Source organism: Cavia porcellus, unplaced genomic scaffold (genome assembly GCF_034190915.1).
Source record: "Cavia porcellus strain 051 isolate PalLab524CR breed Dunkin Hartley unplaced genomic scaffold, mCavPor4.1 scaffold_21, whole genome shotgun sequence".
Lineage (NCBI taxonomy): Eukaryota > Metazoa > Chordata > Mammalia > Rodentia > Caviidae > Cavia > Cavia porcellus.
The window spans coordinates 40,824,556-40,896,644 of NW_026947504.1; the positions used below are offsets into that span (position 1 = coordinate 40,824,556).

At 36.9% G+C, this 72,089-nt stretch overlaps 1 long non-coding RNA gene across 2 annotated transcripts; it reads right to left on the minus strand.

The window, feature by feature from the left end:
• Positions 1–35,576: 35,576 nt before the first annotated feature.
• Positions 35,577–58,841, minus strand: LOC134472048 (uncharacterized). 2 transcript variants are annotated; one of them, XR_010041872.1, is made up of 3 exons: positions 58,712–58,823; positions 46,103–46,143; positions 35,577–35,934 (listed from the first exon to the last, which is right to left on the minus strand). It is a non-coding gene; the product is annotated as an uncharacterized LOC134472048 (long non-coding RNA). The 2 variants fall into 2 exon arrangements; XR_010041873.1 differs by lacking the exon at positions 35,577–35,934 and adding an exon at positions 51,723–51,816 and having other exon boundaries at positions 45,739–46,143; positions 58,712–58,841.
• Between the last annotated feature and the right edge of the window lie 13,248 nt (positions 58,842–72,089).

A 72,089-nucleotide genomic window follows, 5' to 3' on the forward strand; every position in this document is an offset into this window, starting at 1 on the left:
TTTCATATAATTTTAATTTGTTTCTCTGAAAAACTTCTCAGGATGATTCTTACAGTTTCCATGTAAGTTTCAAGTTAATTTTTGATTATTTTTACTTGAGCAATTCAACCAATATACCAGGGCTAGCTAGCAGTTACTCTAAAAAATTCTGATTATAGATGAACTAATCCTGTTGAAGAGTTTCCTTCTGAGAATCATTACATTGCTCAAGTGGTTGGAAATCTGAAATGTTCCCTGAGGGTGTTTCTTTACACAATAATTACACAGTATGCCTGTTACCACTGAAGCTGGGGCTCTGCCTTGCACTTAGTAATGACACTACAGTAGCAGATGATTGTCTCTTTATTATTATTATCATTTTTATCCAGATATAGAGTTCTTTCAAAGTAGTATATGTACACTTATCGTGTGCTCTATTTCTGGCATTAGAAGAGAATTCTAGTAAGAACTTTTTCATGGAATGGACTCTAATAAAAGTGACAACACTGGACACCACGCTGCTGAGCACTATAGGACACTCAGGGCACAGCTTCAGCTTCATGTCACTAAGGAGGTGCAAGATCAGCGGATAGTGGGGCCAGTAGAAGTCCACCAGGGTAACAGGATCATGCAATGAAACCCTAAGCAGAACAACAATGTTTATTATCTAGTGTTATAAGGAGTAGGTGCTTTTTGGTTTTGAAAATCTTATTTCTGTATGCTTAATATTCAACTATCCCCATTTTATAGAAAGTCAGTGAGGTTCATAGGGGACTCAGTTTTTGCATATACAAATCCAGAATCATTGCAGTTGTCACATATTGAGCCTTTGTGTTCACCTCTTATTTGTAAGCATCATTTGTGGCATCAAATAAGTTGTTCTAATGCTGTTTTCCTAAGTAAAAAGAATGGAAATGTAGGCTTTTGTAAAAATCACAAAAGTTATAGTTTCTTTATAATCATATATGCATGTATAATATATGTCATGCAATAAGAAATATGTGTGTGTAGTTATGTGTGAGTATATATTTTTATCATGGCCCAAATTTTCATGTATTATCTTGGCTATGACAGTGTATTTTTCCTGAATTTTTTTACCTGTGAGATAAAATAATATCTGTCTTACTGGATTATTGTGACAATTAGCTGAATTAATCTTTCTAAAGTTCTTGATACAGTACTTGGCACATTATCAGTATTCACTGAATCCTTTCTCTTTCTGTTTTACTTTGGACTATCAGGGTACAATGCAAAAATGCGATACTGCAGGTGCTCTGTAGCATAAGCTGTAAAGATGTACGAATTTAACACAATCTCATTATAAAACTATTATTAGTATAGTAAAAATATCACAAAGCTAATTATTTTAAAAACAATGGGATGCAACTTTCAGTTATTCAGGTTGAAGAAAAAAGCCTTATATGAGTAATCCACAACAAAACAGTTAATTTAAGCAAACTAGACTGCATTGTATTAATAAATTATTGCTTATTTTGACTCTGATAGCAATCAATTAATAATAGTTGTTTCCAGGGACAGATGGTACAGAACAGTGAGTGGAGGGGTTGGGCCTCTGCCACCTGAGGACTCTTCAGCCAGTGATGACTTCAGCTTCCTTAGCCTGAGGGCTTTGGAGAGTGGCACCTGGCTATGATAATCCCCTGTTCCCTTCCCTGCCTTAGGATTGTTAGTAGTTTACCAGCTGATAGCCAGTTCTCATACAATGTTTCAGTGAAATACGATGTGCCACTCTGCTCTCAGGACACCTGTGCTACTCTTTTCTCTGCCTGGTATCCTAAGAGACTACTTTTCCCATGCTCCCTTGCAACCGGAATCCAATTCTAGTAGGCCAATGAAGGCACTGGGGAAGAGGCTGGCAGGTGAGCAGAAGAGGTAATGAGGCTATTTCTTCCTATTTATCTCTGCTTTGGGAGGTATCTCCAGATTAGATAAGATCTACATCTTTTTCATGGCTCTAATTCCTACCAGCAGCAGTACTTTCTGTGTGTAAGCTTTTCATCATGGTGACAAAATACCCAAGAAAACCAACTTAAGGGAGAAAGGTTTACCTGACCTCATGTTTTCAGAAGCTGGTACCATTGCTGTGAGTCTGAGGTGAAGCCGAACATTGTGGCTGAAGGGCATAGTAGAGAAATGCTGCCCGCTGTGTAGCAGTCAGGTGTGGAATTGCTCAACACACCCAACAGGTCAGCCTCTGCTTGGGTTGACTGGGGAGGGGGTGCTGTTTACTTCAAGGAGCCAGAACGTTTTGAAGATGGGACATTTTTGCCAACTCGGGCAGAGATGGATCTTACAGGGAAGACAAAGGTGCTTTCCAGGGGACAATCAGGTAAAAGTTAATTATCCAGCCAAACTGTCACCATGCTTCCTTTGTTTGCCTTGCTGCCCAAAACAGACATCTGCACTCGGCAGAATGCTAGGCCTTTGTTGTTCCTCAACAAATCTGGGAATTTGAGTCAATTCAGGGCTGCATTTCATGGGATCCTCGACCCTCCTCAAAGATACTCTCTATCTCTCACGTTTTTCATTCATTTCTATAAGGGTTTGCTGGCCCCTTAGCAGCCAGGGGCAGAGAGAGCACGACAGCCAGACAGGAAGTGCTGAGGGCCATGTATAGTCCCCAAAGCCGCATATCCCTAATGCCCTCCTTTCAACGAGGTGCCGCTTCCTCAGTTTCCATTATCTCCAATAATGCCATCAAATAATGATCTCCTCCATGGATGAACCAGCCAATAAAGAACCCTCAAGATCCTCACAAACCCTCCCTGTGAACACATCAAAGTTTGGAGCAACATTTCAGATCTACACCATAATGTACCTCAACTCCTACCACGTACCGAACGCCTCCACAGATCTGTTTCAGGAAGGCAACCCTCTTCAGCACTCTAGAGATGTCACCTTGGCCTACTGCCACTCCAGTCCTAGTGGGTGTATTGGCATCCACGTGCTGCTGTTTCAAGTTTTATGAGTTTTTTATTTGCTTCCTCCATTCTCCATCACTTTTGTAATGAATTTTTTTCATTCAATTTCATTTCTTGAAAGACATGGAGAAGATTCTATTTTTTGAGTGGACCCTGTGAAATACACATGGGGAGATGACATGTAGATTGACATGTTGATTGCCAGGAAGTGGCTAAGTCAGAGTCAGCTGTCTCATTCCTCAACCAGCCCCCATTACATCTTCTGTCCCTCACCATAGTGGCCCATTCTAATCCTTGTGTCCCTTCCTCCTGAGTGGATGCTAAACCAATGTGTCCTTTCATTTTTAAAAATCATGAACAGGTGGCTATGTCACAAGAGCAGCAAAAGGCTGAATATTAACAACAGAATTTAGTGAAATAGTCAAATTAAACTTTGAACAAAATGAGTCTGCAGTGTATTAATGAGACAAAGAACCATCACTGCCCTGCCTTGAGGACCAGTGAGGAATACGATAGGTTAAAATTTTCTGCTGGCTAACTGACATTATTTTTGTACTTATGTTGAACCTAACCAATGTTTTCCAGGTTTGCTTGTTTGTTTTAATCTCTGTCTTCTGGCTTTTTAAAAACACCATCAATGCTTTTGTTAATTCTATGTATGTTTTTATTTTTATTAGAGATACTCTTCAGGTGCACTTTCCCGTGTGTCCATGTGCCCACAGACTTCCCCCATCTCCAACCCAAGATGAAGGGTCTCCGGGCAGGAGCAGAGGACACTGCAGCAGCAGCACAGTGTCCCTGCAGAGTATGGAAAAGCCATGTCATTGATGTTACCTTATCTAATCTACAGCAGATAGCATTCATATTTTAATCTCCAAAAGGCTAAGTAATTAATCAAAACCATGTACCCTGTAAATGGAAGCATTAGGAATCCAACTTTATCAACAGCCCACATTTGTCTGACTCCAATAAAATGTTCTTAATTTCTACCAGAAAAAAAAAATAGCAATGCAGAGAAAAGGGAGTTACTGTAGATAAAAGATAGCTTCCAGGTAAAGTGAATGTCTGCTTTCCTTTCGCTGTCTCCACCTGAGAGCTTACCCTGATCTTAAGTTTCCAAATGACCCCATAGTTATGGAACGACTTAGCACCTGAAATCAGACATCCAGCGCTCATCTTTTTACATGATTCTTTCTCTAATGAAGAAAAGTTTGCAAAATGAAACACTTCGGTGTCTAAGGTGGTTCTTCATGACCTGTATCCAGTTCTGCATCTCTCTGTGGTTTAGAGGACTGTATTTTTGGCTCTCTACTGTTGTCCTTTTCAGAAGTAGTCTGCCAGGCTGCGGGGAGCTGCTGCAGACCCAAGCTGTTCAGCTATTCTCGGAATCCATTACTGAAGAGAAAGGCTTTCCTCCCTCCTGTTCAGGGTTTGCGTGCTAGTTGTAAAGAGGAGCTGGTGGGGGGCCACAAATGACTTCAATTACTTGTTTCTGGGTGAACAGAGTTCAGGAAATGCTAATGGTACCTTCCCTAACATTCGTTGTGAGAAAGCATGAATAAAAGTCTAAATTGTAGTCCTCAGGGTGCTGTACTCAGGCTTACCAAAATGTAAATCCTAAGGACACCCTTCCCTGGTACCTGCAAGACTGTTTCCCAGGGCCTGGTTTCAAGTTTTCCCTGAGAGACTATTTATCGGGGATCGAACTCACGACCACCTGCTTGCAAGGCAGGTGCTTATGCCACTGAGCTAAATCCCCAGACCTAAAAGAACTTTCTTAAATGATTTGTCTTTCTCTCAGCTTTTCTTCCTAATCATTTCTGTAACATTCCAAAGTGCAAATGTAATGATTAACCTGTTCTCCAGTGTTGTAGTAATTGTTTCCTAATAAAATGGGATTCTTCAAAAAAAATAAGTAAAATAGTTTTTTAAGGACAGTTCTCCTTGAAATACATTTTTCCCCATTTCAACTTTAAATTGCTGAATGTTTCTTTTTAGAACCTGGATAAACTTCATTTTCCGCCTTTAAGCTTCAAATCTGCAGGATTCAGAGCATAGGATCCTCTCTGAGCGATATGGACAAAAATTCCCCTAGAAAACTGAGATGAAGCCAGAAATCAACTAGTCTGCGGAGAAGAAAAGCAAGTCAGTGAAATTTATTCTCCCCTGTTCACTTGCCCTTCTTTGATTTTATCCTCCATCTTGTTCCTTTTCCATATTTATTTCCTTCTTTTTCTCCATAATAATTTCAGAATATAAGTAGAAGACTGGGTAAATCAAGAATATCTCTCTCTCTCTCTCTCTCTCTCTCTCTCTCTCTCTCTCTCTCTTTCTCTCTCTGTCTCTCTCTCTCTCTTTCTCTCTCTCTCTCTCTTTCTGTCTCTGTCTCTGTCTCTCTCTCTCTTTCCCTCCTGTCTCTCTCTCTCTCTTTCTTTCCCTCCTCTCTCTTTCTCTTTCTCTCTCTCTCTCTTTCTCTCTCTCTCTTTCTGTCTCTGTCTCTGTCTCTGTCTCTCTCTCTCTTTCCCTCCTCTCTCTCTCTCTCTTTCTTTCCCTCCTCTCTCTCTCTCTCTCTCTGTCTCTCTCTCTCTTTCTCTCTCTCTCTCTTTCTGTCTCTGTCTCTCTCTCTCTTTCCCTCCTGTCTCTCTCTCTTTCCCTCCTCTCTCTCTCTCTCTCTTTCTTTCCCTCCTCTCTCTCTCTCTCTCTCTTTCCCTCCTCTCTCTCTCTCTCTCTCTCTCTCTCTCTCTCTCTCTCTCTCTCTCAGACAGGGTCTCACTATGCCATTCAGGCTGACCTTGAACTCACTTTGTAGTCCAGGTTGGCCTTGAATTAACAGTGATCCTCCTGCCTTGACCGTCCAAGGGCTGAGATTACAGGCACACACCACCATGCCTGCCAAGAGTAGTCTCTTGTTGAGACCAATAAAACAAAACAAAACAAAAAACATTATCAAAATCATCAATATAGGTTAAAATTTAAGAATTCAAGCATCCACTTACATATCCCACAGAAAACTCTGCAACACATGAATGTAAAACTGAATTTAATTTTCATGAGTCAATATCAAGCATCAGGCATTTCTGTGTTTCAAAATCTAGTGCTTCTGAACAACTGTATCTCCTTGAGAGAGAATTCACATATATTTTACTGGAAAAACATTTTTTTCTGTTTAATTTGATTGGAAAATATATACTTTGCCAAGAAAAATGGTCTTGAAGGCTATCTTTCAAGAAGATAGCATCCACTTGCAGGAAATAGTCACATGCTTTGAATATGGCAAAGGAGGTCTACCTACTAAAGACTGGCACTCACTTCTTACATACTTTGCAAATAGAAGAGTTTCAGTCTTGGTTCTGTGTCCCGTGTCTGGACTCCCTGATCTGGGATCTTTCACGGAAAAAACCTTTAGACTAATAGAAGCTTGCTGTAATATTTATACTGTGTCCATAATAAACCTACAAGAATTAGGACTGATTTGGATAAGGGCAAAAATTGTGTGTAAGTATGTCTGGACTTTGGGCACACATTCCTCTTCACAGTTTGCAAAGCCAAGGAGCCCTTCTCTAGGTGTTATCTTGTCTAGTTTTAATTTGTCTAGGAAGCAGCCTGTTCCTCCCATCCATCCAAGTGTATTTGAGTTAGGAGCCATATATTATTGTTCTTCTCAGGAAATTATGAAATAAATTTTGTCCATAACTTAAAAATTGTTAGTTGGTCTTTATAACCAGAACAATTTCATTTCATCTTGATTTATTTTTAACTTATACATGTGTGGGTGTGTGTGCATGCGAGTGTGTATGTAACATATGTTAGGCCCTGTATTGTGTTTGAGTTTGAGTTTATAGTTATCACCAGTACACTGGTCAGTTTTAAGCTGAGTCTGAAGCGTGAATACCAAACAAACTACATGGCACAATAATGGTTTTATCATAAACATGGACCACAGTATGTTGCCAATGAACTCAGATTTAAGTATCATTATCTTCTGAGATCTAAAGAGTAGATCCAAACACTGAAAGGGTCTTAGAGTAGAGAGTTGTTGTGACGCATTATAAAAGAATAAAATGTATGAAAGTATCTAAAATAATTCATATTGTTGCAAACCAGTGGACAGGACAGAGATAAAACAAAAAACAAAGCAACAACAACAAAACAAATTCACGCTATTGTTTATTTTAGCCTGCAGTCAATTTTTAATATTTGTAGCCACAGAGACAAACACTGAAAGAAATGACCTTTTTGAGATCATTCAAATCACAGTATAGAAATAACCCTCTGTTTTATCTCCATAATGGGAAGATCCCTACATTGATTCAGAATCTGTTTCCTTATCACATTCATGCATCTCTCAGAGCAGTAGTGATTAGATCCTGCAACACCACTCACAGGTGAACAGGTAGAAAAATCTTCCTATATATCAGTTGATTTTCTAAACATATGGAGTCCTACTTCTTCCCCTACTTCTAAAGATATCAATAATCTTTTGTTCCGATTACAAGTCCTTATGAGGAAATACTTAACTCTTACAGGTATTGTTGACCCCACTCCATTGTTACAAGTTAAGCAGTCTCATAGCTGAATGTTTCATAGCTTCATACCTAATGGAATGGAAGACAGTTTTCAGACTGACTCTGTGTAGTTTGGATCAAAGATATGAGTTGGCACCATCATGTCTTTGCTTTCTCAAGTCTTACCTGGAAAATGGGGAGATTGGACCAATTACTTCTTGCATTAAAGAAAAAATTCACAATACATTTGAGTCTGGGTCATGATAAGATTGATTCACCTGCAAGATAAAGTTTGACAAGTACTGCAAGGCGCAAATAAATGTGTGTGTGTGTGTGTGTGTGTGTGTGTGTGATACTTAAAACAGCACCTGCAACACAGTGTGTATAGTAAGCATCACCTGAGGGTAATTTTGTATCTTAATGCTGTCAAAATGACCAAAACAGTGTCCTAGTAGAGAAAGTCATAGGAAGCCAGTACATAGAGTCAAACTTAGATACTCTGAGGGAGAAGCTAGTCTCAGACCCCAAACTATTTCACCTTCAACATTCCCCATGTAAGAGATATTCTGTGTCTTAAGGCAACTTGGGATAGATGCTGTTCTGTACAGCTAAATAAAGTCAAATACATAACTCCCTAACTCAGACAATAAATTAAATAGGAAGTACTGCTCTTACACAGTACTTGTATGTTTTAGGGACATGATATCATGTCAAAATAATGAATTATTTTGTTGAAATCCTAAAGCACTGGTACAATTTTTGCCAAGTGTATGTTAATCTAACAAGGAATTTTACAATTTCAGTGTCTTCCTCATTATACTGATGAACTAATAAAGTTTGAACTACTAATTATAACACACTCCGCTTGTCAAACGGATGAGTGGATTAACTGAAAAAATTCTCCTACAGGCCAGCACTGAGACAAAGCCCTGATGGCTATGTTGGTAACAGATATACTTGATGGTGTCATGCCCTGCCACCATAATCTTCTGCTTGGAACCAGCTAAACAAGAACTAAAGCTTCTGAAACCATGAGCCAGAATAAACCTTCTATTCTCTAAGATATATGTTAGATGTTTGTCACACAAAATGTGGTTAATGTGCCAATTCATAGTGGAGTAAGTCCCTTAATATTCCAACAACAGAAATAAGGCAGAAAAATCATAGTGATCCTAATATTATAAAATGCTTTATGATGAATGGAAATAAAATATAATTTTATTAAAACTGTAATGAAAATTACGTTCTTAGATTAAAAACAGAAATAAGCGATAAATGAGATAAGCAACTCACTTGGCATAGAAGCTGGGAAAGTACAACAGCAGAAGAGGAGAGCGAGCCCTCTAAATGTAGAAATAACTGAGGCATATGTTTCGTTCAGTGCTACCTGCCCTGCCTCCAAATTATGGATTATGCTTTGAAGCATTGTCATCAATCTTTTGGTGTATGAGTTTTGTCACATTTCTCAGGTTTAACTTCATTCAAATCATCATGCTAGAAACTTTAGACCATCTCCTGAGGACATTCTTGTTCCCCCCTTGCTACTGTTTACAATCACCTTTAAATAGACTTACCTGATATAAAGCTCAGTACGACTTTCTTATGACAGTTCTAGAGAACTTTCTTTGTGGTGCAGAGATTTATGTACCCATTACACCTCCTGTGTGCAGATTTTAGTTGTCAGCATAACTTTAAGTAGCATCTTTCTACCATTGTTTGATCTAACCCCTCAACCCACTGATTTTCTTGTTTGTATTTGCTTGACTATTATAAGTAAATGCTAGATTTCTCTTTCCACTTAGAGATTCTTTGCTATAAATAAAATATGTCAAATATTAAAAAAAAAAAAACAAAAAGGTGAACTTGAAAAATATTGACCTATAACACTACATTCCAGATAACTAAATTTTATCCTGGCTTCAAGCTTGCTGGGCTTGGGACTGCCTCACCTGATTTGGACAGTTAGGAATTCACTTTCTGGTATCTTGTAGCATATTTTGAATTCACTTGATATAATACTAAATTTGGTGTTTTCATTTTACTTCTCAAGATTTTGTTCTATTTTCCTCAATTAGAACAGGGAAGCATTGTAGCATACAGGAAAACACTTAAGCTTAGACTCAGAAAGGCTCAGTTCCATTTTACTTAAGTTTTTGAACATCACAGCAGTAACATAGAAATGAATTTGGCCTTATTACTTTGCAAGATATACACCCTTACATTTTCATTTGTATTTACTTTAATAATTTAATTTTAAAACATGGGATTAGAGATGCTTACTTGCATAATATATGCTGTACCAGAAGAGTCAGTTGTTATTATTTAAACCAATGAAATAACATAAATCACACATAAAAACACATACTCACACCAAAAGTTCTTGTGATGTTTAAAAGATTAAACAAAATTATGAATGAGTACCAGCTGCTTCATAGCAATCTGCAATAAATGGTACATCTTGCTGTTAGCTTGTGACCAACTACCTAGTAGCAAGACCCTGTGGCTTAGAAAACCTGATTCTTTTCCCCACAAGGTGTGGAAAGCCTCATGATTCACATACAATTGGGATAAGCTCAATGAATATTTGAGGCTTTGATTTGCTGAAATAGCAGGTAGGATAATATTGATAGATCACAGCAAAAAGACTAGCAATATAGAGAATATTTTCCATAGTATCTGAAGAGAGGTTTTATATGATCTATAATTTCAGGCAAAAGGACTAGACAGGATGTGTCCTGCAACTTGGATACCAACATTTATTCTTTTCTAGCCAATGAAAGCAAAGTTTTGAAAGCTGTCTCAGGCAATATGAGAAAAACCCCAGAGTTGTGACTCAGCACAAGGTTGTAACATTCTGGTGTAGCTTCCTCTGATTTCTGCTTCAGGATCTGAAAAGGAAAGCAGATAGCTTCAGCTGGGTGCTTGTGTTGTGGTAATCTTCAGACCTGCGTGCAATTGCCGCAGTCCTTTCCCACGGGATGCTTGAAGTGCAGACAGGCACATCTTAGAAAGACTTGTAAATCACAAGAACTGAAGCAACCTGTCAGTCAGTGCGTTTCCAGTGTACTTGTGAAGTCTTGGAGATATCAGACAACAGCCGCAAAAAGCCAATCGAGGTATACAGAGGTGATTCTAACACAGAAACTGAAAGAAAGTTTAACTGTCTGCAGATTCTCAGTGCATCCTCCCACCGCCCTGCTTCCAGTGCTCTATCTGTTCCCAGGAGCCCAGAATTTAGTGTTGTTTCTCCAAGTGCCACCAGGAGGGGCCCTAGATTTTCTGGGGGATAAAAGTCCAGAGTCACCAGGCTGGTGACAAATTGCTCTTTGGTTTTATTAGTAAATAGTACTCCAGGTTAGCAAAACTCTCTCCTTCCCATGCTCCCTCGTCTGTCAATATTTATTGAGTCTCTGTAGAGTTCAGAGCACTATTTAACTCTTCAGTTCCCCTTTGTCTCACAGCCTCTCCCCCAAACAAGGTTATCCTCTTAATTTGGAATGTGAAATCTGACTGTGTATGATCACAGTTTTTAGAAAAGGAGAACCACTGCACAGTTGTTCATTAGAGACAAATACTCAGAGTTCAGGGCAATGTATGTGCTTGCCAGATTATTCTTACCATGAAATCTAGCAGGGAGCAAACTTGAAAATCCAGGAAGACTAATGGATTTCTGAGACTGTGCCTTCTCCCTGGGCAGCGGGTCTGCTCCATCTGCAGTGTCCAGCTTTACTATGGGCAGGAGCCTTCAGACACAGGGTGGCATGCGAGCTCTGAGAGATGCGAGGCAAGCAAGCTGAATGAACTGTGCTCATTTTAGAGCACAGACAGAACTAAGAGTAGGTGGAAACGAATCAGTGCAATAAACCAGCATCTGCTAGCGGGGAATGTGTAGTTTCCTGCCATGACTCATGGCCCTGCTTCTCCTGAGCTGTGACTCACTGTGCCCAGAGGCTGGTTTCTAAGGAGACCACTGAGGGCTGGGTGGTAGCAGTCACGTGTAGACACTGTGCTCATGCTGTTGGGGAGCCTGCTGCCTAATGACCCCCACACCTGCACATGGTAGCTGGACTCTTCCAGAGTGAGAAATCCTTCCTTTCTTTAACTTCCATTAGCAAAAGAAAAGCAAGTATTTCTTAGGGTTATTCACAGACTCTTGCACCTGCTAATAATGAAGTCCTTTGTCTGCCTACAATGTGCAATTGACTCGTGTTGAACAGAGCTGTGTGGCACAGTCCTATTTGGAATGAATTGAATGGATACAGGGGAACGAAGCAGGAGTAATAATTTTTTTTAAAAAAAGTTATATCACAAAAGAAAAAATGAGTCCATAGCACATATTTTCATGTTTTGCTTATTATGTGATTGCTGTGGTTCGAATATTCTCTCTCCCTAAAAGGCCCATGTGTTAAAGACTTTGCCTTTGTTTGTAGATTATGGGACTGTCTTAGTTACTTTTCACTGCTCACTGAGACAAAATACCTGTTGCCCAAAACTAGGGAAGGAAAGGTTTATTTCTTACAGTTCTTGGGAGTTTCAACCCATACTCAGTTGGCTCCAAGGCAGTATGGTGTGGCTAGGCAGCTCTTCATGGCTGCTGCAAACAGATAAAGCAAAAGCAAAAAAAAAAAAAGATCCACCTTCTTCTGGACCTTACACTGGCTCCACCCCTAGGTAGGTGAAACACTCATACCACCAATCCAAGTGCTAGACAATGAGCCAATCACAAATGCTAGACTTAGTCATTTCCATGATTGAATGAGGCTTGGGGGGAGGTTTAAATAAACCACAACAAGGAGACAGTAGAAACTTGAAGAGGTGCAGCCTGTTGGGAGGTTAGATCACTGAGCATTTGACCTCAAAAGGGATTCAGGACAATGGTGCCTTCCTCTTTCTCTCTCATTTGCTTTCCCTCCATAAAGTAAATAGTTTTTGTTCTTCACGTACTACAGCTGTAATGTGCTATCTTACCACAAACCCAAATGAAATGAGGTCAACTTGCCATGGACTGAAAACTCCAAAACTGTAAGTTAAAACAAACCTTTCCTCATTATAAATTGCTTACCTTGAATATTTTGTTATAGTAAAGAAAAGCGACTGGCATAGTGACAGATACTGCTTAACTAAAGGATCAGAAACCTAGTTCATCCCTCACTGAGCTTGTAGGTTTTGGAGAGCAAAGGTGGCAAACTTCCCAGAAAGCTGTTCTTTTGCACCTCTTGGGTAGTAAGGCAAGAAGTTGTTATAGCCAGAATAAGCCTTTCCATTCAAGTAGGCTACACGGGCTGTTAATCAGCCTCAAAGAACATCGTAGAAATCCTTGTTGAATGAGGAAATTTGAAAATAATTATAATACAGTTTGCCAGTAAAGAAATGCTGCCAAATATTTCGGAAGTTTCTTACCTTAAAGAGTGAATCACCTATATACATATTTGACCTTATAATAACTCTAAAATACTTCACCATAGACAGTGGGAAAAAACCCCAAACCCAACCAGTGTCAAATCATCATAAATCCTAACTCATAAGGTTTTAATTTTAAGGGATATTTTCCCCTTAATTATTATGCCACTGATACGTTTCATCAAAAGAATATGGGAACTTTGTGTATTTTTAAAAGATAAGAAAATTCATAGGAACTTACTTTCTATTTAAGTTTATGTTGAATATATTTAGGTCCTTTTAAAGGAAGCACATAACTCTAGCATCAAAATCAGCTTCTCACAGAGTTGGGATTTTTAAGAAACTCTAGAGTAACTTTAGTACCTAAAAATAAATCTTCCCGAGGGGGAAATTTTTTTAAAAATTTAAAATAAATTGACTGTCCCTTACCTTCTGTCTTGTATACTTTCATTTCCTTTTGGTCTCTCCTTCTCCCCTTCTCTTTCTTTTTTTCTCTTTCTCTTTCCTTTTTTTCTGCTTCCTATTTATCATTTCTCCCTTCCTTCCATTAGTAAGCATTTTTTTAATCCCAGACTTGACCACATAGTAGTCTTCTATTTTTAATCCAGGGTTTCATGGAAGATACACACAGAGATGACAGCCCAAGATACTACCAAAGTGTCAAGGAAGCAAGGTGAGTTCATTGATAAATAAAAGAGAGGAAAGAGAAGTGCAAAAAGATAATGTGTTATTCTTTTTTATAAGTGTTATAATGCCAAATTAGGAATGAGAGAACCATACATTTACAAGATGCAAAGAGGGTAGAGATTTGGAGGATATGACAAGTGGGCAGAAAGAGGCAGATGAGTTGCAAGTGTAACTCTTTGACATATTTATACTTCAAAATTACATTTCATCTGGCAATGTTTGGCACTATATGTAGTTTTTCTGAGGAATAAAAATAACCAGCGTGGTGCAAGGTAAAAGGTATTGAATTACTGGTGTTTCCTAGAGCTAGAGCTAAGCTTTGGGCATTGGGGTAAACGGAAGAAGGAAATGCTTCACATTCACTCATTTTTTTTCTCCGTTCAGAATTAGAGAATGACCATGCAACTGAGAACCAAAAACCAAATTTAGAACAAAGAACTGTCATTCTATTTTTGTTTGAAATATAAGGATATGCAGTGGATGATTCAAAGTGTTCTTCTGAAAATCGAGATGTGCTCATCCTCCTGCTATGCTCCTGAAATTATATTCGCAAATGTTCTCTGTCCCTAAGGAGCTCATAACATCACTGGGCCAACAGACAAATGAACAACAAATATAATGTAGAATGTAATGGGAATAAAGAGTTCCTACCCGTGTTTCCCTGGAAAATAAGACCTAAATGGTAAAGCCAGCCTATCTTTACTTTACCTGCTTCACTGAGTAGCTGCTGAGCAAGGTGATAGTGATGGAAAGTGGGAAAGGCTGATTGGGTTTAGTAATTCTGATCTCTAATTTTCCAGGCCAATTATTTTCCAAGTGGGTCTTATTTTCAGAGACAGAGTGTGTGTCCTTTTTGGAAAAACCATGGAAAATTTTATAAAAATCTGACAAGAGTTTGGAGTATGGTTTTGACCCCAGGTTTTTCAGCATAGGCAATTTTATCAAAGAGGAAAAGATGAAATGGAGGAAGAGTTATCAGGTTCTTTAATCCAACAGGATGAAACTATTGAAAGCACAGTTTCCAAAAAAAAAAAAAAAAAAAAAATAGTGAATACATACTATAATTTAAAATAGGTTGTGGAAAGAGATTCCAGCAAAGTAAAGAGAAAAGTTTGAAAGCACAGACTATGAATTTTGAAATGTCTTGGAAGGAACTGACAATAAATCAGTGGAGAGAGACCCTTTTTTGCTCACTAGGGTAGGTGCGGGGTGAGAATCCGCAGCAAGAGAAATCACTTTCTGTTTTAGACACTCTTTCACAGGAGTATGCATGGTAATGAGTGGGAAACTCCACTTGGGGTGGCAGCTGGGTTCCTGGGAGTTGAAGATTTGTGGGAAGAAAGCTTGTTGGAGATCACCCTGAGCATCCACAGCTGTGAGGGAGTGCAGACATCAGGCTTAGTTGTCTCTACAGGACATAAAGTCCTGTGATGTCCCAGAGTGAGTCTCAGAATTGTGGTGATTGTTCAGTGCTATGTCAGGTTAAGTCAGTGGGGCCAGGTTTTATCCTCACATCAACCAGCCATTGGATAAAGGAGACAGAGCCTTGATCAGCTGAGGGCAGCTACTAAGAGAGAATTTAGCTGTGAGCTCTCATTTGCTATTACTCTCAGCAACTGGGAAATGAAAAAAAGAATAAAAACAATTATACAGAATTTTTTTTTAAAAAATAGAGATTAACAATGATTTTAGTTCATTACCCAATCATGATGTTTGGAATCTCAAGAGATTGATGACCTTTTGTTAATCTGCCAAAATCTAGGAAACTTCTTGACTTGTTGTGCCTTTATTCCATGTATCTGCTGAAATAAATCCTGTCAGATTTTTCTTGAGGGTTTTCTTAATTCACAGTCAGAGTGTGTTAATCTTTGTGCAAACCTCTCATCTACCAGTGAGATGATTATGAGAGAATTTTAAACGGCCTTCCTGCATCTACACCTGTGCATTTGCAGTCTCTTCTCTGCACAGCTTTGCATCAATGCCAGAACCTATTGAGAACTTAGTATACTCCCTCTAACCAAAAGGAACCATTTTTGTGGTGAATGGAAGAATATGTCATGGCCTCTGGATGATCTAAGGGAAAAAGGGAAGAAATAGATTTTGGATGTTGAAGAAAACTTTAAAAAAATTAAATCCTATAAATGTAAGCACAAGTTAAGCATGTCAAAGACTTTAGCTAATTAAATCATTCATTAGTGGTTGATTAATTAACCAGTAAAAAGTTACAACCTTTTCCAAGGTGAATTCCAAATATCACACATATGTAAGCAATACATGGTGCTGAATTAATAACATTACAAAATTGGCTTAGTGGAGAAGCGACAGGAAATCAATTATGTCTCCACCACATAAAATTTATTTGTATCTCTGTGGACAAGAATAATCTCCATGCTATCAGTTATCTACAGCTCACAGAGATATAATAGTGTTCAAAGACAATGAAAATTGTAGAAACTCTACAGAATCAGCTAATCTAGAAAGATGCAATTACATAGTGCCTAATTTTCTGCTAAAGAGACCCAATGAGGCTTTGGGGACTTTTCAAAGATTTTCATATTTTTTTCTTTCATGAAAAAGAAGAAAAGTAGAGACAAAAGAAAATAAAAGATAGATTTCCTAGATAGTGCTGGTTAATGCCTGTTTTCTTGAGAAATTACTCATGGCAAGATTCTCAAAAAACATACTAGTGTGGAAGATAAGATGGACACTCACGCCTTCAGAGATTTCATTATTAGTCACTTAAAACCAATAAAAGAACATGACAAAAGGGTTTGGTAGAGGTATAGCTACACTAAGAAAGATTAATAACCCGGTGAGTACCTTAAATTTAAATGATTAAGTTGTGAGGGAAGTGTCAGTTTTGGAATCAGGACAGCGTGGAGATGCCAGTGCTACTCTCTAGCATTGTGACACTGAGCCGTCCATCTGGATGGATTTGGTCAGTGATGATTCTGTGGGTCTTAAAGTGAGTGATGGTCCAATTGCTTGGACAGTGTCCCTTTTCAAACCCTAGGATGTTTTGTGTTCTTTGGTAGTGCTCCAAAGGGAAATTTAAAGTAATAGTTGTGATTACGGGTGAAACAGGGGATATAAACTGAAAATGAGGAAAAGGACTAGATGATGAGTATCCTATCGCCAGAGGATTCTGTTGTCATAATTTTCAAGCTACACAAACTGAACACATAGGTAAATGGCTGAATTTGATTTTAGAGTTTGTCTTTAAAATATTATGATGTTCTCCTTCTGTATTTCCCCAGACCCTGGCAGTTATAAAGCCATAATTCTCTTTATTTTCCTTCTCTTTCCATTGGTTCATTGGTTTCACTGGGTGAGAGGGGTTTACAACCCAGCCTCCTCTGCCTTTCCCTATATAGCATCAAAAGGAGAAGCAGCGGCTTTATCACACTCCAAGAATTTTTAAGAAAGCTTACAACATGGAAGGTGCTTTTCTGTTAATCTTAGAGCATTTGTTTTTTTTTTTTTTTTTTCTTTTGCCTTTTTCAAATCAGGAAATCACATTGTGAATTATAAACAGAACTCATTCCTAAAAGGATTATTACTAAATTTAGGACCAACTATGTATTTATGAACTAGTTTAAAATAGTACCACACTAAAATATCTTCTGCGAACAATAGTATGAACACGGTAAACACAGCTCCTAAAATGCATTACCACTGTGGACTTTAATCATAATCTCCTTTATTCTGAGGAATAAATGAGGACTTTATAAAAGATGTTGATTCATGATTTGGAAGCACTTTTTGAAATACAAAGTCAGCGTAGAACTTCCAGCATAGATCACTGGACTGCAGACCTTGAGTATCATAACATCCTGCCTGAGTCTCTGGTTTGTATGTGGTGAGAATCTCCCATTGAAATGTTTTTCCATCACTGACATTTACAAAGCAAGTTACGGCCACAGAGGGCTGATTCCTACAGTGCTTTCGTGCATACAAATAAAAATCGCCTGTGCAATGTCGACTTAGACACACCAAACTTGTCTTCTCAAACTGGAAGGAGCATGCCACAAGCATTTTGCAGAGGCAGTCTCTAGATAGCAATATTTATAATTAACATTTGCTTTGTTTTTATGATTTGCAAAGTGCTTCTAACTCAAGATGTCATTTCAGAAGTTCTCAGGGTGGGCGTTGTGGAGGGAGAAGAGAGAAGACAGACCAGTAGACCATTATTTCCAGCTACCTAGTTGCAATGAATCCCTCCAGATAAGATTCTCTGGAAAGTATTATAAATTATGGTCCTTATAATATTGTAAGTGCCACCTTTTAGAGTCTATTTTTTCATGAATAACCAATGAGTTATGATCATGTCAGAATCAGTTTCAAAAATTGAGTGCTAATTAAAATTGAAATATTTTTAGGAGTAAGAACCAAAAAAGTTTTATACAATGGATAAGTTTATGCAAATTTATAACCAATGGAATCTGCCTTTCATTTTGGTTTCACATTCAGGACAGTGCTAAGACTGCAAGCCTTTTGAGCATATAGTAAAGTGTATGCATTGCTGTATATTTAAAAATTATATTAATTTAATATATTCAGTGAATATTTAAATGTTTTTGGTAAATGCCTCCCAATTTTTAAAAGCTATAAAGATGAATAAAGTCTGTGACCTCTAAAGCCTATACTCTTATTATAGAACGTGCACACAATTCTTATAATGTAAAAGGTCCAGAAAGATGAAGAATTATACTCGATTTCTTGAGTAAATAAAATCAGTGCTACCCCCACAAAGTCAGGTTTGATCTAGGCCTTGATGAATAGGTGGGCTTTGGAAGGATGAATGGAAAAAGATTTTCCAAGGGGTGGAAACTGCGTGGAAGATGGGGAATGCAGGGTGACGGAACAGGTAAGTTACCCACTAATGTAAGCTTTCCATTATGGTGGAAACATAAATGTACCACATTAGTGAACCTCATAGCATTCTTGCATGGCCCTGACATTTTTTTCTGTGCATACAATAAAAAAATAACCTCAAATAAATTTATACATATGCCATATTGTATCACAGAATCATAGATATATATACATGTGTCTGTAGCTCTGAGTCTGTAATTGTATATGTTATAAACTCACACACCTGTTTTGTAGTTATTGTTCTGTAATTATTATCTTTCTTTTATTGCAAAGAAACTTTTCTTATAGCAGAAGTAATCTAGTTACTTAAATTATTAAGCAAAAAGAATAAAATAAGCAACCAAAAATTAAACAACCAAAATAATTATTGTTCATATTTCGTGTATATTCTAGTTGTGTATATACACCTATATTTTAATGTATTAGAAACATTTTCCTTATTAATCATTCTCTACAAGTATTTATTTTGTTGTATGGCCTTCTATTATGTAGAAATGCTATGATATATTTAACTCATTTTCTATTGTAGACATTTGGGTGATCTATGGTTTTTCTCTTAAAAATGGGACTGTTGATGAACAGCTTTATAATCAAACCTTTATAACATATATCCATGAATATTTTCTTAGGCTAAATATTTAGAAGTATCTTTCCTATGGTGGTGGTAATGGTGGTAGTGGTGGTGGTGGTGGTGTGTGTATGTGTATGTGTGTGTGTGTGTGTGTGTGTGTGTGTATGTGTGGTCTAATTCTATTTCAGAAATTTGTACCTTTATGACTCCCACTGCAGTAAAGCTACATTATTTCTCAAAGAAAATGATACAATATCTCTGGAAGATGAAATAGTCTGAAACATAGTACATCTTTGACATTTGGGCAGAGACATTAAATCATGAAGACCTCTGCGAAGGGAGTCCTCCAGCTGATATATCTTTCACCCAGAAAACCCCTCCTTTATCCATGAATAAGTATCAATCACTATTCTCTGCATCACAGATTCCTCTCCATTGTAATCTTAGCCTTGAAAACAGTTATCTACTCTTAATACAAGCCATCTGAAAAGCTAGGATTTGCTGCTATTTTTCATTATGCTGAGACTGATCACAGAGGTATACTGTGGCAATCACAGATACTAACCAGGCGGTAAGTAAGGGCAATTTCATTACAAGTGCATGCTTGCATTTTATGCCCCTTAATCACTGTTACTGCTCCCTCAAGCAGCACATGCTCCCAGCTTGGATTTTGACAATACCTTCTTTGTCAGAGGAATGGTGCAACGAGGGTGAGAGAGACACTTAACGCCAGGAACAATTCCCTGGCACCCGATGCAAAGGCAGTTTCAAAAGCCTCTGTGTGCATTTACACATGCACCACTGGCACACACAGCCTTACGGGAAACAGCAATGTTAATGCAGGTCACGGTCCTGTCTGGCTCCGTGGTTTTATGTTTTCACAGCCTCTGGATGTTCAATGAGTTTCCTTTCTGCCCACCTCTTCAGAAAACCTACCTAGTTGTGCTGAGGCCAGGATACAGTGGAAAATTCCCAAGATTCAAGATTCATTCACTGTTCTAACTGAGAAGTCTGAATGACCCACTTGCTACACTGTGCTCCTTTCTCCAAGTGCTTATTAACCTGGAGTCACAATTATTGAGCAAAGATCATAAATTAAAATAGATTAATGAGGTAGCAAATGTCTGACCTACCAGAAATACAGTCCAATAGAAATTTCTGAACTGCAGTGATAAAGAAATCGATTTCATGGCTAGTGGTTGATTAAACTGAACTCCAAAGTGTTTTCCTGGCATAGTATTTACAGAGAATTCTTATTTGAGGTTAGTTTTAAATTGGTATATGCCAACTATTGTGAACACTCTTTGAAACCATGTTAGCCTGGTGCTTTAAGTGGGAGGCTTCTTTGTGGTAGGTATTGGATGGTGGGGAAAACTAAACCCCCGAGTATATGTGGTTAACCACACAAGGTACAATATGTGAAACGATGGTCCAGCAACTCTTACTGGCTGTGCAACAGCAGCATAACAAGCATTAACTGCTCACAGTAAACCTGGTCCCATCAGGATGGACATCAGGGGTAAAGAGCCAGTACCTATTTAGGCTGATGTACCTGCCGGAATATCAGCCTGGCTTGTGTTTGCATGTGTAGATGCTAAAAGCAACATTCATTAATGAGTAGTTGCCATATGCCAGGTACTTATGCTGCACACTGGGACTGCAAAATAGGCATAGAAAAATGTAACAGCAGTACAGCGGCATAGTACTGGCAGGAACAGAAGTAATGGTGATATCTATCATTTAACGAGGCTTTACTAGCACTAAACGATACTCCTAAAGTTTTTTTGACTCGTATCAGCAGCCACAAAGTACATTATGATCATATTATGAGGATTATCTGACTGAAACTTTGAAATATTAAATAACTTGTACAAATTGCTCAGAGGACAGTTACCAGGGTTGGGATCTAAAGTACTATTTCATTTAAGAGCCCAATATTCTCTGTTACCTCATCTTGGAAAACCATAGTTTTTGGGTCTGCCTTTAATGGGCTATTTGTCTCTTTAGTCGCAACATTACCTGGGTCTCATTATCATAAGATAAGGATAATACTATTTTTCTAAGCACAGATGACTTTAAGAGGGGAAATGGGATAATGTGAAGGAGAACACTACTCAGTGGGTTTGGGTAGGTCAAGAGCTATGCCTGCATGCATCTGTGTTAAATACAAGGCTCTCACTAAGTGCTCAGCACAGTTTAAATGCATGTGTTGTGGGAGATAACTGGATTGACTCCCCTTGAATGCAGTACAAGTGCTCAACTTTGATTATATGGAGCCTCATTTCCTTATACTGATATGTACAGAGCTGGCTATGGTATTTCCTTCTCTCTTCAGTTGGCTATAAGTATGCAAATAAGGCTAGCCCAGGTACTGGTATGTAATCTTTAAAGCCATAAGACAGTCTCCTGTTTCCTCACATAGTGCTCTATGTAAAAGATCTGAGCATAGCAGGATGGTAGAGCCAACAGCTCCAGGAATGTCAACTGGGTATGAGTCTCAAGGTAAAGAGGCTCTGACTCCCCAGGGCACAAAAATTTACATATCAGAAACTGAAGCAACAGCCTCCTAAAACAATTCAGTTGTTACCTTAATTGCATTATGCAAATTGACCCTTGTGCATATCCTTATCTCTGCATATTGCAGAGCTGCTTTTCTCCCTACCTGGCCAGCCAGCTCAAGTTACTCATGTAATTCCTGCCATCCTCACTGTCACTTGTCCTCAAGTCACCCCCTTCTTCACAAGATAATAAATTCTGGCAGAGGCCTAGAATCAGGGCCTTTGTCCTTACATCCTTGCAGAGACTAGACTTAGGACTCCTTGACTGCCCTTAATTTGGAATATGTCTTGGTGTCTTTACTCTCACTGTAGGTTGCATTGAAGGTGATAGATTGGAATTAACTTGCTGGGATTCCAATAACATCTTAATGGGATTACAAATATAACTTTTTGGATTGTGAGGAAAACTGGAAAAGGGATTATAACACTTGGATAATTGTACTCAATATTTGAGATTACAATATGTGTAGTATTCTCAGTGTCTGCTTCATTAGTAAAGCATGGTCCCATCTCAAGAATCTGTAACTTAATTGGTTAGACGATATTGATACATCAAACACAGAATAATATTTCTCGATAACACTGCTTAATGGGTGGCACAGTCATCAGTTCTGAGAGATCTTTGAAGTAGGAGTTGTGGGCATCTAAGAAAGCAGGTTTCAGGTGGGACTTCCCCTAAGGCAGGAGGGGCCAGATAGACCAGAGCTGTGGTTATGTGGAAAAAGGGAAGGGCACTTCTAAAGAAGAAATGCATGACCAAAGGGGTGGGAGTGAGAATGGAAGTTTTTTTGGAAATTGGTAAATGAATTTCTTTTTCTAGATTACAATAGCTATTTTTGATAGCACAAAGGAAGATTAAACAGGAAGGAAGATTAAACATCAGAGAGGCAGGCAGATGACATCACTTAAAGCAAGACACCCACATTAACAAACTTGGTGCTTCCAAGAACACACACACAAAAAAAGACACTGAAGAATCCCTCTTGTTTTCTCAGAACAGTCCTCTTTTGTGGGACTATATGTAAAACTACCAAACCATGGATAAATAATCCATGTGCTTGGGCATGAAATGGTTAACCAGCAAAACCCAAATCCTGTAGCCACTGGGATATTTTGGTCATACATCATAGGAAGTACTGTAGCATAATCAATAACTTCTGTGCAGGTCAGACACTGTTTTGTTCAAGTAAATTCAATCTGTAAATTGTTCTGTTCTAGGCAAAAAGCCAGGGAACATTCTCACCGTGACTTTAGCACAAAGAGTGCACAGAATAAGGCAAACAGGAAGACAAACAGAAAGATTTCCTCAAGTAGAGGCAAGAGGCACATCGGATGTTTTGGAATTAAATAAATCTATTTAATAGTCAGTGAGAAACGGGAGGACGTTCACTGCTTTCACTGGGAAAGGAAATTTCTCCTTTGCATGCCAGTCCTGCCTTAAGACCATTTAAAAAACACAGCAGCTAAGGCTATAGAAGGAAAAAGACATTCAGGACTATTGGAATCATCAGCCAAGTTTGCCAGTTTATTTATTTTTTTCCGATATCTAAAGGAGACAGATTGGAGTCCACATCAGAAATGTACGTGAAAGTATGCAAAACTCCAAACATTTGCTCAGGATTGTATATTCCATAGCGTTTGCTCATTATTTATCATTTGCATTCAGCAAATTCTCACTGAATCCTTCTGTGATCTTTATTGAATACTGAGTTAAAATTCAAGGATTGTCACATGGGTGTTGCAGGTTGCATCCGTATGACTCTGTCTGCTTCTCCACCACATCCTTAACTTTGCTTTGAAATAGGCTTGAAAACAAAGAAAATCCCGAAGTTACATCATATTAGTCACTAGGCCAACTGATATGGATTTGAAAATACCTTAGAGAAGTTACTCTGAGGCCCAGTGTGTGTTGTCTGGATTAAAAATACATGTGCATTTTTACACATGAGTGTTTCATCTGAGGCCTGAGATGTTACCCTGTAAAAAGAAACCATGAGCAGCAGGGATGGGGACAGTAACTGCCATGCTGCCTCTGCTATGTACTTCAGCACAGAAATCCTGAAGTTGTAATTCTATTTCTACATCACAAAGTGGGCTGCAGCAATCAACACACGATGCCTCTGCATGCAAGTACACGGGGAGGCTGTGCACTGCGTGCTGTCCCTAGAGGTGGAAGCCAATTGTTCATTCATTCATTTATTCATTAATTCAGTTTTTAATCATTTGACAAAGATGTTCTGACTTCCCTTGTGTTTGGTACGGAGGGACACTGATATGCAGGATAGACTTGGTCTCTGTCCTTATGGAAGAATAGCTGAACAATGAAAGAGAATCACAACTAAACACAAATAAAAAGAAGCATAGGTGATGTGTTACTAGGAGAAAAGGAGGTACTCACAACGAAGAAAACAATGTATGTGGGGATTTGAGAATAGAAATTAGGGATGAGGAAAACTTTGTAGGAATTGATATTTATAATTTTTTTTTTTTTTGTCTTTTTCCTTTTTATTGGTACCGGGGATCAAACTCACGACTGCCTGCTTGCAAGGCAGGCGCTTATGCTGCTGAGCTAAATCCCCAGCCTGATATTTATAAATTTTTAAACTTAAAGCAATTTTTAAAAAGCATTGAGAGTATTACAAGCAAGAGAAAAGAAACATGAAAATGGGCTTTTAATGAATTTTATGGCTTAATTTGAAGTCTGTATTCTCAGAAACATTGGGAGCCACACCCTCAAAATTGTCACTGAACAAAACCTTGGCTAAGAGCTCTGCATATCAACATGTGCTTCATTCGTAATATGCATGATGATTTGTAAAATAAAAATACAAAGATGGCAGCAAAAGGAACATCTCAGACCTGATGCATTGACACAACAAATATTTCATGAGATCGAGCTCTGTTCCAGGCACTTCTTAGAACTAAGCACACAGCAGAGAACAAAATACAGCTCCTGTTCTCCTGTGCTTTTATGCCAGTGGGAAGAGCTAGAAAACCAGTGTGTGTGCCAGCTGGTAGTTGGTGAAAGGAAGAAAAATAAAGTAAAGCAGAGTGAGAGGGAAGAGGGTGGCAGAAGCTGGGGTGAACATGAAAAACGATATTGGGAAGTTTGAGGCTTTTTCTGAGTTAAGTGCTGAGTTAGTCATGTGGATAAGTGAGAGAAGCCATTCTAATACGAGAGAATTATATGTGCAAAGCTTCCAAGGTAACATGTGTGGTCATCTCTGATAAACACTGAGGAGGATATTGTGACTGGCGCAGCAAGAATGAGGCAGGAAGTAATAGAACCTGCATGCAGAGCAGCCAGAGCAGAAGCCCAGGACAAGCATGTACCGGCTCTAGAGCACTTGGTTAAGTACAACAAGACACGAGAAGACTCAAGTGTATGAATGGGGTGGATGCAGATAGCAGAATCCCCAAGGGTACTGGGTAACCCAGGGAGAGATGGGGAAAAAATGGGGAAGGTGGGGAATCTGTTAGGAGATTGTTGCAGTCATCCACAGTTCTATCACGGTGGCCTGTTAAAGGCACAGGTAACAAAAGATGGTTGGATGCTTGTGATTGTGGAGCCTTAGGATTTGCAGATAGTTTGGAAATTAGTTGAAGGAAAAGATGAAAGAACACCAGTGCTCCGAAGTTACTTTCATCGAGATGGAGAATCATTGTGTCAGACAATATGAATGTTTTAGGCAAAACTGCACACATCGTCAAAGCATTCTCAAAATAGGCTATTATTTTAATTGGTTCTAATATGTTCCTAATTTAAACATCTTCTAAGATAGTCTAAGTTTGCACCATTATGAAGTTACAAGAAGCTATGATGCTTGCACATTTTTTAAACCAAGGCTGTAGTTTCCCTGTGTAAGGATGATCACAGATATTTCTGAGAATTAATTAGTATCTAATAGATATTATTTCTTCATACTTATTGAAATATTGAAAAAATGAAGGCCTACATAAACATATATGCTCTTCCCATTTGAAATTTGATGCCATCTGTGGTGCTGGGTGACTCTAATCACCTTCTATGCCACTATTCATTTTATTAGCTTCTCTCCCCTCTCCTCAAAGCAGCTATTCAGTGATTCGAGGCTGACAATCTCTCTTTCAAAGATGTCTAGACTTTCATTATTTTAATAAGGTGGAAGACATAAGCACGAGAAAAGGATGAGGAGACTGTGGAAAAAGAGGGTAACAGTGTTGTAACAGACATGGCCTAATCTGGATTGGAGAAAACAGAGCCTTCTAACCCAAGGTAGACCCATATGATAGTGTGTGGCACAAACTGAGCAGTGGAAAAGAAGTCCAGTCTGGTTCACAAGAGCGTGATCCAATCTTGTTCTGGTTTGAGCTTCAGTGAAATCCAAGGTTAGAGCCCCACCTGCCATCACTAGAAACACTGTCATTTGCGATACAGCATCACAGTTCTGCTTCCAGACTTTGTTTGTCTCATACTAGACCACCAAGCTGGTTAATGGATCTAACTGTACCTGAAAATTTCACCTACCTGTGAGACCACAGCCGCTGGGCCAGAGCCCTCCTTACTCACTATAGAGCACAGCAAAGATATTCCTCTTAATTACTTTCTCTCATTGCTGAGATAAAATACTTAACCCTCAAAGTTACAGGGGGAAAGTTAGGTAACTCACGATTTATAGGCGTTTCAGTCCTTCAGTTTAGCTGCCTTAATTGGTTGACTCCAAGGCAGGTTGGCATGGCAGATGAGCATCGCAGAGGAGAAAGAGTTCATGGTGAGCAGAAGGTTGCAAATCAAGCAAAGGAAGAGATAAGCTTCTTTCTATCCCTTATATGGTGTCCACGTTATGATGTTTGAGTGGTGCCAAACCAATCAGTAGACTAATTTAGTAATCACCCACCCTTAAGTCTAGCATTGTGTCATGAATCAGTCACACTCTCTATCTAGATTCATCCACCTCTGACAAAGCTCCATCTATGACTGCATGAGCCTTTGGGGTCCATCTGGACAAAAGTCATAAATAAAAGAACTATGCCTGAAATCCCAGTTTCATACATAAAACTATACTAGGATACCAAGTGTAAGCTAAGTCTAAATTAGTTTCTTTGTTGTTTTTGTCATCTTTGGCAATACTTTTATTTATTGGCATCCCTTGTAAGAAAACAACCTACTTACCATGATCTCCATGTATTTGTCAGCTTCACTATAGCTGGGTCGAAATACCTGACATTTATAAATTACTCATAAACTAAAGGAGGGGAGTTTTATCTTGGCTTACAGTTTTAGAGGGCTCAGTCCACGGTTTACTGACTCCAACGCACACATATATGAAAGAGGGGCTTATGGTAGCCAGAAACAAGGAGACCATATAAAATTGTAGTGATAAATATATTCTCCAAATATATCCACCCTCAGCGGTACAACACTTTCACCTGAACTCCAACTCCTAAAAGCACATTGAACTATGAATTTATCAATGGACAAAATCACTGATGAATGCAATACCCCATAATCCAGTCACCTTCATAAAATAACACCTCTAAACATAAGAGGTTTTGGGGGAACATTTTATATTTAAATCACAATTGTCCCCCATGCCTGGTAAATGTGTGTGGCTATTGAATGAATATATCATTCACTCATGAACAAGTTTGAAGGAAAACTTAATACAACTTTGTCCAAAAAGATGTTACCTATTTTTAGCAATACTCATTTAAAGTTTACACCATACTTGACAGCAAAATGACTTGATCACTTTGAGAAATTAAAATACACTATAACTTTCAAAATGTCTTTACTTGGAAGATGTAATCTAGCATATGAAGATGAATACCTCGAGACATTTTATGAATATTGAACTAAGTCATGTTCCAGATTAACTGGGGATGCATGAAACTTGTATATTTTATTTTTTATCATTTATCCCACACTACTAAGAATCAAAGAAATTTATGAGATTGATCTTTTTTAGCATAAAACTCATGTGACATGTTCATTAGTGTTTTGAAGTCATTGTGACAAAAGTTCTGTCTTTGTTAATTTTTATCTCAGTGTATTTCCACAAAATGCTTGTGGAATTAAAAGCAGACAACAGTATGTTTTAGACTCAAAAGAGTCTTAATAGACATTTGACAAATATCAGATTGACATGCTCATTATGGTACTGTTTGGCCTCAATACTCAAAACTCATTGGATATTCTGAGAACAGTGTTAATGTTCCTGGAGACTAAACTGCTTTACCAGCAGTCTTGAAGCTTCTTATAAAATCTGTCGATCTTTTCTTCATATACTACCTTAAATAAATGAAAACCAAAACTGGATTTTCAAATTTATATTTAGTAAAACATCTATCAGTAGGCCTTGTATGAAGCAGAACTTCTGATAGAAATTGCAACATTCGTGTTAATCCATTTTGTGCTTCCATAATAGACTACCACAGATTTTAAAGATCACATTTTCTTTGACACAGTTTTGAGAATGAAAGGCTCAGAACCAAGGCAGTAGCAAGTTTGGTGTCTGTTGAGATTCCCATCCTCACTTCATTGCTTTGGATGCCAGGATCTCCAAAGTCTGTCTGATTTGTATCTTTTGGCTGTATTACTGTTCAAGGACCTGCCTCTGTATCAGATGACTGATTCTCAACGCCAATCGATCAGCAGTTATAGAGCCCTGGCAAACCACTGTCATTCCTGAGCTTGACCCTGGTTCTCCCTAATCTCACCTGTTTGGAATGAAATTCTCTACTGCAGATGCTCACAATCATCTAGAGGTATTTACATGCTATCTGCAGCCACTCTCCATGTATCCATCTCTCCCACTTGTTTTATTTCAGGGACACTTAATAAAAATTATTTAATCCACAATTTTATGTTTGCTTTCTCATAACTACATATCATTTTATAAGAAATTTTCCCTGTACCTTTAAGTGTCTTTTATAACCCAATTTTAAGAGGCAAAATATTTCGTTTCTAAGAATTCCCTAATTCTATCATGGCTACTTAGGTTGTTTCCAAAGTTTTATCGTTGGTACAGTGGCTGAATCTGTACATATATTTATAAAAATTGTATATATATTTATAAAGACTTCCATAATATGTACATATACTGTTATGGTTTGTGTTCAGATGCCCCTCCCCCCAAGCCTCATGAAATCGTGGATGCAGCTGATATTCTTGATTGGTTTGTTGTCATGCTCTGGGATTGGCATGTGAGTGCTGCACCCGCCCAGGTGTGGAGTCAATTTACAGTCTAAGGGTGGAAAGAAGTTGTGTCTCTTCTCTTTTTGCTCAGTTCCTGCTTGCTGTTTGCACAGGCCATGAACAGCTGCCCCTCAACCACGCCATCGTGTTTGGAGCCAGCTGAGTATGGACTGAAACCTCCAAAAATTGTAAGAAATAAACTCTTCCTTCCTTCATATTGGGCATCAGGTATTTTGTCTCAGCAAGGAGAGAAAAGTATCCCAGACATATACATACACATACACATATATACATATACATATATTTATGCATATGCATATATTTTTGCATGTTATATTTTTGTATGTATATATTTTTAAGACTTTTAGATCTTTATCCTGATCTCTTTTTGGAGATATAATAAGTAGATACAAAGGTATGAAATTTTCTGGGCTATTTAATAAATGTTAGGCTAATTATTTTCAGATTTGGAAATTCCCACTAATGTTATTTCTCCCCTCTCATACCTGCAAATATTCATACTTTTTAGACATTTTTATCACTTTAAAAAAAGTTCTGCATATTAATGTCTATTGAGCAATGATTTACTTTTAACAAGTAATATGTTACATACATTTAAAGTGATTTATAATCTTTTGTAACCATACAGTAAAACCAAGAAGTCACTTCTGAGTTGCTGACCTTTCTACAGTCTTCATGTTCCATTAAATACTCTGATACTTAAAACTTCAGGTCACTTTTTGTCTTAATTATATTTTATTATTCTCCATCATTACAGAATGTTTCAGTCAATTTAACCAGAAGGGTCTTTCTCCATCTTTTCTTCATTGGTTCATTTCCAGTTATAACAATGACAGATTTCTTGAGATGTTATATTAGTTTTATTATCATTATAATGACTGCTTTACTGGAATGAAAAAATGAATGAGAATGAGACTCTAAGCTGTGATTTACTGCATATATATATGCATATATATATGCACTTTAATATATATATATATATATATATATATATATATGCACTTTAAGTGAGTTGTAGTTGGATAGAAACTAAACATCTTATTCTCAGATTCAGCAACAATTGTTTGATTCCACATCACAGAGAAAGTGATGAGACACCAAAGGTGATTAACATTTGCTGAGGTTGCTGCTGCAGTATTTTGAATTAAGCATGAAAAGTGTGCTGGTGCTGATTTCTTAATTACTATGCTTGTTTGGTAAGAGAAATGGATCTTTGGGACTCAGGGTTTTTGTTTTGTTTTGTTTTCTCTTTGTTTCCCTTCAATGTGATGTCAGTTTCTGAGAGAAAAATTCAACATCTCCACATTCTCTATTGAAATTGGTCACATTCTGAAAAACTGCTTCAGGCTAAAATATTGCCTCCACTAAAGTCCTGTTGTTTTTAAGCAGTGTGTACATTTCTCAGTCACTTCCAAATGAACACACCCTTCAGGAAATATCAAGCCACACCCAGCTTGACCTCTAAGCACCAACTATATTAGCCAAAGATACAACAATCTGCATTTTACAAATAAGGAGACTAAAGCTCAGGCGGATTTAGTAAGTTCGGTCACAGGTAGCAGTGCGGTACAGACCTGAAATCTTTGCCTGACCATCTCAAAGGCCATGTCTCTAACGTTACACTGGATGCTTTCAGTTGTATGGTATCCCCTACCAAACCTTCCACCACGCCATCAGCCCAGCTTGGGTTGAGGCCTCTTGCCTTAGACACTGTTCTTTACCCTTCAGCACCCCGATATTTGCTCCTGAGCGCCTGTGAATGATCAAGGACCATGGCTGAACTCTGATCCTCTACCCATTGTTGTTATAGGGCAGAGGACAGAAGGAGTCACAGGGCAGATGCAGGATGAAGGACACTGTGTGAGGCTTGAGGATTCAAAGAGCAGAATACTGTAGCCAAGAAGCTGTCTTGAGTCAGGAGGGAAGGTGACAGGGGAGACGATGAATGGGCTGAGGCTGAATCCTCTGGATTTGCTCCATTGTCCCTGGCTCTTTACTCTGAGTGCATAAATTCAATGAAAAAAATCATTGAGATTCTCAAGAAGGCAGTTATAGAGTGTGAAACCCCACATACAGGACCCTCTGAGCAAGGGGCCCTATGTGCCCACACTTATTACATACGTACCCATAAGGCCAGCCCTGGCAGCACCAACGCCATTTTGACCCTGTTATAGTCTGAAAACACCAGCAGGAAAACACTCCAGTCAACTGAAGAACAGTGGGAGATTAAAAAGGTACTTGATATCCAAGCTGACTTGCTATCATTGTCCTAAGAGTCTGAGATCACGGAGACATTTAGATATGATTTTTTTTTACCCTTAAAAAATACAGTATGATTGGTGACAAAACGACACAGCAAGAAATCATTGGCTAATATGAGATTATTTTCAACCAAACAAGAATAGTAATATTGGAAAGCCAATTAGATGTTCCTTACTTTTCTCCTACTTTTCACCCAACCTTAATTTTTTTGCCTCTAACTCTGTCCTTTCAACCTGATGGAGAAATAGAATTTTGTCTGATTCCTCTGATCTTGATTGAGCCTGTAGGAGGCATGTGTTTCTCTAATCCATAGCTCAGATGTGTTAAGGTCACACTGTTCTTAGAAGCTTGTGTCTTCCACATAGTCTTTCATGTAGAATGCACAAATTAGAAGTTTATTAGAATAGAAAATAAGTAGAATTTACACAATGCACCATTTCCTACACTTAATGATCCTCAAATCACTGTTTTCCTGTAACCACTTTAGTCCCTCAAATTACACTGAGAAAATGCTACCTTAGCCTAACTTCCTCAAAATTGACTTACAACATCTATACCTTTGTTCCCCAGATATTTCTAGTGTGCATCAAAGTCTGAAAACATACTCTTTTAGAGATATACATAAAACCGAACGTACGATGACTTCGAATATATTTTGATCAGTACAACTTGTTCATTCTTTAAGACTCAAATACAAGACATTTCAAAACCCCCATAGTCTTCCATAATTACAATTCAATTTCTTAGCTCCATGAGAGTTACTGTAGCTTAAATCTGAAACATATAATCTTTGCTGAAGCATTTTATTACATTGGAGTATTATTTTCTTTCTCCCTTTAGTGTGTTAGGACTCAGAAAAGTTGAAGTTGTCTAAGGCTATGTAACTTAATAGTTTGCCACTTTCTGTGTTATATAATTTAATGTTCAAAATAGCTGATGGAAGATTTGGGAATCAAGTCATTCCTGCATTTAAATCTTGGTTACAACATGTATCGGCTACGTGGCATTGGGCAAATAATTTAAGATATCTAACACTCAGATTCCTTGCCTGAGAAGCAAAACAGTAATATGTACTTTATGGGTTAGTATTAGATTCAATGCACACCTAATTAAAAGTAATGGTACCTCAATAAAGAGCAATCTGGTCTTTCTCACATTTTTCACTATCCCAAAGGGCAAAAGAAGCAATAATATTGTTTTACCTTTATGTTGTTTTTAGTCTTAAAATGTTTTCTAAAAAGCTAAAGGCATTTAGAAAATTGCAAGCAACAGTGTTTTTTAGTGATGATTCTTAAATTTCTTGAAGACAAATTATTTCCATTTTCATTTTTAACATATTTAAAATGTTGCTTTTAATTTTGAACTGAAAAAATGTTTAAGTCAAGTATATATCTGTGTACACAGTCTTTATTCATGATGGTTTTAAAGTAAAAGTTCCTGATTCTAGGTACATGCTGTCTCTGTTTCCTTTGTTTAGTACGTTTTTTCACTATTTTTTGAGCACAAATTTTAAACAAGCCCATAAATAATCTTCCCTTTCCAACACACACTAACAAAAGAGTTTCACAGCCTTACTGCCCGTTTAATGGAAATTAAAATTTAAATATGTATCTCTTCTCATTCCTGGTTTTGTGCAAGGTTAGGAAAGATAATATTGAGGAGTAATAGAAAGTGAAACTTTCAGTTATGGCCAGCTTGTGAAATACAAAGATCCAGTGTATTTTTATTGGAATTTAATTATCCCAGTAAGGACCTAACATTTATCAAGTCCTTTTGTGATTTTCATAGCTTGTGGTAAGTGAATACAGAATACCAGGAATGCAAAATAATAACAATGTTCTTAAAATTGAAAAACCAAGGATTCAAAATTTCATTACCCCAATATATTATCTAATGTCAGAAGATATAATGCAAATTCTCCAAGTAAGATTGTAATGACCGTGTATACAATTTAGCCTATTAGTACGTGCCATTATTTCGAATTGGTTAAATTCTTGAATAAAAATTTCCATGTTAGCAATTCTCAGCTAAATTATAAAAAGTAATAACAACTGCATTATCACCTACCAGCGAGAAGTTTGTCACAATGAGTAATGTTCTTTCTGCTGAGGCTCGATCAAACATTTTGCACATCTCTTACACCAGGCCTTAATTTGATTTTCCTTAGAGAGAGAAGAGGAGGAGGAGGAAAAGAAAGAGGAAGAGAAGAAGATAGAGGAGTTTATGCTGAGAAAGGAACATGGTCAGTAGCTCCATTTTCTGAGTTTGGGGGGATGTATGCCCTGTCAGTATATTAGGACCCAGATCTTGGAGACAGGCATTGCTCTTAGACTACAGGACCTAGTATTTTTGCACTCTCTTAACAGAGATACCATCATTATCCTGGCTTACGGGACTCCAAGGAGCTGAATAAAAACTATCCTGGAATAGGCACTCAGACACCATTTGCATTTTACCTAAAATACTCTGAGAAGGTAGTCTGTGTATGCTCAACTCTAAAGCCTAGGAGAGAATGGAACTTGAGAAAATTCAGTCTGAGAGTTAGGCCTGGGGGCACCTGGATTAAGACACTTTTTGAAAAATTGAGATAAAAACACTTAACAGGTGATCTAAACTTTTAACAGCATTTCCATGTGTGATGCTGTACCTGTAGGTAAAGAGGCAGTGTTTAATGGCAAATCTCTAGAACCAACTCATCTTGCAGCTAAAAAATTATACTCATGAATAGGAACTCTTCATATTTTTCACCCTTAGTCCCTAGAAACCACCATTTTGCTTTGTCTCTATGAGTTTTGACTATTTTAGATCCTTTTAATAAATGAGCTGTATGATATTTGCCCTGATGTAACTGTATAATTTAATTTAAAATAATTTACTGGTATTCATTTATGTTATCTTATATGGCAAAAATTCCTCCTTTTTTTAAGGCTGAATGATATTCTGTTACATGTATGTATTATATTTTCTTTATCCTTTCATGCATGGATGAGCAGTCAGGTTGTCTTCCTGTCTTAGCCATTGTGAGTCATACTGCAATGAACATGAACATGTTAATATTACTTTGACATTTTGACCTCAAATCTTCTCATATATATTCAGGGGTAGGATTGCAGGTACATATGGCAATTCTAGTTTTAAATTCTTGAGGAACATTCACAATGTTACCAATAGTACCTGTTTCTTTTGCTGTAACTTATAAAGAATTAGCTTTTGGAAACTGAACACCCTAGGTTGGGAAGCTCCATTTGTGTAGGCTCTGCTGAGGGCTCCCTTAGAGGTGTTACAACATTGCAGAGAAACAAGAAGTAAAACTATTGTGTGCGGAAGAAGCCAAGCACGCAGTGGCAGGCTTACTGAAAATAGCTCTCATCAGCTCTCACTTAAATCTCGAGATCAGCGCTGATATCTTCTGAGGGTGGTATCCATGACCTAATTATCGTGCAATATGCCCCATCTCCTAAAGGTTCTATACTGCACAACTGAGAACATGAACTTCAAGGAAACAAACTACATCGAAACCATAACAAATGTACAGGGCTGTGGGAGCCCACCAAGCTGCGCCCTACTGAGACATCACGTTCCGTGCCTCAGTCTTTCCCAGACTCCTCCTTCTGTCCTATTCACTGAGAAAGGCAGATCTGGCTGTATTGAACCAGATGTTTCCTCAATTGGCTAAAAGGATGTGATTGAGTCTGGCTTAGATGTCAGTTGGTCTTACTGCAGCTCATGGGTGAGGAGAGTCCCCTACTCTTGGCTGGAATGGGAGCTCGAGCAAAAAATCTATGAGAGTCCAGGACGAAGACATGAGATAAGCTCAGGCCATGGGACTCAGAAAAAAATTAAACCTCCCGACAGCAAAGGTGCCAGGCTTACATACATCAAGTTACTTATCCTGTTGTTCATTGGAGGGTTTCTGGAGCTGGTACAAAATTGTTCTATTTCTTCTTACAGCCAATGCCTGCAAAGTTTCCTTTCCCTGGCACTCTACCATGGCTCCCACCTACTGCCGAATTGGTACCACTTAAAGCCATGAGCTTTTGGATTCAAGGCCTTTTGTTCCACAGTATTAGACTCGTTGCAGAACTGGTGAACTACAGAATTTTCTCTCTGTCTTTATTTTGCACCTGTGTGCTGTATTACTGGATGGGAATCCCGAACCCTCTAGGAAGTGTTTGGTACAGGACTGCAGTTTTTCTACATCCTCACCACCATTTATCTTTTCTGATTTTTAAGATAATCATTTTTATAGTTGGGGCTTTGCTTTTTGTTTTCCTGATAAAAGTGATGTTAAACAACTTTTCATATACCCATTGGCATTTGTCTGAATTTTATGGAGAGATATCTATTCAATAACTTTCTTCATCCTTTAAATGGGTTACTTATTTTTTACTATTACATTGTAGGATCACCTTATAAATTTTTATACTTTATTGGATATGTGGTTTGCAAATATTTTCTTTTGTTCCATAAATTTCTTTTTAAACCCTATGTAGTTTCCTGTTCTATGCAGAAAGTTTTTGTTTTACAGCTTCATTTGCTTATCTCGTTTTGTGCTTATGTGTTTATGTTTTTGGTTTCATATCTATGAAAGTATTGTCATAAAATGTATTTGCTTTTTATTTAGGTTTTTGCAGAGTTAGATTTAAATCTTTGACACTTTTACTGAAGGTGAGTTGACTCAATATTCATGGCACTATTGCTCAAATGTTTTGTCCCCTCTAAAACTCATGTAGAAGTTTTATTCACAACATGACAATGTTGAAAGTGAGGCCTAATGGGCATTCTGCAGCCCGGAGGTAGAACCCTCATGGATTAATGTCATCATAAGGGAACTTCATGGAGGGAATTTGTTCTTTTGTTGCTTCCACATCTTCTTGTCTTCCAGCATGTGATGACACAGCAAGAAGGCCTTTGCCTGATACTTGCACCTTAATAGTGGACTTTCCAGACTCTGAACCTGCAAAACAATAAAGTTTGGTTATTATAAATCACTCCGTCTGTGGTATTCTGTTACAGGCTCTCTATTTTCTTATGCTGATCTATAGGTCTATCTATATCCCAGTATCTATTTTTAACTGTTCTAGCTTTGCAATACATTTGAAATCATGAAGTGTGATGCTTCCAGTTTTGTTCTTTTTGCTCAAGATTGCTGTGATTATTTGGGGGGTATTTTGAAGTCCCTATGAATTTTAAATTTTTTTCTATTTTTATGAAACGTGCTTTCTTTTTTGTTTTTTTTTTTTGTTTTTTTTTTTGTTTTTTTTTTTTTTTTTTTTGGTTCCAGGGATCGAACTCATGACCTTGTGCTTGCCAGGCAGGCACTTATGCCACTGAACTAAATTCCCAACCCTATAAAACATGTCTTAGTTACTTTTTTGTTGTTGTTGCTAAGACAAAATACACAACACCTAAAGTTAAAGGAAAAAAGATTCACTTCAGTTCGTAGTTTGTAGAGGTTTCAGCTCAGTTAGAGGCTGACTCCAAGACAAGGAGGAATGCAGAGAGGCATTCCAGAGGAGAAATAGTCCCCGGTAAAGCAAGGAGGCAGCAACATAGCAAGCAGTGACAGCAAATCTACCTTCTCTCTCTCCTTTTATACTCCATCCAGACTGTAAACCTATTGTTTGGTGCCACCCACACCCAGAATGTGGTTTCCATTATCAACACCCAGAACTATGCAAAACCCACTGAGAAGTCACACAGCCCTATCCTAGTATCACGTTCCCTATACCCAGCCACCTCTGAAAAGCTCCACCTGTGAGCATGTGGTGGGGGACACATTTAGATACAAGCCGTAACACATGCCATTTTATTTGGTGTATTTATTTTTTGCAGCACTAAGAATCAAATCCAGGGTCTCATAGAGTTTAAAAAAAGCTTCCCCACCACCACCACCACCACCACTAAGCTACACCTCAGCACCCATGCCGCCGGGATTTTGATAGGAAGTACATTGAGCAATACAGACATCAAGCAATATTACATCTTCGAATCCAAGAGCTTGGTGTGTCTTTCCATTTATTTGTAATTTCTTTATTTAGTATTTTATAGTTTTCAGGGTAGTACTGATTTTTCTCCTTTGCTAAATTTATTCCTTAACTTTTCACTTAAACTATTATAAACAGATTGTATCTTAATTTTTTAGTGGATAGAAACTTGCCTTATTTTTACATGGTTTGTATCCTACTTTGTATCCAAAGCTGAGTTTGTTTATTAGTTCTAGCAGGTCTTATTTAATGCTATCTTTGGGTTTTACGACATATAAGGTAACGGTATCTGTAAATAGAGATGATTTCACTTCTTCCTACCTAATTTGAATTCGTTTTGTTTCTTTTTGCTGTTTATGAGCTCTGGATAGAATTTCCAATATTGTACTGAGTAGAAAAGAGGGCATTCTCACCTTGTTACCAATCTCAGAGTAAAGCTTTCTATTTCCATTATCGAGTCTAAAGTCAGCTATGGGCTTCCCTTTTTGTGTGACCTTCACTATCTGAGGTAAATAGACTAATTGTAATGAAATAACATTGAATACTTTCTCTGGATCTATTAAAAAAAAATCAAGTGATTTTTATATTTAATTCTGTTAATGTGGTTCATTGCATATACTAAACTGATATGTTAAAATATATTTGCATCCCAGTGATAATAAACATTTAATTTCAGAATACGACTCTTTTATTGTGTCATTTAATTTGATTTGTTAGCATTTTGTTGAGAATCTTTGCAACTATGTTATCAGGGCTAATAATATGTAGTTTTTTTTTTTTTATAGTATCTCTTTTCTGACTTTCCTTTGAAGGTAGTGTTAGCCTAATACAATACATTCGGAAATGTTGCTCTTCTTCAGGTTTTTGGAGGAAGTGATGTTATTCTTAAGTGTGTATAGAATTCATCAAGGGACCCACTTTTTTGTGGAAAAGTGTTTCATTCTTAATATATCACTGATTGAGTCTCTATTCAATATTGATCTGTTTGTTTTTCTCATTTCTCACCTTTTTGTTTGTTTATGATTCAGTTTGGTAGGTTGTTTATATGGTTGTACAAGTTTCTCATACATTGAATTTGTTGGCTGATAAGTGTTAATAGTAGTCTTTTATGATGTTTTTCATTTCTTTGGTAAGTGGAATGTCTCCTCTCTTTCATTTTTCATTAACTTTTTGGGTTTTCTTTTGTTCTTATAGTTAATATAGCTAAAAGATTTGCCAATTTTTTTTAAAAAACTCTCAACTTTTATTTTTATTTTTATTTTATTTATTTGCACCCTATGTTTATTGTTTCCTTACTTTTTCATACCTATGGGCTTAAATTTTTGTAAAGTTAAGTCTATTTGAAATCTTTCATCCTTTTAAGTGTAGGCATTTATCACCACAAAGCTTCCTTCTACAATGTTTTTTTGAATTTCATATGTTGATACATTGTACTTCTGTTATCATTTGTCTCAAGATAGTTTCTAATTTCCTTCTTATTTCTTCTTTTATCCTTCAGTGGTTCAAAGGGTATGTTATTTCCATACATTTGTGAATTTTTTAGGTTTTTTTCTATTCTAATTTTCTAGTTTCATTTCATAATTGTCAGAAAATGTACTAGATTATAATTTAGATTTCCTTAGATTTTTAAGACTTATTAGTGACATGACATGTAATCTCTAATGTATTTTAGAGAATGTTCATTATGTTTTTCAAAAATGTGTGCTCTGTTTGTGTTGGGTGAATTGTTCTGTATATGTTGTGTTTATTTAATTGAAGTGTCATTCAATTCTCCTGTTAAATTTGGTTTTTTTGCTTGGATGTTCTTTCCAATATTGAAAATGATATATTGAAGTCTCATACGGTTACTGTTTTATTGTAATTTTTTCTTTGGCTTCATGAATGTTTGCTTCATATATTTAGGTATTCTAAAACTTTTATCCCTATCTAATGGTCTGCTTTATATTTTTAACAGATTTTGATTAAACATCTTTTTTCTGTTAATATTGGTAATATTGGCATAGCCACTCTTTTCTTTGTTAAATTTTCTTAAAAATATTTTGCAATCTCTACATTTATAACCTGTGTATCCTTCTATTTAAAACAAAACTCATGTAGACAATTTATAGTTGATTTCAGTTTTTTTAATCCATTCAGCTAATTTATGTCTTTTTGATTGGGAAGTTCAATCCATTAATGTTCCAAGTAATTAATGATACGTAAAGACATATTATTGCTAGTCTGTTGTTTTCTATCTTCTCATTCTTTTGCTTTTTTTCTGTTTTTACTGTCTTACTGTCATCCTCTATAACTTGGTGACTCTTTTTGGTGATGGTAGGCTTTGTTTCCTTTCTTTTTATCTTGTATACCTCTTCTCTTTATACTTCTGAGTTTATCATGATATTACATAAAATATTTTGTAAAATAGATTCAATTGATAAATTAACTTTAGTTATCACCAAAACTGTGTTTTTATTTCTGCCTCACACTCATACTTGTTATTTATATAATAATGAATGCAGTTCTTTTTGTATTGTACATTCATTAACAAATTTTTGTAATTACAGGCATTCTTAATTTTTTTAAATTTTATTTTGAAAGTATACAACAGAACAAGACAGAATAAAGCCAACTAAGATCGTACAGTGAAATTGGTACAGAACTTCACAGCAGGTTACCGGGATAACAGTAATAGGTATCACAGTATATTTTGGTATCTTTATAATAGTTGTTCTTTCAATCACATATATCAAAATGAGATGAAATATAGAACACTATAGAACTTATTAAAACAGAATATTGAATAGAGCAGTACCATTAATCAGAAAAGAGCAAAACAGTAATAAAAATATTTGCCTTCAAAGAGATGGAAGAAGGAAGTCCCCCTTATTTGCTATGGTCAACCTCCCAGGAGACGCTCAGATTTCTGGTTCCCATTTGCTAATGGGCAGCGAGCTGGTGGGGGGGTGATAGGGGAATGGGATATTTGGCTCTACGCCATGCATCAGCATCAGTAGGTTCACTATTACTTAGCAAGGAGGCAGGCTGGTTGTTTGGTTTCACAGCATCCTAAGTTCCAACATGGCATGGATCTCAGGAGCTGCTGCTGGTTCTCCCCCTGGAAGGGCTGCAGTCTCGGCATTCTTAATTTTTGTACTAAAATTTTATATTAATTAAAAGTAATGTACACTAACTACTATGGGATAATAATAATACTGGAACCTAAGGTGGTTCACACATAACCCTTACAGAATTGCAATATTCTGAATGCATTTATATATTTATTTAGATTTACCAATAAGCTGTTACTTCTGTGCTTTTCTATTGTTATTTAGCATTTCATTTCAACTTGACTTTCTTTCACACTTCTTAAAGGGCAAATCTACTGTTTATAAACTCCTTCAGCTTCTGTTTGCCATGGAAATTCTTTTTGTCTTCCACTTTAGGAAAATTTATCTGGGAATCATATTCTTACTGGGCAATTGTTATTGTGTTTGAATTTGCCATCTGAAAAGCAACTGGTATTCTTATGTGAGGATTCTTTAAAATAAGAGGAGTCACATTTCTACTATTGCTTTGACAATTCTGGTTGACTTTGTTGATGATTTGGTTGTAATGTGACTCCACGTTGACTTCATTGGATTCATTCTGCTTGGTGTTCTTTGTATGTCATGAGTTTGGATATCTATTATTGGGACAAAATACTTAACATTGGAAATCTGAAGGATGCCCATAGTTGTACAAGTTTCAGTCCATAGTCATCTGGCTCAAACACAGAAGCAGCACATTTAGCAGGGCCTGATAAGGAGGAATGCTGCTCACTTCATAGGAGCCAAGGAGTAAACAGAGGAGGGAAGAACCAGGAAGGAAGACATGACTCTCAGCTCATTCTCCCATGACCACCCTCTTCTGACCAGACTCCACCACCTAGCAAGTCATTTATAATGCCCACACAATCAAATGATTTTCCGAAAGCCCATCTCTGAAACAAATGAGTACTCTGGGGAACACTGTAGATCCAACCAAATGACATCCATTTCCCTTCTTGGTCTTGGGAAAGTTTCAGCTATTATTTTCAAACATTCTCCTCCTCCTCCTCCTTCACCATCACTTCCTCCTCATCCACCTCTTTCTCCTTTTCCTCCTTCTCCACCACTGCCTCCTCTTTTTCTTTCTTCTTCTTATTCCTCTTCTTTTCTTCCTCCTTCTCTTCTACCTCATTCTCCTTCTTCCCTTCCCCTCCCTCCTCTCCTTTCCATTATAAGATTCAAAAATGTATGTTGATCTGCTTGATGATGCCTCATAAGTCCTTTGAGATTTCTTTACCCTTTTTGATTATTTTTTTGTCTTCTCATTAGATAATTTTAACTTATCTTTTTAAATTAAGCCTATTGGAATATTTTAGATATGCATAATAATCATATTCAACAGAAGGAATTTATATCCATCCATGATACATTTGATTCCTCTTTCTTTCCCAGTCCCCTCTCTTCCCTTACATTTGTCTTCCCCTGTTTCACTACAAAGCTTTGCTTCCATTTTATCCTTTTTTAATAGCTTTTTTCCTTTTCCCTTCCTTGCTTTCTCCCTTCCCCAACATAGTTTGTCTTTCCTTCTGAATAACTACTTTCTCTTTCACAATATCTATTGCACATTTTGATCCTTTTTCACTGTTTCTGTAGCTCATACCAGGAAGACAATATGATGTTTACATGTGAGTCCAATTTATTTCACTTAAGAGTGTGACCTCCGGGTGCATCCACTGGCCTAGAAATGCCTCAGCTTTGTCCTTCTTTATGGTGAAGTACTGCATTTGAATTCATTATTCTTCTCTGTTTGAACAAGTCTGCCTTTGAAACTTTCTAGTGATTTTTTTCAGTTCATGTATTAATTTCTTCAGCTCCAGGAGCCCCTTTTATAGTCTAATCTCTATTGATAATTTTAATGTGCTCATACAATAAATTTCCTGATTTCATTATCTATCATTGCACTCTCATAATTGATCTTTAAGACAATTATTTAGAATTTTTGTTAACCAAATTTTAAAATTCTATTTCTTTAGGATATATCACTGAAAGTTTATTTTGCTTATTTCTTTGTATCTTGTTTTCCTGCTTCCTCATGATCCTCGTAGCTCTGTGTTTTGAAGAATCAGCTACCTCTCCTGTCTTTCCGTCTGACTTTTAAGGAAAAGGTATTCAGCTTAATCAGCCCACCTAGCGATTTTAGGAGCTTGGCGTTTTTTTCTCTGGCTGCATCTTCTCTGGATTTATTTAAACAAATTATTAATTAGAAGTGATTCATTAGCTTCATTTTTTTCTTTCTACTTTTTTACTTTTTTGAGTATCCCATAATCACTTGATCCCTCTGGAGGTCTCCAGTGACACGGCAGACCAGGTGTTTGAGGTATTCTCTCTCTACTTTTCTTTTTTCCCTGAAGCTTGAGTCTGTGCCTTCTCCCAGTCTCAGTGAGGTGTGCTCAGTGCAGCAGGACATCTGATCTTTCCTCCATTACTGTGGCTGCTCCCGCCAGATTATGGGAATTCTGTTAGCACTGTGAGTGAAACGTGACAGAAACTGGCCTCTCGTGCAATGTCCTAAAAGGCCAGAGGTGCCAACGGCATGCTTCCCTTGTCTCTTTTTCAAGAAACAAGGCTGAGGTTGTGCTTTCCCTCAGTCTCCCAGAGATGAGCTTGCCAGAGTAAACGGTCTACACTTTTCACTTTGATCTTAACTGCTAGGTGTCTGACCCGTGCTCTTTGTGTCAGTGCTTCATGTAAAGCAAGGCAGAAACATGCTGAGCAATGGGTTAAAAGGCCGTAGACTCTGGCAGCGCGTTCCCATCTTTCGCAGCACTGTAGCAAGAGAAAACTTGGATTCTTCCGCTGCTCTTAATCTCGCACAGCTGCGCCAACAGTATGAAACTCTTGTCCTTTTTACTTGAGCCTAACTGCTCCCAAGCATCTGAGCTATGTTTCTCTCAGTGCTGTGCAAGGTGAGACAGAAACCAGTCCCTTGGCTGTTCAAAGGCCAGGAATGTTGGAGGGACTTTCCACTCTCTGTCCCCTGAGATCTCGAGAAGTCATGGACCCTGGTACTCTCCCTTTACCAAACCGTGTCACCTTTGGGAAAGTGATGTTGCAAAGTGAAATTGCTCTTCGTATCCATTTCAGCATGGCTTTTTAACATTTTGTGCTCAACTTGAGTATTGTAGCTATTAGCTCCATTCCAAGGTACTCATTGATTTATATATTGTTGAATTGGCTTTATTGTGGGGATTGGAGACTGGGATTTCCTATTTTAACATCTTGCTGATGTCACCCTCATCATTAAGAATATTATTTAAAGAGAGAAAAATCACTGATTGCAGTTCTCACAGAATGGGAAGGGGAATTAAATTCTAGGAAACAGTGAGTAAAAGAGCAATTAACTCCCTTTGCTGTGGCCCTGAGAGACCATATTTCATAATATTGGGAAGGAGTTAATGTTAGAAGTTGAAATGCCAGGCATTGTTTTGTGAAAATCAACAATGGCTACACAAACACCCAGCTGGGTAAAGAGCCTTCGGTACCACAGGGAGATAAACAAATGTAACTCTTTTAAGTAACTAGAATAGATATGTGATACTGTGGACGATAAAAGAAACAGCTGACATTTAAATGAAAACAGGCAGGATGTTTGGCAGCAGTGAATCAGTTTTGGCACCAGGGAAATGCAGAAAATATAGACCTGTTATATATTAACACTAGGCCCATTGGGTCACAGATCCCACAGACCTATGACAACAATCAGCGTTCCCAGATTTGTTGTCTCGTGAATAATTAAACCATTCTTTTGGGTACCCTGACCCTCCCTTTCTCTTTTTTATTCCTCCCATAACTGTTGTAGCCACGACCCAAACAGGTCAGTGAGTCTCCATGTGAGCCACTTTTGAAAAGCAAAGCCAGAAAAATACTCTGCAAGAGACCTGTCCAAAATTGGAGCCTCTCGCTTATAGCTTGATGACTAATAAACACACTTCCCACACTACTTCAGGAAAACTGCTATCATACATTTTTGATCACAGTTACACATTTGACCTAAGCACTGCTCCAAAAGTATCCATTCTGGTCATCAAAGATTGTCCAATTATGAGGCAACCATCAATGATTTTTGATTTGCACTGAAAATAGTGTCCATCATGATCTTTATCATATCAAGCTAGAGCACAGATAAAATATATTACACACAGCATGAACTTGTGTCACAGTCTGGTAAACAAAAGAAAACATCTGATTTTGGCATCAGACAAAACTAGATTTGATCTTAGTTTTATGATTTTGTGTTACCTTGGGTGAATTTTTTTCAGACTTTGCACTGCAGGTTAATAACTGCTGTGTTCAGCACAGCTCTTGACATTCTCAGGTGAAGGACAGTGGAGGATGAAGGGATAAAGAAAAGAGTCAGAATGTAGAAAGCTGAGGTCAAGTGGAGTCCTCTCTCCAGATGGGAGGAAAGGAACTTCTCAACCACAGCATGTTTGTTTATACACTTGGCGGGTTGATGGCACGCGACACCTTGGCTTTTCTCAGGCCGCCTGATTCTCTGAGAAGCTTGTTCCCATGACTGACCTTGGGTGCTTTTTGATCCGGAATATTCTTGCTCCAGCCCCACACATGTGATCGATCTCCAGCTTCAGCTGCCCTCCCCCCACAGCTAACTATCATATAAGGTAGGATATCACATTTAGTGAAATAAGATACATTAAGAACTTTGCTGAATATCTGACACATGGTAGGAACTGAAACTATGTTGATTATCATCCTAATTTTATTATCATTATTATCTATTACCCTTTCTCCTATATAGATTGTAGTGCCTGGAGAAAAAAAATCATATTGCATAGGGATTTATGACCATCACGATATCAGGAAAGCACAATTGAACACGTGAATAAATGATCTCTGTGCATGAGGACATCTATAGAGAAACGTTGGTTCAGAGCTGTGGCTTCCATTATTGAGGAGATACAAAAACTGAAAAATGTTTAGTTTATTCTTCCTCCTGGCATCTCCTACAATAATAGATTATGATTGGTATGTTTAGAAATTACCCAAATTATAGCAATGACAATTGCACGTTAATACCATTGATCTGCTTTTCCTTACAACTTTTTTTTTAACTGTTTACATTAGAGGCGTTCAACTGACCTTTGTTTGATCTCAGATAAAACTCGTGATAGTCCCAGGTTTGAGATGATGCTGGCACAAGATTTTACTTATTCACTGCATGCCATTTAGTATTCTGCCCTTCTAAGCATCTTATTTTAGAATCAACCATATGGAATTTTGATGCGAAGGCTTATCTTAATTCTGAGCTATCTGATAGCAGAGTAATTACTACAAAACCATCAAGTATCGCCAAACAATTTGCATCTCCTTGGGGAGTAATTTTCCTACAGGACAAATAGCAGTTGTCAAAGGACTAAGAATAATTTTGTTTACAAGCACAGATTTAGAAACCACTAAACAAGTATGAACGTGCACTGGAGATGTGACTTTTACTCTTAAGTATCTGACTTTAAATCATCATGCTTTAAGTGCTTGCAATAGAACACAAAAAGCATTTCAGCTCTTCAGATAAATAGCAGAGAAATGGGCCTCCATGGTTCTTCTCAACCCATTAATGGGAATATATGATAAAAGCTCACATTTGTTCTTACCATCTTGGTTCTAAAATTACTCAGCACCAGAAAAAGATTAGTTTTCCTTAAATTAATTCAATTTAATTCAAACCAATTCAATAACCATGGATCAGTCACTTTTTAATGAAGACACTATGCATAAACCTTAGAAGTCCATTTTTTTCTTTTCACAATCTTTTAATTTTTTTGCCTGTCACAGTGCAGCAAGACACCAAAACACTGATGTGCACACTTTTGACAGCGGATATTTACTCAGCTGCTCAGCTCCCTTTCTCACATGAGATACTTTAGATTGAAAATTTCAATTTATTGCTTGAAAATCTCAATTTATTCCATCATGAACACCAACAGGGTTATTCTGTTTGACTTTGTAGAAATAATCTTTGATACTATCAACATTATGAGTTTGTCCATTAACAAATTATCCTACTAGAAACAGCATAAAAGATGTATCTCATCAGAGTTGGTGATGTTACCGAAGCTGCATTTTCATTATAGTTTCCTCCCCTGAAATTGCCTGCAAAAAATAAAATAAATTAATATAAATTAATATTTAAATTGGTATAAAATGTTTTGATGTTTCAGATTTTAGACAGATCTAATGTTCATCACCACCTTAGTAAATAGAACTTTAAAAGCTCATCTAGGTATCTCTTAGTCCTTCAGTTTTTTACTTGTCTATGGTTTTGTGGTTTACAAATCGATTAAAACACCACTATGCTTCTCTAGATGACTTTTCCAGGAATTTATGTACTTTGTCAGACTGAAGCTACATTGCAATAGTTCTAGAAATAAAGCTGAATTGGATATGTTCATATTCCCTGATGACTTTTAACAGCTAACTATTTATCTGAGCTTACATGATGTTGTCAGTAAAACTGTTACCTGAGATGAAGGATCACCTACTCCAGAGGAAGAGGAAGAGGATATAATGTAATTATTTAACTGATAGTTAGATGTGTTTTTCCTTATCTAGTATAATGCTGTATCTGATAGTGAGAAGACCATATTTTATATTTCTAAGACCAGGAATTTAAAATGATCATTAGGAAAAATATCTGTCTACTCAATACTGGATAGAGATACACTCCTTTTTCAGATAAATAAGTAGATAAATGAATAGGTCATTTATATGTCGAGTCCCAAAAAAACTGAAAATTGTCAAGATAAAAAAATCATAATTACTTATTTCATAAATACATTCCAATCATATTTATAATAAGATTAAGATGATTTTGAATTAACCAAACATTTTTGCAATCTCCATTTGCCGAAAACTAAAGCTAGACCCATGTCTATCACCATGTACTAAATTAAAATCTAAATGGGTCAAAGATCTGAATATTAAAACAGAAACACTAAATCTATTGGAAGACAAATTAGGTAGAAACCTTGGAGACACAGGAGTAGGTAAAGAATTCATGAACAGGACTCAAACCGCACAGGAAATACTTCCCAGAATCAATAACTGGGACCATTTCTTATTAAAAAGTTTCTGCATGTCAAAAGAAATCTCCAGCATAGTGAAAAGAAAACCCACAAACTGGGAAAAGATTTTAGTGAACTCTCTCTCAGACAAGGGCCTCTTGTCTAAAACATATAAAGAATTAAAAAAATTCAGACCTCCAAAATTCAAAGATCCAATCCAAAAATGGGCATCTGAGATGAATACGCAATTCTCAGATGAAGAAATGCAAATGGCAAATAAATACATGAGAAAATGCTCGTCATCATTGGTCAGAGAAATGCAAATTAAAACCACACTGAGATACCATCTCACTCCTGAAAGAATGGCCAGGATCAAGAAAACCAACAACAAATGCTGGAGAGGCTGTGGGGAAAAAGGAACTCTCCTGCACTGCTGGTGGGAGTGTAGACTGGTACAGCCTTTGTGGAGATCTGTCTGGAGATTTCTCAAAAAGTTGGGACTGGAAATCCCATTTATTCCAGCTATTCCACTTCTAGGCATATTCCCAGAAGAACTGAAAGCATCATACCACAGTGATATATGTGCACCTATGTTTATAGCAGCACAATTTGTAATTGCCAGATCTTGGATACAACCCAAGTGTCCATCAACTGAGGAATGGATAAAAAAGTTGTGGTATTTCTATACAATGGAGTATTATTTCAGCTATAAAGAAGGATCACATTGAGATATTTATCAATAAATGGGCGCAGCTTGAGACCATACTCATAAGTGAAATAAATCAATCTCGCATGTGTGAATACCGAATAGTTTTCCTAATGTAAGTAATGATTCAAATATATAAAAATATGTGGTAATCATGATTCCCCATTAGGTGGCCTTGAAGCCTTATAAAGTTTTCACTCATTAATTAGAAAGGCTTTATTCTGGGCTTCTTGATATGGAAATATTTGAAGCTATAGTATATGAAGTTTTATCCAAATATTTCAAGGAAAAAGACAGACACTATGGTAACTACTATTAAGTCGGGTTATATGGTGGTGAAGTACTTGGTTGCTGAAACAGTCATGCTTTGACCTCTATTGTTATATTGTTATGTCCTGTTTTATCTCAATCTTCCCCTTATTCTTTTTAAAAAAATTATTGTTTAGTCATTTCTTATGTTTGTCTTAAGGGAAAAAATTTTAAAAATTAGGATATATAAATAGTAACTCTTTTTGATTTCCTATTAACTTGTTTTGAAGTCCTGTAATACTCCCACGATCTTGTTTTGACTGATTAGACTGTTCCATTCTGTATGATAGTATCAAGTTTGAGGATATAGGCATCTACTTTGAAGGCAATAAGATTCACTAAGATGCCCATTCTGGTTTGACTATTGTCTTCTTTGGAAGTCCTGTAATGTTTACAATGCCTAAGTTTTATTGGTCTTGTTCTCTACTGTTTTGTCCAACTTTATAATATCTAATGAGATAGACAATTCTTTTTAAGGAAACAAGAGACAACGTTGATAACCATTGTTGATAACCTTGTACTCTGTTCTACACCATGTGCTATGTCTATCCTTGGTTTTGACTGACAGCTTTGTTTTGCCATATTTGACTGTATTCTCTCCCCCCCAAAAAAGTAATAAGCACTAAGGAGTAATAAAATCCAAAATGTGTAATTTTTGTTGTAAAAAAGAGAGGGAAAAAAAAAGAAAAAGAGCTCTAACGGATATAACAACAAGTGTGCTTAGGGGTGTTAAATAGCTGAATATAACAATGTTTTTGGATCATTGAACACAGCTGTTTGCAGTCTCCCTGTTTGAATGTCCACCTTGTATTCTTTGATACTGTGATTTGAGCAACTATTTTCAAGATGATAATATGTAATCTATTAACAGGTGATTTCTTACTGTTATGTTTTTTTTTTTTTGTAGTTCTGTATTACGTGTACCCTTACACTGCTTTGTTTTGTTTTGTGTTTTTCTTTTTTTCCTCTTAAATAAAATTAAAAAAAATTAGTGAGGTTGTATGATCTCTATTGTGATTATCGTCACTGTCAACTGCAATCAAACTTCTATCAATTGTAAAAATGTCTCAGATGGAATGAATGTGCCATGGTACTCGCAATTCATTTATTATATAGAGACAGAGTTAAAATGAAGGCCATTTTTTCTCCTCCTCTTTCTCTCATCCACTAATCTGACAATGAAAAGAAAAATCTCTTTATTCCCAATGAAATTAATTTTCTATGTTTTTTCTAGTTTAGGAAATCCTATATATCCATTTCTTGATCAATGTTTTTGCTGTTATTTGGTCCTAAATATTTAGAGATATTTACTCTATGATGTTTGTTCACTCTCCTTATAATCATCACAGCAAGCTAGGATCATGCTATTGAAAGTAATATTTTATTAGAACATTATCTTATAAGTACTCAGAAACTATTGTTACAGTTTCATTTATCTGAAAAACCACCTTAACAAGAAAGAAAAAAAGACCTATAGGACAGTGCTGATTTTAACATTCATATTTTGATGCTGAATTCTAAAATATTGTTCATTATATACTTTCATAGGTAAAAATGTTCTTTCAAATGTATTCCAAAGCAATCACAAAATACTAAAATTTTAAATGAAGAAAAAGAGGCAGTTCATTAAGTAGCTCCATGGGAACCACTATAAGAAATTACAGGGCCAATGTGAAGCAGCACAAAGACTGAAAAATGGACAGATATGCCAGGTCAAACCTCTGCTGCATAACACTGAACAAGACACATTCTTTCTGTGCCTTTAGCTCAATTATGGAACACACAGTCTGAATGTGCTGGACATTTTCTACCTTGATAGTTCTATCATTGAAAAAGAAGTGGAAATTGCTTAACTATAAAATGTTCCTTTCCTATCACAGGTATTTTTTTTAAAGTAAAGAAAATATGATGAAATAGAGGACTGTATTTTTCACTGAAAATTTATTGCAATAGATTACGCCGTTGGCTTTATACACCTCCATGGTTGATGAGAAAGGACGAGGGAGACACTGATATCACCTGTCTTCTGGTTGTGTACCAGCTGGGCATTAAGGGGAGAGACCTACACACAAGACTTGCCTGAACCTGACAGCTCAAGAACAGCAGTGACCTTCAATAGAATAGGTGTGTGACACAGTCCTGCATGGAGCAAACCTGGCTCCAAGGTGAACCCAAGAAGGATATGGATGACAATTTTCTTTCTCTGGATGTTTTGAAGTCACATCTCCAGATGGCTAAGGGAAGCATCAGGCATGTGAATAATAATGAATGCTTATGGCCATGCTAATAAGGATGCATTCTGTTGGAGTGTACTTTGTGTGCTAGAAGAGCGGGAACTGAGATTCCAAGAATTCAGAAACAGAAAAAGAAATTCAGTCACTGAATAATATTTGAAGATACGTCTTTTCACTCCCCACTTCGCACAAAGGCAAAGTTTACATCTATCACTGAGAGAAGAAACATATTGACAACCACATATTATTCAGGTTGGATTCTTCCTTAACGACATAAAATTGCTAGAGTACTTGGTTTGGAAATAGAGTCCACAGAAAAGGGCAAAACAGTGGTGCTGTAGAACATAGTGAGTCATGGAAATTCTTTAAAATACTGGTCTATAAATAATTGTAAATTTTTAAAAATGAAACATGTGTCACTTCCTATGCAGCCTCAACATCACTCTAGTGTCTTAATAGGGTGTGATTAATAGACAGATGATTTATCTGAAGCCACCACTGTACTAACCAGCTCTTCCATTCTTTGGACAAAATACCTAAAATATAGAGTTTTAAAATGAAGAAGTTTATTTTGGTGTATGGTTTCAGAGGTTTTGGTCCATGGTTGGGTAGCTCCAAAGAAAAAATAACATAATGGAAGAGCATACCAGAGGTAAGCTGCTTACCTCATGGTAAGCAAGAATCAGAGCAGGAAATACCCTGAGAAGAATGGATTTGGGGACCAAATATAGCACCCAAAGTCACATCCCCATGAACTACCCAAACACAGGAAAAAGTGAGCATTATGAATTTCCTAGATGTCATTCAAATCAATCAAACTAATAAGATTAAGCATCACAATCATCTAGATAGAATAGTAAGTAAAATATCTATTAAAAGAATAATGTCAAGAGAATTGCCCTGTCTAATATTAAAATAAACTCTTTTTTTTTTTTTTTTTTTTTTTTTTTTTTGGTCTTTTTGAGACAGGATCTCGCTATTCAGTGTAAGCTAGCCTTGGGCTCAAACTTGCAGTGATCCTTCTGCCTCAGCCTCTAGTGCTGGGATTACACAGTGTGCCACCATGCCGGGCTTAACATACATTCTTAAAGCTGCAGTATTAAATTTTTTACATCAGTACTAATGTCAAAATTGACAGATCACTGGAAGAAATTGATAGTTTAAAAACTGATCTTAATATGTGTGAAAATGTACTATATGGTAAATGTATTGATTATGCAAAGGTAAATCATTACTTTTTGCAGTCTTGAAATAATTCACACATAAGAAATATATATTAGAAAACATAGCTGAAAATAATAAAAGTTCTCTTATTTGCAAAGTTGAACTTTGGAAAAATTAAAGGTATCATCCAGATGTTGAAAATTAAAGCAAAGCTAAATAATGCAGATTGGCATAGCAACTGAAGTGGGCTATTACCTGAATCTGATTGCAGACCTGAGAAAACGTAAGGTGTTGTTTTCGTTTACACAGAAAGACAAGAGGTCAAGCTGTGGGGCCATTTTTGGTGACACTGAAACATGAGGGAATCATGTAAGTCTAGGAATTTTGATAGTTACACCTTCAGAAAAAGATGGGTTAGAAAAAATCAGTCGCTTAGCACAGAAATAAAACAAGAACTTTGTTAGATTTCCCCAGAGCTCTGGATAAGAACATCCTTCATAGAGCATTTGCAATTACCAAACTACTATCATAGACATTCTTACTTTCTGGTAAACCTCAGAAAGGCAGACAACATAATAAAAAGTGACTCCTGCACACCCATGTTCAAAATGCAGTATTTCCAGTAATCAAGAGGTAAAAGCCACCCATATGTCCTTGGATTAACAAATGGATAAAGAAAATGTGATATGTACAAATAAAAGTATTTTTAGCCTTAAAAAAGAGAAAATTATGAGGCATGCTCTAATGAGATCAAAACTTAAAGACATCATGCTAATGAAATAAAGCACTTAGATAAAGATAAATACTTTACCACTCCACTTATAGGAAAGCATCGGAAGTGGTCAAATGTGTAGATACAGAAACAGACTGGTGGTTGCCAGAGCTGGAAGCTGGAGGGTGGAAGTGTGCAAAGTGGAATTGTTTAGTGGACACAGTTTCAGTTTTGTACTAGGAAAAATTCAACAGTGTAAATATAGTGAATAATTTAGAGTTGTACACTTAACTGAATTAAAATGGAAACTTTTATGGTATTTATTTCAATCATGGTTTTTTATAAGTGAGAAAGATGTGACAGTTTTAGAACAGCAGAAGTGTCAGGAACAAATCATTTAATGCTTTTGAGAAGAATGACCCCTAAACACAGCCCGAAAGCCCCAGAAATATAAATCCCAGATGAGCCAAACCTTATATATTGTTTTTTTGTAGTGGAAACTGAATTCAGGACTTTGCACCTGCTAGGCGGATGCTTTGCCACTGAGCTATATCTCTGGCCCAGAAGCTCATAATTTATAATTATAAATATAAGAAATATAAGAAAGAGTAAGCAAAATAACTTGTATAATATATAATTTAATGTATGTAAAAAACAACAGAAAAGTAAATACAATAAAATAATAGTAAAACTAGTAACTACAAATGATGAAACAGATAAAATGAAATGCCTAAAAAGTTATGGACAAAAATAAAACACAGAAAACTGAAAGACAGGTTTATAAAAGCTAAGCAATTTAAATAATAACTTCTAGACATGAATTATATTATAATTAAAGTTTAAAATTCATGATCTTAATAGAATAATGTATTATTAAAGAATTTGAATATTAATCTGAAGAACATTTCAGAAAATAGGACAAAACTCAAAAAGACCTAAAATAAGGAACTAATTAAAAAGCAAGGATAAAACAAAGACTCACACACATTCAGTTAAGTTAGAAGGTGAAATCAGAGAGAACTGAGAAAAGGTGACATGATCAAATAACTACTAAGAATTTCTTCACAATTGATGAAGCAATTAATATTCTAATTCAAAAAGAACAACACAATAGTGTAATATCAGAATACTAAAGACAGTGAGTACAGGATAGTTCTCTGGTTGGCCTCCTCCACCTCCAATTTCTTATTGAAGTTCTCCATAATAATTACATGTGGCATCCCATGATAAAGGAAGAGCTGGTGAGGATAGTCTAAACTCTGTTCTAGGCCTCCAATTAAGAAATCCTGCAGGAATGTAGACCAGTGTGTTCTGTTATCCCAAGATACACGATCTAGGGAGGGTGCCCTTTAGGGTCCCTCAGCTGCGCCGCAAATGCAGCATCTGTGATCAAGACTTCATCCCTAGTAGCTTTCCTGAGCCTCAGAGGGTATAGTTCACATTGACCTTAGGCTTCTGTTATCTTTCACTGCTTGTCTATAAGAAATAAAGCCCCTTCATGTAGCCTGTTGCATATGAGAGTATTTTGCTCAAAACTCAGTCAAGTTGGTAAGCAGTGAAGATTTAACCTCTTCACAAAGAGATTGTAAAGGCACAAGAGAGAAAAAATATACAAAATAATATGTCAACAGGACTGTTCCTACTTATAGCAGTAAAATCCATGATGTAGTGAAATTATACTTTTAAATTTTGACAGAAATTATTGGACTGTATTTATATTCCAAGATAAATTATTCAAAATGGCAATATAAAGACATTTTCAGATAAATAAAAACTAAGATGGCTCCCAACCAATAATTAGCTCACTGAAGACACACTAAATAATAAACTTGAAGAAGTGCATTGAAACCAGAACATATGAGATGCTAGAAAAATGACAATAAAGTAGGTAAATTGGTCAGTAAAACTTTTTCTAGGAAGCTTAGTCTTCTTCTTCATTTCTTTCTAGTTATCTTTTATTTTAGTCTCGTGGAATTCCACTTTGATCAGACACATACATGTAAAATTCAATTTTACTTTTTGTTATATGCTGGAACATGGTTAACATAGTGAAGTATATTGTTGGTTTTGTTTAATGTTCCATATGCAATTTTAAAAATCTTCACTGTAGGCTCTCTATATTTAAATAGCTTGAATCTCATTAATTGTTTTCTCTAATTTCTGTATCCTTTTTGTTCTTGTGTTCTATTGGTTACTAAGAGAGGTATATGAATAACCCTGGGTCTGGACATTTGCTCATGGTGGATGTCAGTGCCAGGCAAATGTTTTCCTGCAAACACTGTAAACACTGGATACATTGCAAAGAGCACATTGAAGAGCATTTAGAAACAAGAACTGCATGACATAAAATTTTAGGAATAGACTACTGGAGCTAAAATGTTCTGGTTGTCTTCCATGAGGGCTCTTGACAGTTGCGGTTATTGGTGAAGAGCGCAGGAGACCAAAAGAGCTATACTGGAAGGACAAGGTAAAAACACAATTTTGCAGTGCTAAACTGTATCAAACTATATCAGCTATATAAAACTTCTTATAAAGATCAGAAACAAATACATTATTATGCTTTTAAGACATTTTGAACATGTGTGAAGTCAGAGTTGAAAGAGCTCAAAATCATGGAACAGAACTACATTCAGGGTGGAAGAGACAAATGTCATTAGCTCTCTGTCAAAGACCTGGCAAGGTCACATCCACAGAGAATATTGGATCATAAAGTTCTAGTGAAATTTCCTGCAATTAAGTAGCAGCATAAACTCCTAGTGATATTTGTCTGACTTTTGACCTATAAAAATAGAAGTTTAAAGAGTTTTAAATTTCAAATCCTCAAATAATTTATCTTATAAGAGGGGTATTAAATATACCTTCCAAGATTTCAAACCAAATAAATGTACAAACTGAAAAATAAAATGTAAGAAATGCAAATGACAGGAATTTCCAAAGAAATGGAAAAATTGGAGAGAAAATGGACTCTTTCTAATCAGTGGTGACAGTCTACCCTCACTAGACAGAGACCAGTATAACTCTCTGTCCACCTAATGGAGGAAGTAAGAAATATTAATTGATGAAAAATATCAACTGGGTACTTTAGGTTTTTTATATAATAAATAACACACACAGACAGAAGACAAGCAGAAATTACGGAGGCCAACAACTAATAAAAGATAAATCAGCAAGGTACATGCCATCAGCAGGACTGGCAGCAATGGGAATGAGACTCAGGGGTTGATGTTTGAGGTGAACCTGCACCGTGCCCTGGCATGCAGACATGCTGAACAGAAGTGGGTGGGCAGGGTCACCATTTTATTTCAAAAGGCTCTTGGTGAGCTCCAGTAATCGTACAATCCCAGTTACTTCACTGCCAACATCCCAGAGTGAAATGAAGGAAAAGCCATCCAGAAGCAAGCTGGCAGGTTGGAGCTGGTAGGGGGAGTTCTGCTTAGAGGGAGGAGCTGGGACCACTCCGGTGGCCACCAAAAATCAGTCTTAATTCTAATTACAAAGGACTGAAAGTGTCCCCTGATCTGAGAGTGGCCTCAGCCCTGCAGCACTGACAGGCAAGCATCCCTGGCCTGCAGCAGGACAAGGTCATCCTCCTTCCTGTGACCTGTGCATAAGAGTCTGTGTTTGAAACGGACAAGCTGTGCAAGGTCCAGTAGGAGCTGGCTGTCAATCAGTCTGGCAATAAAACTTGGCTTTTCCCACCCAAGGGCAGCACATCCACTGAAAGAGTCCTTCAGAGACAGTCACGGTGCAGAGAAGTGGACATCCAGAATACTGTCTGCGTAAGAGCAGTCCCAGCCCCTCTATCCAGAGGCTGATATCAGTCCCATATCCGGCACAAATCCTACTGAAAACTTGGCAGGATTACACAGCACATTCCTGGGATCTGAGTTGGACACTGTCATAGAAATGTGGCCACCAGAGGAATTTTATTATTTTTCTTTTCTTTTGTTTGATTGGTTTTCCTTTTTCTGCCTAAGGGGGTTTTTTCTCTTTATTCTTTTTTCACTATTTAGATTTCTTGCCTTTCTTTTTGCTTTCTTCAATTTGTCATCTTTCTCTCCTTCCTCAGCTATCTCTGTTGATTTTCTCATTTTTCATGTGACTGAACATTGTATCTTTCTGGTTCACTTCAATATTCTTTCATTTTCTTTTTCATTCTTTCTCTCCAGTGTTATCCAGTTTCCCAAAACTTAGGTGATCATTAACCCTCCAACTTTGCTTTTACTGTATTTGTCTTCATTCATCTCTCTATCTTGTACCCTAACCCTCTTCAAAATCCCTCACACTGGAGTAAAATCACTCTACTAAGGGGGAAATCATGGTATACAAGGTCCTAGGACAGACTGGATATAGCTGTCTAACTTTCTTCCTATGATTAAAGATATCAGGTTAACAGTTACCACAGTCCGTCAGTAGGTAGGCTGTGCTTGAGGCTATTGTTATTGCTAATTGTGTCACTTCAGCCAGAATGTCATAACCTGTTATAGTTAGTTTTTCTTCTTTGTATGACAAAATTGTGATTGTCTGGAGTCATAACTATCACTGTTGTTAGTACCAAAGGACTGGGTATTGAACCAAATAGATAGTAACTTCTCATCCTTAATTAACTGGGAAGGGTTAGGGTTCTGTTATACAACTTCAGATCATGTCTTTTTGGTTAAATGTACCAAATCAAGACAACATAGTTTCTCAGTTTCTAGCCCATGATTGACGCTATTGTTATTGCTAATTGTACTCAGGATGTCATAACTGTTGTAATCAGTTGTTCTCCTTTATATAACAGCACTGTGACAGTCTGAGGTCATAGCCCACACCATAGTTCAGTATCGAAGGAACCCAAGGAATGGATGTTTAACCAACAGATAACATTTCATCTTTAATAAATTGGGAAAGTAAGAACTTAGTAAGATACAAAATCCAAGACCCTCTTACATACAGATGAGATCACAGATGAGAACAGGCATTTCTCAAGGAATGCCTCAAATTGATACTAGTGATAAAATTGTTTTTTGGAAGAAATTTCCAGGCATTGACACAGAAAAAGAAATTTAAAAGTACAAAATGATAAGACATAAATGCAAAACTCAGCTTCAGACCTCCAGCCCACACAGGACAAGTCCAAGGGACAATGTGGTAGAGAAAAATGAAGGTCATCAATCTGAAATTTCTGAAGTGACAGCAGCGGAGTTTCAAAAATAGTTACATGAGACTGTAGAGGAAGTTAAATAAAAAATAATCTCACCAAGGAAAAAGAAATAATGACCCCAATGAAGAGCTAACTATGTCTAGAGCAGACATAGATTTTTTAAAAATAACGGAGCATAGTAAAATGATGGAAACCATGAATACCCAACATAGGAAAAAAATGGAATCCACAGAACAGATTCAAGCAGATATCCAGGAAATTAAAAATTTCATTGAAAGTTTGCAAAACTGCATGAATGAAAGTGAAGACAGAATTTCAGACCTAGGAGGCAGAATAGAGGCTTGTGACAACAAAAGAACACTCTAAAAAATAATAAGGAACCATGGAAAAACAGTTGCAAGATGATAAAAGGAAAAATAACACAAGATAGGTTGAAAAGCAGGAGCAAGAACAAGTGACATAAAAAAAAAAACTGTTTAGAGAAGTAATGGCAGAAAACTTCCCAAATACGAAAAAAAATAATTTGATTTGCAGATAAGTGAGGCATACAGAACTCTGATTAGCCATGAACAAAATAAATCTACACCAAGGAATATGATAGTCAAAATTCTAGAAATTCAGTACAAGAGCAGCATATTAAAAGCAACTTTAGTAATGAAACAATTCACCTATAAAGGAAGTTTATCAGAATTACAGCAAACTTCTCTACACAAACGCTTAAGTCAAGGAGAGCTTGGAATAAACTATGTAACCTACAAAACTATCTAGAATCAGTGTAGAAATAAGATACTTTCATGACAAAAATAGGTGAAAAAACGTGAATTAATCAAAAAGAATAAAATCCTCAGAAACAGACCCATATATATCAAAGGTTCTGACACATTTTAACAAAGTTAGTGCTGTAAAAAAAAAGATTTCTTTTCAATTAATGATAGTCAATCAGATACCCACATGACAAAACTGTGACCCATATCTCAAAGTATCCACAAAAGTTTGAGTTAAACCATAGACTTAAACATGAAATGTGAAGTAATAAAGCATTTAGATGCAAATAACAGCTTATATTAGCAATTGTGGCTTAAAAATATTTCACTAGATCTTTGATACTCTTCCTTCAAAAAAGCAGGCTTATTCCCTAAACTTGTTTCAAATAAATAAAATGTGCTGGCAGTGACACTGTTTGTCTGCTACAGTAAGTTTTAAAGAATCAAAATAAATCTGACTTAGATGTCCTTTTTTTTCTGGGGACATGCACTTTTGCATATCTGAGCTACCTTGGAAGAATCCCATCTGTCCTGAGATATTACATTTGGAGATCATACGGAGAGACCAAATAAAGATAGGAAGCAGAATCTAAAGGACCAGGTTTGCTCCTCCAGCCCTTACCTGTCCGCGTCCTCCCACCTGTAGGAGTCTCCTATGGCTGCCGCAATAGTTACTGCAGACTTGATAGCTTAAACAAAGCACGCATTGATTCCCTTACAGTTATGAAGGTCATAAATCCAGAATCGGTTTCACTGAGCCAAAATCTAGTTTAACCAGAACCTTGCTCTCTTGATAAAGTCTAGCAATAAACTTGTTTCCTTCCCTTTCCCAGCTCTGAGAGCTGCATTCTGTGGCGTGGAGCCTCTTATTTCCCTTTAAAAACCAGCAGTATAACATCTCAAAGGGTAACATCTTCTTCAAAGTCAAGTCTCTCACTTTCTTGTAAGGACATTTATCATTGCATTTAGGCCACAATCGGATAATCTAGGATAATCTCCACATTTTAAGAACATTAGTCACCTCTGCCAAGTTTCTTTTGCCTTATATATTGTATTCAGATTCTAAGGTACTTGGAGCTAGAGATCCCTAGGAGAAGTTATTCAGCCCACTACACAAATCCAGGTGAGAGATGAGGGAAAATGCCCTTGAGGTGACCTAGCCCTAGCCACTATCTAATTACAAGCTGATGAGAATCAGGGGCTAGACCTGCCCAGTCGAATCACTAAATTCCTGAGCCACAGAAAGTGAAAGATAACATTTTTCTGTTTTATGTCACTAAGTTTTGGTAAAAATTCCTTAAATGAATTTTCCTAGGCAATATGAGAAATAAGAAAAATGCAAACGAACTTGACACAAACCTAAAATTAGTCCTTTTAAAATGTTTTACTTTGTTCTTTTTTGTTTGTTTGTTCATTTTGAGACAGCTTCTTGCTATGTAGCCCAGGCTGACCTTGAACCCAGAGTGATCCTCCTGCCTCAGCCTCCTGAGTGCTAGGATTACTGACATGTACCACCATGCCCAGCTACTTTGTTCTTAAAATATTCTTTTTATTATTTTGAATTAAATATACTTTACTAGAAAAGTATACACAAAATATATAATTTTTAAAAATAGTCTCTAGAAAAATGCAAAATTGATCATTTTGGTACTTTTACATTTTTTAAAAGTTTGATTTGGTATTTACAAGTCAGGGGCTACTGGCCACAGGATTAACTCTAGGCTCATCAACTTCTAAACCAAATCCCACCTCCTCCTTCCGTGTCTCTTTCTGAACTTTTTTTCTTGCCACTGTGGTTTATGCTTCAATATTTCTAAACCACTTCTTCACACACACAGGTCTTCACAATATTTTGTTTCACTGTAGGACACTTCTGTGCATGCCATCATTTGTTTAAAATTATCCTCCCTTTTACTATTTCATCAGACTATTTCTCTTGAAATCTCAGTTTTAAAGAAGTATATTCCATGAACACATCTGTATTTTACTATTTAATGTTGTATTGAAATGATGTTTGTATGTATGTCTTTAAACTAAAGTAGATTATAAAGGACTCATTTTTAAAATTCTTATAATCCTTGGAATTTACAAAATATATGGGATAGGGTAGATGCTTAAGAAATATTTGTAAATTGGGGATAAGTTTCAAAATGCAAGTAGAAGTGAGGGTCTGGTAAAGCATGCCCATGATATCAGTCAGGGTTTACCAGAGAAACTGATATCAGAAATTAAAGATTGGCTTACAGTAGTCAGCTACAAAGCCAGATGAGGGAGTGTGCAGAGGGTGTCTGTGCACTAAGGTTGGAGGGTCCATCCCAAGGGCTGGAGCTTACTGCAGTGTCCAGTGCAAGCCCCTATCAGGAGGTCACTGAGTCTGCAATGGAACCCTAAAGGCTGGAGAGTCCCAGGCAGAAGCCAAACAGCATGTGCCAGAAGCCAGGAGACAATGTCCAAGCCGAAGATGAAGACTGGAGCTCCTCAGAAGCAGCCCTCAGTCCTTCGTCATTTGCCTTTTAGTGTACACAGGCTGCTCCCTGCGGTTAGTGTAGGTCGGCCTTCCTCCTCTTGCACAGGCTGAGGAAGTTACAAGCTTAGGACCCTGGCCCCCTGCTGAATCACTTAGAGTTCTGACCTGCTCAGATTGACACAAGGAACAATATCCTAACTGCTTGTCCTCTACACCCCAGGATGTAGAGCTGCTGAATCACTTAGTAAAGCTTCTAGACTTCTTGACACACCACATGATTTAAGTTTCAGTCAAACACTGTCATCCTCTCTTTACGGGAGGATAATACTCTCACTACTTATTTTTAGGTGGCTTTATGTCTTTGAAGAATATTGTTCAATGTATTGCGTCTTAGTTCCTTATTTGTACTATAATCCCTGTTCTCCTCTAGCATCATGATGTAAAATCTATGTCCCTGCTATATAAAAGCATAAAACACTTTTAGATGATTAAAGTCAGTGAGCAGATCTAACTTACCTCCTCCTCTGCAGATGGTTTCACTTATTCATTTCTTATTGACGTCCTGTCCCTGCCTTTCACACTCAGATGACTATATTGGTCAGTGTTATGATCAGGAGTCATTAACAAAATAGCTGCATGTTTTTTACAGGTAAAAAATAAAAATAGAAGTAGGCTGCCTCAGTGGCACCACCAGAGATCCAAGTTACTTGAATCATCCTTAACATGTGACTTTTGTCTTCTTTCTTATTGCTGTAACATGCTTATTATAGTCACATGCTTATTACATAGCAGATCCATCTTCAGAATAGTATCTCTATTCCATACTAGAGGAGAAAAAGCAGAGTACAAAATGTATTTGCCTGTGGAATATGTTCTTTTAAAGACCTTTTTCAGGGATACAATTTTACAAATATTTGATTAATGTTTGATATAATTTGATTATATTGAGTAGTTTTAAGGCATGCTGGGAAACATTTTATCAGGGCTTATTATCTCCTGGAAAAAAAACTACAAAGAAGGGGAGGGAAATAAATGTTAATTCATTGAAACCTTGGTCCACAAACTTGATTCTTTCCACAGTTCTGGTCATATATCAATTTGGATGAGAACTGAATCAAACTCAGTGTTAAGTCCAGTGTTGCCCTTAGGGAAGATTTGATTCTGTTCTCATCCAGTTCAGTTTGTGACGGAATCATGGAGAGAACTGAATTTGTGAATGGAAGTATCACTGTATTGATAGGCAACCAGTAGTGTGTGTGTAATGAACAGAACTTTGCTAGTGACTCTTTTGATAGAAAAGCTCATAGACCAATCAATATATTCTAGAATTTTGAGTGCAACAAAATATAGACTGATCAAAACTCCTTCTATTTGTATATGGAAATTTATTAAGGTAATTGAAAGTTGGCCATATTTTTAAAGATGATTTACAACTATTATAGATTCGTGTCATTCTTTTTTTATTTAGAGAAAAAAAAGTAAAACAGAAAAAAGAGTAGACATATTACAGAATTTCAAAAACAAGAACACTAAGAAATCACTAGTTGATAAATTACATATTGTCATTTTAGAAATAGTTTTCAAGTTACAAAATCAAAGCATAAAGAGTGGACAATCAAACAATGATGGTACAAACCATTCTGTTAGATACACCAAAAAAATTTAGTAGTTTGGTTATCTATCTTACACACCTAAGCATACATACATATCCTTTAGAGCACTTTCCTTTTCTTTCATTATTACAATATCTATTATATAGTTTATATCTTATTGCTCCTTCAGTTTTTATTTTTTAACACTAGAGAGACAATAAAATAGTTACAAATGTGAGTCTGATTCATTTCACTTATAAGGATAGTTTCAACTTGTCTCCAGTTACCTATAAAGGCCTCAAAATTCTCCTTTTTAATACTTGAGTAATATTCCATTGTATAAAAATGCCACATCTTTTTCATCCACTGTGCAGTTGATGAACATTTTGATTGTTTCCAAGATTCAGCAATAATAAATTGTGCTGCTATCAACATAAGGGCACATGTATCACTGTGGCATGGCTTTTTCAATTTTTCTGGGAAAATACTAGGAGGGGAATAGATGGATTGAATGGGACTTCCAATCCTAGTTTTTGAGGAATCTTCATACTGATTTCCATAGTGGCTGCAACATCTAGTCTCCAAAAACAGTGTGGAAGTGTTTTTTCCCCAACAGACTCACCAACATTTGTTATTAGTTATTTTCTTGATGGCAGCCATTCTTTCCAGAGCGAGATAAAATCTCAATGCTGTTTTAATTTGCATTTTTGAATGACCAGTGATGAACATTTCTTCATGTATTTATTTGCCATTTGTATGTTTTCAACTGAGAAATGTGTGTTCATCTCAGATGCCCATTTTTGAAAAGGGCCTCTGAATTTGGGGGGTTTGATGTTTTTCATTCTTTATATGTTCTGGATATAAGCCCTTTGTCTGATGGGTTGCTGGCTAAAATTCTTTCCTATGCTGTGGGTTTTCTTTTCACTTTGTTGGTGATTTCTTTTTGAAGTGCAAAAACTTTTTAATAAGATGAGATCCCAGTTGTTGATTCTTTCAAGTATTCCTTGTGTGGTTTGCACTTTGTTCATGAATTCTCTGCCTACTCCTTTGTCTCCAAGATTTCTACCTACCTTGTTTTCAAGTAGATTTGGTATTTCTGTTTTAATATTTACATCTTTGATCCATTTTGACTTTAGCTTAGTGCATGGTGACAGGAATGAGTCTAGTTTCAGTCTCTGGCATGTGGAAAGCCAATTTTTCTAACACCATTTATTGAAGAGGCTATCCTTCCAGTGAACATGGTTAGCCTTTTGTCAAATCTAAGGTGGCTTTGGGTCTTTGTAGTTGTGTTTGCATTTTCTAATTTGTTCCATTGATCCTCAGGTTTATTTCTTTGCTAGTCCCATGCTGATTTTATCACAGTAGCTTTGTAGTATAGTTCAAGTCAGGAATTGAGATGCCTCCTGTCTTGCCTTTGTTGCCCAGAATCACCTTTGCTATTCTAAGTTTCTTCTGTTTCCAAATGAATTTTAGGAGTGTTTTCTCTAAATATGTAAGGTATGGTATTTTGATTGAGATTTCATTAAATCTGTATAACAGATTTGGGAGTATGGCCATTTTCACAATGTTGGTTCTTCCTAACCAAGAGCAAGGGATATCCTTCCACTTTTTAATACCTCTTTAGTCTCCTTTTTTAAAGTAGTATAATGTTCAGCATATAGGACTTTCACATTCTTGATTAGATTGATTCCTAAGTATTCCATTTTTTAGATGCTATTTTGAAAGGAGATATTTCCATAATTTCTCTCTTTGTGAGATTTTGTTTGTGTACAAGAATGCTACTGATTTTTGAGTGTTGACTTTGTATCCAGCTACACTGCTGAATTTGTTTATTACCTTTAGTAGTCTTTTAATGGAGTTTTTTGGGTCTTCTATATAGAGTATCATGTCATCTACAAATAGCGATAATTTAACTTCTTCCTTTCCTACCTTTATTCCTTTTATTTCTCTCTCTTGTCTGATTGCTCTGGCTAATATTTCCAGAACTATATTGAATTGAATGGTAAGTGGATATCCTTGTATTGTTCCTGATTTTAGAGTAAAAGCCTTCAGTTTTTGCCCATTTAGTATAATGGCTATTGATTTGTCATAAATGGCCTTTATGAAATCGAGGTAGTTACCATCTATTTCAAGTTTCTGCAGGGTTTTTCTCATGGACAAGTGCTGAACTTCATCAAAACTTTTTCTGCATCTATTGAGATGATCATGTGGTTTTTGTTTTTGGCTCTGTTGATGTGGTGTCTTACACTTATTGATTTGCATATGTAAAATCATGCCTTCACTGCTGGAATTAATCCCAGTTGGTCGTGATGATTTGCTGCATTGTATTTGCCAGTAATTTATTGAGAATCTTTGCATCAATGTTGTTGTAGTAAGGGATTGTGTGGAGAGCAATTAGAATCAGGACATGGAGTTTGTAATATTAGTCTATTCAGATTTACATTAATATATTATGATGATCACCAAGAGTTAACACAAGAAAATACAGGAAATCTATCCACAACATTAAAGACATAGAATATTTAGCCAAGGGCCTGAATCCTACAACAATGTCCCACATGAGTCCAGATGAAGACACAGAGCTCATGACAATGTCTCCCACGAGTCCAATTGGAGATCTAGAGCCTACAAGAAGGATTCATGCCAGTCTCTTTTACGGATCCATGCTGGGAAGGCCCAAAGGTCGGTGGTAGAAGCTAGGAAGTCTATGCCAGGAGAGTGAAGGAGCTATGCTGGTAGGTTGAGCCGAGAAGTCACACTCACAACAAAGACCAGAGCTGTCCTAAAATGTACCACAGCCATCCTCAGTGACACAGAGGCTTCGAGCTCCTCCGACAACAAGGACAGTCGGGTACATATCGGGAAGCCAGTATGATGAGTTCATCCTGGAGACCAGGCAACAACACATCTCTTCCCCTGCCAAGCCAGGAAGCAATGTTTGATGTGAGGACCAGAGTTTCTCCAGGACAACCAAGGGCTCAAACAGCAACTCCTAGGAGAACCCACAGCGCCTCAATTCCTCACTGCATCCCAACGCCTCAATGCCTAGCTTCTCTTTCTCCACGTCTCTATTTATACTGACAACTTTCCTCAGATGAAACATGTATGCTCAGCACCATGGTGATGTAATCCAGCTGGCATTAAGTTAGCCACAGGTTCTTAACCCATAACAAATGTTCATTAGTGAGAATGGCCTATAGTTCTTCTTTTTGGTTGGGTCTTTCTCTGGTTTTGGTATCAGAGTAATACTTGCCTCCAGGAATGAGTTAGGGAGGATTGCCTCTCTTTCAATTTCATTGAAGAGTTTAAGGAATATTGGCATCAAATCTTTAAATTTGTTGTAGAATTCAGCCATGAATCCATCTGGACCTGGGCTTTTCTTTGTTGGTAAGTTTCTAATCACGTTTTCAATTTCTATAGCTGATAACAGGTTATTCAGAATAGCTATAACTTCTTGAGCTTTGGTAGTTCATATGTTTCTAGAAATCTGTCCATTTCCTCTGTGTTTTCTACTCTATGTGAGTAGAGATTTTCAAAGTAGGTATTCATGATCTTTTGAATTTCCAGGGGATCTGTAGTAATTTACCTCTTTTCAGTCCTGATTGCCTGGAGTTGGGTTTTTTTCTTTCTTTTTCTTGATAAGGTTAGCTGGTGAGGTTTGTCATTTTTTTTATTCTCTAAAGAAACCAACTTTTTGATTCATTAATTCTTTGTAGTTTTTTTAGTTTCAATTTCATTGATTTCTGCTCTAATCTTTACAATTTTCTCTCTTCTATGTGTTTGGGTTTAACTTGCCTTTCTTTTTCTAGAAGCTTAAGATGAAGCATTAGGTTGTGTATTTGTGCTTGTTCTACTTTCTTGATATGACAATTTATTGCTATAAATTTCCCTCTTAGGACTGCTTTCATTGCATCTCATAGATTACAGTATGTTGTTTCTGCATTTTCATTGAATTGTAGGTATTGCTTTATTTCTTCTTTAATTTCATCTGCAGCCCACTGATTGTTCGGAAGGTTGTTATTTAATTTCCATGTTTTTATGCAAGCTTTGTATTTTTTGCCATTAATTTCCAATTTCAGTGCGCTATGGTCAGATATTATGCATGGGATAATTTCAAAATGTTTTATGGAATAATATATGGCCTATTTTGGAGAATGTCCCATGTGCAGCTGAGAATGTGTATTCTGATGTGATTGATGGAACACTCTGTAAACATCTACTAAGTCCAATTGCTCACAGGTATGATTCAGTTCTATTATTTCTTTGCTGACTTTCTGTCTAGTTGATCTGTCCCTTTGTGACAATAGGGTATTAAGGTTTCCTATTACAATTGTGTTCTTGCATATTTAGTTTTTCATATGATTAGTATTTGTCTTATATAGTTGGGTGCTCCTGTATTTTGTGCATATATATTTATAATTGTTAGTTCTTCCTTTTGAATTTTTCCACTAACAAGAATGACTTTCTTTATCTCTTTTAATCATTTTGAGTTTAAAGTTCACATTGTCTGTAATCCGAGTAGCTACCCCTGCTTTTTTCTGGGTTCTTATTGCATAGAATACTGTTTTCCATCCTTTGACTTATAGTCTATTATTTTCCTTTTGAGTCAAATGTGTTTCTTGTATACATATATTGTGGGATCTTGTTTCTTGATCCATTCTGTCAAGCCATAGGTGAATTGAGGCCATTTACATTGATGGATATAACTGATATGTAGTAGCTTAACTTTGTCATATTATATTTCTGCCGTTGTTTTTCTGCTTTTTCCCCTTGTTTAATTGCTTGACCTGCCTGATGGTTTGTTTCTATTGTTGTTCTGGAAATTGTAGTCATTTTTATCTCTATCTAGTCTTTCAGTATTATCTCTAGATTTGTTTTGGTGAACATGAATTTCTTTAGTTGTTCCTTCTCTGGAAGTATCTTGTTTCTCCATTAAATTTTCAAAGTTTTGTTGGGTAGATCAATCTGGGTTGAACGCTGTTTTCTTTCAGGGCTTGAAATACTTCACTCCAAGCTCATCTTAACTTGTGGATTTGTGCTGAAAAGTCTGCCATGATTCTAATGGGCTTTCCTTAATAAGTGAGTTATGTCTTTTCTCTAACAACTTTTAGTATTCTGTTTTTATGCTGTATGTTTGGGATCTTAATTGTTATATGTGTGTGAGGGGTAGATTTATGTGGTTTGTGACTGTTTGGTGTTCTATATGCCTCACTTATCTGCATATTGGATTTTTCCCCATGTTTGGGAAATTTCCTGCTATTTTGTGAATAGTTTACTGATGTCATTTGTGTTTATGCCTGCATCTTCACTGATGCCTGTAGTCTTATACTATTTCTATAGACATCATTTTGAAGTTGCTGAATTGTCATTTCATGCTGCTTTGTTATTTTTAAATGTTATTTTATTTTCATGATCACTAGCTGTGATCTTGTCCTCAAGGTCCAAAGTTCTGTCCTAAGCTTCATTTAAATGGTTTTTCCAGATTTCAATAGAATTTTATATTTCTTGATTATCTCTTTGAGTTTGTTTCATGCGGTCTGCTTGTTTTCTATATTATTTATTCAAGGTTTCCATCATTTTCGCATGCTCCTGTACTTTTTTTAAAAAATCTATTTCTTCTCTAGCTATGCTGAACAACTCCTTTACTAAGGTAGTCATTTCTATCTATACCTTAGAAACTACTTCTAATTTGATTTCCATTACAGTCTCATGGATTTCTTTCTTTATTTCACTTGCTATCTTTTCAGAGATTTCAAATATATGACTTTTAAAGTCCTCTATTTCAATTTTCCTGTACTTGCTGCTGATGGACTGGACATTTGAGATTGCATTTTGCTTTTTCATTTTGTGATTTTCATCTTTTGGGCTAATATTTGGCTTTTCAATCCTACTACTCCCAATTGATGGTAGTGTGTACCTTAGGGTCCTACCCTACCTTAGGGTGTGGTTGATGTTTGTCCAGTTGTTGAGCACAGCAGTGAAGAGGAGGGTAAGCCTCCTGAATTCCTCCTGCAGGGCCTGTTGGGTGAGTCCTATATTCTACCTGGACTGACTAGCCTAGAGTATTGCTGTAAGTCAATCCTGAGTTCCCACTGTTGCTATGTCTTCAGTTTGTTCTAGGTCACCAGATCACCCTGTCTATAGTGTTTGTCTCAGCAGGGACCCTACGGTGTCACTGGGTGTCTCATAAGCCCTTTTAGTTTTCTCTAGGTCAGGGGAGGCCATATTGGCACACCCCTAAATCTACCCAAAGTTCTCTATATAGAGGAAGCACTCACCCACACTCTTGCCAAGCTCACCATGGTTCTACAGCTGAAGGGAACCTCGCCACTTCTCCTGTCTACCCACTGAAAACCTCTATTTTAGGGGCAAACTCATTGACAGAAGCCCACTGAGGTCCCCTGTCTGGAAGAGAGGCCACTGAATCTCTCATCAACTCAGCATTACCAATCCACTGCAGTCCAAGGTTCTGGGAGCAGGAGTGGCAGCTGAAGATCAATAGCAGTACAGGTCCAAGAGGTGGGGAACAGCACCTGAAGATAGAACAGCACCAGGGGGTGGTATGGGCACGGGTGCAGAAGTGGCATGCCTTCTGTGCTGGAGGTCCTGGGTCTGAGGGCAAGTGGTGCCAGCAAGTAGGTGCAGGCTGGGGCACAGAAGTGGCCTGCCCTCCATGCTGCAGGTCCAGGATCCCTTGTGTCATTCCTATAATGAACTAAATTCTTTGTTCATGTCAGTGTCCACTAAAATTTTGCAGTTGATATTCTGCAGTGCTACCCAGCACAAAATGTTCCATTTCTGCTCAGAATTTCATCAGCCATGTTCCTGAGTGTCCATCATTTCAATACATTGACTTCTTAAAGCTTAAATTTTTTTCTGCAGCACATATTTGTAAATTTACCTGGAACTTTTTATGACTTAATAAAGGAGACATATACAGAGACAGAGATATATTGATATATATTCATCTATGCCTACGATATTGAAATGGCATAATCTGTATCAGTATAAACATATCTTCAAATGTATAGAATATTAGCAAAACTTTGGAGAACATGTGTCTGGGTTTAGCTTGTCTGGATTGTAAAAAGTTCCTGAACTGCAGAGATGACAATTAGTGTTTTTTATTAAAGGTAAGGCAAACTTTTGCTGAGAAATCATCCTGAAATAAGCATTCCTAAAATAATAAATAGAATAACAAAAGGCCCAGAGCTATGATAGGCTAAGAATTACAACTGCTATGACCTGGCATTCAAGTACATGGAGGGGGTCATAGAAAGCAAGATAAGAATTAAAACAGACTTGTCTGGCTCCTTACTGTTTACTAATAGTCCTTACAGACAGACAGGAATGAATAAAGTACATTTCAGAAACATTTTCCTGTAACTATCTTTTAAATGTACAATTGTGTGACTATTTCCAACAATAGTAGAGTAGAAACAGATTGAAATGGTTCAAGTCATATGGTTCTCTGCCTTGTGTGATTCTCTTTCCTTTCAGATATGATGAGTGTATGTCTCAATTTCCCCTCAAGTCTTTGAATTTCAAATTACATCTCCTGAGGCTACCCAAAGTATCCTGAAATGTGTCAGCTCTTCTTTGCTGTTTTTGTTTTGGTTTGTTTTGGTCCACCACCCCCAACCCCTGCCAGAAAAGGTAGCCTTAGCACTTCTAATCACACACTTTCTTTGCACAAGAAATGGTTTTATGGCTTTTTCTCCAAGTAGTTCTATTTGGTCTATCAGATCTGTAACATGAATTAGAGAGGAAACAAACACCATGCTTGCCTTTTTATTTAATGACAATGGAAATTCTGGTAATGAAAGGGGTAAGCAACAGCACAGTCTGTAAGCTTGTATTTTTAGCCTGTGTACAAGAGGCTCACAACCTTAATTTTCACAGCAACATAAATATTATGACGATAATTAGCCATGAATATTTGATGAAGTTTGAGAGCATTATCTACACTTGCTTAATATCACTGGGTGTCATTCTAAATTCTGGATGCTTTTTAAGTATGAAAATGTTCACCGTGTGCTGCCAAATTTTGAAACAAATGCCTGGTGGAAAATTACATCTTAGCCAGAACAATAACCCAAGTAAATAGGTAATAATGGGCATGTATTTTGCACATTAGCTTGATGCACAGCATTAAAATGTCCCAGGGTATTAAAGGCTGAGTTTTTAAAAAGATAATTAAAATAAGCATAATGTCCATCATTTATCTGAGAATGATGCATTGTAGAGAAGTATTTTTCACATGTGCAAAAGAAAACCATGCCTTGTTAAAATTCTGGAATTCTCAAATTGGGAAGGGTGGGATATCTTTTGGCAGGCAAGTGTTTGCAGGTGGCAACTGAATGCTGAAAGTTGATCTAGGGATGAAAATTGTGGTGATCCCCTGTCTGTCTAGGACAACTTGTAGCCAATTAAACAAAATGTACGCTTACTGAAAAGTTTTCCTAATTTTGTTTTTTTAAGTAAGAAAGTTTTATTTATTTTTTTCTTTATTTTCTTTATTTTGTAGCAAAATTATGAAAGTTTTAGTAAAGGAGAGGTTCTCTACATAAATCCACTTTATGTTGCTCATAATATAATGTCAAAACAAAAATGATGTTCATTTTGGTTCATGATTCTGAAAGGGGAAGACATAGGAACCTCATGTCATGGTAGTTTTCTTTCTAGCAAAGTCCCAAGGTGAAGAATATCACACTGAGAGATACATGGAACGTGTCTATGACGTTCTCTCTTTTGTTAAAGCCAATAGTATTTTATTGCATTCATTTTTTTTTGACACTGAGACACAATATCTAGCACCTACAATATAAGGAGAGGTTTAATTTGTTCATGATTTTAGTCTGTGGTTGGCTGGTTACAAGGCAGAAACATCATGGTGGAACAACTATTGAGTTCATGGTAGCCAAGAAACAGAGCAAAGGAAGAGCACCAGAGCTGAAGAAGTGAAGAGCTAGAGACTGAACATGAGGCCACACTTTTGTTACCTACCCAGACACATACAGGGGCTTGCTGTCCAAATCCACTAGGCATTTCATCATCCAATCATAATGACACATTAGATGAATGGTCATGCCATTATAATGATTTTATCCACTCCTATTCACCTTCCAAAAGCCTCACCTTTGAGAATAACAGTTGGATTGGATTATGTTTCCACTCCAACTACCTCATATTGTATCTTAAATTGTTACAAAGACCTAGAGTCATTCAAATCACATACCAGTCATAGCAGTTTCTGAAAAAACGTATTTTAAATATTAAGACAAAGCACAGCTGTGGTGCAAGAAAATGGTCTTTCTTAGATTTTAGCACCAGTTTCTTTCTTGGTGTAAATAATTAGAATAGATTGCTGAATTTGTTGGTCAGGACATGGTAGCCCTGAGGATGTCTTACACTGGGCAGGCACTGGTAGAAATGCTAGATTAATGATGGCTTCAGATAATGTGTTATTTTTTCCTTTCAGAGGAAGAGCCCAATTCTTCTTATTGGAATCTGGATTAACCTTTGCCATCCTGGATTTAATCAGTAAAGCATGGAGGACATGATATTTTGCATAGCATCTGAAGAATCAGCAGCTTCCAACTTGAATTCCTAGAACTTCAACCATTATAAAGAGAGGCTAATTATGCTAAAACCATCTTAGAGAAAGCTCAAACCTATGGAAAGATCACAGGAATCTTATGGACAGGTAAAATTCCATCACAGTCAGCATCAACTGTCACCCGTGTTAGTGAATCTGAGTTTGAGCATATGGTCTACCTAATCTCTCAGGAGATGTGGCCCAAGCCATCACTGGATAGGAGAGATGAACAGCAACAAACAAGAACATCTCAACTGAACTGAGTCTTCTCAGAACCCCAAGGCATAATAAATTACTGTTCTCATCATTAAGTTCTTGGGTAATTTATCATGCAGCTGTAGAC